Genomic DNA, 72,089 nt, shown 5'->3' with positions numbered 1-72,089 from the left:
GAAGGTGAAGTTTGCAAAGCTTGAAGAAAAAGGCCAACCATCAGGGCCACTTCCTAGGCAAAGACAACAGCCCAAAGAAGGGTTTGTTAATAGATGTATTTGGTGTGATAGTACAAACCATGTAAGAAGGGATTTTGATGATTTTAGTGATGCTTTGTCAAAAGATGTTGTCTTTTTTAAGGATGGTAAAATCCACTTAAGAGAGACAGCTCTACCCTTGAGAACTAACTTTGGGAAGGGGGGAATGCAAACCTTAGTTGAAGATATGGCAACCAAGCATGCCACCTCTTCAGTTGAGGCAGCTACTTATGGAGTAAAAATTGAACATTTTTGTGATGAAGAAGCGAGTGACCATCATGGTCAAATTTGGCCAAATGTCATGCAATTAGCTAAAAAGGGAAAGCTTACAAAAGAGATTCTACATGAAGCAGGTGATTGCATACGTCTAGAAACAGGATGGAATGATCCAGTGGACTCATTGTCAGTGCATGGCTACATTACAAAATGCCAACAAAATGAGGCAATTGTAGAAGAGAAGCGCAGACGTGAGAATGCTGATGAAGGACCATCAAAAAGAGCTTCTAGAAGTGGGGGAAGAAGCGACTCAATGCCTTCTCAAACACCCTCAACACAAGGAGCATCTCCACCTGAAGTACTCATGGAGGAGTCTACAACAGGAAAGAAGAAAGAGCCAACGAAAGGTAAGACAAAAGGCCCAACTTATAAACTACAATCTGATATTGAGGTTGCTACAGATTTAAAGAAAGTCTTGGAGGAAAGGATCTTGAATAGCAAGATTGAGTTTACTCTGGGAGAAGTTCTTGGCATTGCAAAGCGTGAATTCCATGAGGAGATCATTGACATCATCAAGAGAAAGAGGCAAACCCTTGCTGAAGTTTCTCGTCCACAAGTTGAAGGGGAAACCTCAAAGACACAAGGGATGCAACTGCAAAATAAGGAGAATGATGGAGCTGTGGTAGGATGCTACCAATCTAGTGGGAGAGTGAAGCAAGTGTATTTCTCAAATGATGATGAAGAAGTTGAAGATATTCCTAGGAGTTACTATTCACGAAGTCATTGGGCAAGGGCTACTACAGAAACTTTGGTCAAGGTAGGTGATCTTGAAGAGCCATTTGTTGCCTTGATTGACCATGGTTCAGAAATAAACATAATGTCAAAGAGTCTCTACAACAAGTGCAAATGGCCGATGGACACAGATCATGGCTGGATGGTAAAAGTGGCAAACAATTCATCCGGTGAATTGTATGCAGCATGTCCAGGTGTGAAGGTAACAATAGGTGATGTGAAGGTACCAAATGGGATCCAAACTCAAATCCAAGCATATGATACTCATGTATACACTATCAGCTACAAGCACAACCAATATGAAGTCATTTTGACACAAAAGAAATCATACACGTATGATGTCTCCAGCATGATTTTGAGCCCATTTTGCATATTTTTTCACCTACCTTGCATCCTTAGGCCCTGAATAGCTCATGTTTCAATTTTCAAGTCATTTGAATAGTTAAAAGCTTCATTTCGTCTTTCAGTACTAAAAAGACGCTAACTTCTGAAATTGGAGTTACAGGATCTATGGATTCCGCCAAGTCATCGGCAACGAAGAGAAAAAGACCGACAATCAAAGATGCTCTTGCAGAAGCGGAACCCTTTGACATTCCAGCAGAAACCCTCAAGCCAACCAAAACTTGGGTGGAGGAAGCAGTATTGGAGAAAGAGGGAATAAAGATCTACCAGGGGACTTTCAGAGATCCTCAAGGGCAAGCGGTGGATGTACCGATGATCCCACAGGAATTGGTAGATTATAGCACGTCAGAAGACATCAACAGGTACCTGGAAAGGGCAGACTTGCACAGTTTCTTCACCTCGAGACCATCAGGTGTGGATACAAGAAGAGTGTACGAGTTGGCAACATCCATTCAGAAGGATGGAAAAGCCACATTGACAGCCATGGATGGAGAGAAAGTAGAAGTACAGATCACTCCACAGCTCATTGCAGACGCATTGAAGCTGCACAACAAAGGGAGCTCGGTCAGGGAAAGAAGGGAGGCCATAGAGGTCTATGGGACCAAGAAGCAGAATGCAACCTATGGAGATATGGCGGACCCAAGAGCGGCAACCCTTTGCCGACTGTACAACCAATTTCTTCATGTTTGCAATAAAAGACCGCAAAAGTATACGACACCACCCCATGCCATTGCGACCACCATCACATGGGCATTAAAGAGCAATATGCCAAAAGAGGTGAATTACGCTCAACACATCCACGAGCAAGTAATTGCCATGCACAACGAGAAGCCAAAGTACATAGGAGGAGCGGAAATTCTGACAAGAATAGCTTATGAAGCTATTGGAGCTAGAGATCAGTGGCCAAAGGTTCCCTCCCAGAATGAGTGGCTTAGAGAAGCCGACGAGGAGGAAGAACAGCCCGAAGGATCCAAGAGGGCATCCACAAGAGCACGCCGGAAACTAGAAGTAGTTTCAGAACCTGAAGAGGATGTGGACGAGCCACTTAAGAAGAAAGTAAAGAAGAAGGTTGTCCCCAAGCAAACCAAAAGTCAGAAAGCGGCAAGAATTGAAAGACTAGTGGAGCAGTTTAGAGCGGAAAGAGCTCTAAAGGGTGACTTTGAAGAAAAGTGGGTGCCAGACCCCACTAAAGTCGGAACTAGCTCAGCCATGCCACATATTGATCAATACGATCAATATATTAAAGCTTATGAGGAGTTAGAGGCTATTCTGGAGCAGCAACCTGTCGAGCCATACACTGAAGAGGAGGTACAACAATTAAAAGCTGAGCTGAAAAAAGACGACAAGGGGAAAAGGAAAGTAGATGAGTCTACTAAGCCTCAAGAGAAAGATGGGCAAGCCGACAAAGGGAAAGCCAAGGAAGTTGAGGACAGATATCCCTCTATGACTGATGTACCAAGCCCTAGGAAGACGGAAAAAATTGTGGAGGAGACCACAGTAGAGGTGGACACAGATGATTTGGAAAAGCCTGTTACCATATACATGTGGTAGTGATGTGTGTGAACACACTAGGACCGCCGGGGCATTTTTTCCCTCTTTAGGAGGTTTTTTCCCCCGTGCATTGTATATACGCCCATCACTCTAGGGCTATCTATCTTTCCATTGCACACTAAGTAACACACTCTCTATTGTGTGCCTTGAGCTTCCTTCGTCTTCTCCAAGCTGTGTGTGTTTCTCTGCAACCCTAATTCCAACAATTGGTATCAGAGCAGGTCACGTCCTCTCGGGCTTAGTCGCCAGCTGCTCCAGCACACGCCTGCTCACTTTCTCCGATTTCAGTGAGCTTTGGCAAGCGTTCGCAAGTCGACAAATATTTTGGGAGAGCTGGAAGAGCTTGGTCTGCTCAGAATTTTGATTTGGGCTCATTTCGGCCTCCGTTTCCACTACGGGCAGTACTGCACAGGTCATTTCGTCATTTTGTGCAGATTTTCTGTCAGTGCCGTTTTCTGCATAGCAGGTGCCTTATAGTCTTCTACGGTTTGTGCTATATAGCACAAGTTGTTCCCGCTCCATTTCTCCTATTTTCGGGCAGTTTTCACATCAGGTGCAGCATTTACCATGGCTGACAACAACAACACAGATGTGTTCAAGATGTTTGCTGCTGAGGACAGGTTGGATGGGGACAACTACCCTATGTGGGCTTATATGATGCAACACGTTCTTGTGTCAAAAGGTGTCTGGAACATTGTGCAGGGCATTGATGTACGTCCTGGTTCTGAAGATGGAGGCGATATTGAGGATGTTGCAGGTCTTGCTGCAAGGATTGCAGCTGTTAGAGTTGTTTTGCCTACAGCAGAACAAGCTCGTTGGGATGTTAAGGATGCGCAGGCTCATGCATTGATTGCGTTGTCTGTGAAGCGCACCATTATTCCTCACATCTGTTCAGCAAAATCTGCAAAACAGGCTTGGGATATTCTAGCAGGTCTTTATGCAAGCCGCAATGAGGCTAAAATTGCTTTGCTGCGTAAAGAGCTAGAGTCGAAGATTATGCATGAGGAAGATGATATGGACACTTTCCTTGCTAGTGTCAAGGATATCAATGAGCAACTCATTTCTGCAGGTGAAGTCATTTCTGACAGTTCCCTTGTGCAGACTGTTCTTGATGCCTTACCAGATTCCTACCAGACTTTTGCTAGTACTTGGAGACTGATGACCCAAGGAAATCCTGAAGTTGTCAAGTTTGATGCATTATGCACATTGCTGTTGCAAGAGTCACTTTCTAGAAAAAACAGGACTAGGCAGCGTGCAGTTGAACAGGCTTTTATTGCTTCTCAAAGAAAGGGTGGTAACAGTAATGCAGCCACTTCTTATGGTTCTGCTGCGAGTGGCAAAAATTCTGTTCCTAATGCTTCTGCTGGCAGCACTTCGTCTGGCAATTCTGGTGATAAGGGCAAAAAGAAGATGCGTTGCCATTATTGTAAAGCCAATGATCACTTGATCAAGTCGTGTCCTAAGTTGAAGGCCAAAGAGGCTAAGAAGAAAGAGGGTGGTTCCACTGCAAATGCTGGTTCCACTACAAATGCAGCCATTGTTGAGTCTTCTGTGAAAGGAGATTGTGATGCTGATGTTGATGCAGAATGGGCTTTTAACGCAGAGTGCACTTACAATCCTGTTGTCCATGATGCATGCTTGTCAATTGCTGCAGATTCACATGTGTGGTATTTCGACAGTGGTGCTACAAAGCACATTACCTCACATCGTGAATTGTTTACCTCTCTCGAGTCTGTCCCTCATGGGAATTCAGTCACTTGTGCCAACAACGCCTCTTATCCAGTTCAGGGAGTTGGAAAGATTGTGCTCACTGTTGCTAATGGCAGTTCCTTCACACTTGTTGATGCACTTTATGTACCTGGGATCAAGAAGAATCTCTTGTCTGTATCCGCACTTGCTAGACTTGGACTTGTAGTCAAATTTGTGGATGACAGATGTACAGTTCATGATCTCAGTTTTGGTGATGAAATTGTTGCATCTGGCCTTTTGTGCCGTGGGCTGTATAAGCTCACTTTGTATGACAAGTGTGGACAAAATTTTGCAAATGCTGTTGCAGATTCAAGGGCTATTTCAGATGCAAAACTTTGGCATGCACGTTTTGGTCATCTGAATTTTGCCAGTTTGCTGCGTTTGCAGAAATCTGATATGGTTGCTTCTTTGCCGCCTCTTGAAGCACCTATCAAACATGTTTGTGAAGGCTGTATTCTGGGTAAAATGCAGCGTTCTAAGTTTCCAAAGGATGGTTCAGTTAGGGCCACATGCAGGTTGCAGCTTGTGCATAGTGATGTTTGTGGGCCCATGCAAACTCCGTCCTTGGGCAATTACCTGTACTTCGTGACTTTCATTGATGATTACTCCAGGCATGCATGGGTATTTCCGCTTAAAGCAAAGTCCGAAGTTTTTATGTGCTTCAAACAATTTTTGGCTATGGCTGAAAATGTCTCAAAATGTACTATGGGCACCCTCCGTTCCGATCGAGGGGGGGAGTATATGTCTCATGAATTTAATGCATTTCTGGCTAGTCGTGGGATAAAACACCAATGTACAGTGCCTTATACACCTCAGCAAAATGGTGTTGCTGAGAGGAAAAACAGGTCACTAACGGAAATGGCACGAAGTATGGTCAAAAGTCAAGCTTTGCCGCATTCTTTTTGGCTTGAGGCCATCATGTGTGCCACTTATGTACTTAACAGGTGTCCTACGAAAGCTTTGCAGTCTATTACTCCATATGAAGCATGGCATGATAGAAAACCTTCTATTGAGCACATGCGTGTTTTTGGCTGTTTGGCATATGCTTTGGTGCCACAAGTGCAGCGCAGAAAATTGGATGATAAGGCTGTCAAATGTATTTTTGTTGGTTATAGTGCTGAAAGCAAAGGTTACAGGTTGTATCATCCGCAAACAAAACGTATTTTGGTTTCACGGGATGTAGTGTTTGTGGAAGATTCTGTTCAACCCTTGCTGTCATGTACTAGAGACAGTAATGTAAGCTCACAGGACATTTATGACACTTTGTTGCCTCTTTTCAGTGGTGGAAATACGAATGTAAGTTCCAATGAGGCAAATGTACAGCCTATGGGGGTTTCTGAAAATGTTTTAGAACAGCCTATTACTGATGCAGATGTACATGATGTACTTGATGAGGAAAGGGCTGAAAATGAGCAGGCTAGAGGTATGCCAAAATGGCTAGTGCACACTTTGCGTGACAGTAAATTGGATGCACCTTTATCTAGTCGTACTCGTTCAGGCTCTCGCCATGCATCTTATGCATCAGATTGTTATGCTTTGGCTGTGTCTAGTTTACATGATGTTGAGGAGCCTCTGTCTTTTGATGAAGCACAGAATTCAGAAAATTGGATTGCTGCCATGAAATCAGAATATGATGCACTTATAGAGAATGACACATGGACTTTATGTGATTTGCCTCCTGGAAAAAAGGCCATTGGTACGAAGTGGGTTTACAAGTTGAAACGCAAGCCGGATGGTGAGATCGATCGCCATAAGGCTCGACTTGTTGCAAAGGGTTATGCACAACAAAAAGGCATAGATTATGAAGAGACTTTTGCTCCCACTTGTCGTATGACTACTGTGCGTTTTCTATGTGCATTGGCAGCTCATTTTGGTTGGGATGTACATCAATCAGACATTGTTACTGCTTTCTTGAATGGTGACATATTTGAGGAAGTTTATGTAACGCAGCCTCGCGGTTTTGTCATAAAAGGACAAGAGGACAAAGTGTGCAAATGTAAGAAGGCTTTGTATGGGTTGAAGCAATCTCCTCGTGCTTGGTATGAGAAAGCTGACACTCATTTGGTTAAACGAGGCTTTCGTAACAGTCCAACAGAAAGCACATTGTATGTAAAGCGTGAGGATGATGTATTTCTCATTGTGGTTCTTTATGTTGATGATTTGCTGATCACTGGACCAAATGAGAGACATATTGCTGAATTTAAGGCTGATTTGAATGCTACTTTCAAGATGAAAGATTTGGGGCTGTTGCATCATTACTTGGGTATACAGTTTAAGCAGTGTGATGGTGGTATTGCCTTGTGTCAGAAAAGTTACATAGAGACATTGCTATGTAAGTTTGGACTTGAGGACTGCAAACCTATTGCCACTCCCATGGAAACAGGTTTGAAGTTGAGTCTACATGATGCTGGCGATCCTGCTGATGTCACTCTTTACCAAACTGCTGCTGGCTGCCTCATTTATGTATGCAACACGAGGCCAGATATTCAGTTTGCAGTCTCGCAGGTCAGCAGATTTATGCATAGCCCAGGGTCTAAGCATTGGCAGGCTGTCAAGAGGATTTTCCGCTACCTTAGTGGCACTTTACATCTTGGCTTGTTTTATCCCAAGGGGGGATCATTGCCGCCAGACTTACATGCTTTTTCGGACTCAGATTGGGCTGGTTGTTTTGACACGCGAGTGTCCACAAGTGGTTTTTGTTTCATGCTTGGCAGTTCATGTATATCATGGTTGAGCAAGAAGCAACCTATTGTGGCCACTTCGAGTTGTGAGGCTGAGTACAGGGCAGTCTTCACAGCTACGGTTGAGTGTGTATGGCTCAGACGCCTTATGGCTGACTTGGGTGTTGGACAGGACACTGCCAACACTATCTACACTGACAGTCAGAGCGCATTGGCAGTTGCGAGGAACCCAGTTTTTCATGCTCGCACAAAGCACATTGAGGTGCATTACCACTATGTCAGGGAGAGGCTCTCAGCAGGAGAGATCAGCTTGGCTTATGTGCCAACACAGGACAACCTTGCAGATCTTTTCACAAAGGCATTGTCTCGTGAGAAGCTTGAAGCTTTCCGCAAAGCTTTGGGCTTACTCCCCTTTGTGGACTGATCCTGTCCTCAGGGCATGGCACTTCCCTTTACTCATGTGCCAGCTCTCGTTCACCGCATCACTCCAGGGGGGATTTGTTACCATATACATGTGGTAGTGATGTGTGTGAACACACTAGGACCGCCGGGGCATTTTTTCCCTCTTTAGGAGGTTTTTTCCCCCGTGCATTGTATATACGCCCATCACTCTAGGGCTATCTATCTTTCCATTGCACACTAAGTAACACACTCTCTATTGTGTGCCTTGAGCTTCCTTCGTCTTCTCCAAGCTGTGTGTGTTTCTCTGCAACCCTAATTCCAACAAAGCCAGAGGCCGAGACCAAAGAAAAGAAGATAGATCCAGTTCAGCAAAAGAGAAATGATTATGAGGATCTGGTAGAGATAGGATACACCGAAGAAGAGGCCCTTGAGGCAGTTTATGGGATCACCCTACAAAAACAAGATGAACGGAAAGGAACGGAGGAAAAAACAAAGAGTAAAAAAGAAAGTGAAGAGAAACTGGACGAACCGAAAGTACTAGAAGAGCCAAAGCCAGTGGATGTGGTGGCGGAAAGAGCTTTAGAGTTGACATATGATGATGAAAAAGACATGCACATGGTGCATGAACTGCTCAGCAAGATAAAAGAAAGGTCCAAGGCAAAGGAAGTAGAGATTGAGACAGCCAAACAAAGGGAAGCGGAGTTGCAGAGAAAATTAGAGAATGCTATGACTGAATCTGAAATTCATAAAGCATCACTCTATGACGCGGAAAACGAGAGAGACGGCTTGATACTCCAGCTAGCCGAGGCTTCAAGAGAAGTAACAAGTGCACAGGAAGCAAGGGAGCGGATAGAGGATGAGTTGGAGGCGGCTAAGGATGAGCTCATTGAGCTAAGGGAGAGAGTTGAGCTCCAAGAAAGAACAATCACTAGACTCAGGACTACCCCTAGAGCTAGCAGAGCAGGAACCGAACAAGAGGGAGCTATCATACCTGCTTTGGAAGACCAAGTCCGAAGCTTACAAAGAGAGCTGAGATTAGAGCAAGTGCAAAGGTTGCACATTGCGGAGGGATCATTGGCCGCAGAGGAGAGGCTCACATTAGAAAATCAAACACTACGGACAGAGAATGAGGCCCTCCGCAAACAGCTCCAAGATCTACAAGAGCAACAAAGAAGAGAGACAGAGACACCACAAGAAGAATCAGGTGGAGCAGCCATAGAGCTACCAGAAACTGGAGAGGCAACCACAATTGAAGATCCAGCCCCAGCTCAAGAGGTGGCCTCGACTTCAAGAATCTCTGAAGAAGAAGAACAAAGGCTCCATGACCAAATAGAAAAGTTAGCAGAGGAGAGTGCCAAGGCGGAAATGGAATGGGAGAGGAGACTCCTAATCTCCATTAGACTTTAGGGACTAAACACAAAAGTGCTCCATGAACAGTGGATGCAACCCAGCCTGCCTTTCCCTTTGATGAAATTTGAAGTGCTAAAGACGAAAAAGAGAATAGAGGAGAAGCAGTATGTCGCTCTTTATGAAGGCGACATCACAAAGGAGGAACAATCAAAGAAGATAGTAGATTCACAACCTAGATGGAGGAAAGGTTGGCTGAACAAATACCCAGCCTACCTCATCTACTTGGTGGAGGCACCAAAGGAGATTCGGGAGGATGCAACCTTCTGCCCGGTGCCAAGAGTCAGAAACTGGAAAGAGCATGGCAGGATTGCAGAAAAGAAGCCAAATTGGCTTAATTATCCCAGGATGCCAAGACCAAAGGCAGGAGAGAGAATAGATAAAGCCTACATGGTGAAAACCCTAACGGGCACCATCAAGCTCTTTACTGGCTCTCCTGACCTTTCATGTCAGATGCTCAAGAAAATCTGCAGGACTCTCTTAGCTTGCATTGAAGTGTTCGCGCCAGATAAAGCCACGACCTCGAGTCTACTATCGACGGCCGACACAGTGACTGATATGATGTACGATCTTTCATTGCAGCCTTCTCCAAAAGTGTTACACCTCCTATACCAAAGGATTATGTTTTTGCCTAGCTTCCACATGCAAACATTCAAAGAAGCTTTCTACACCGTCTTTTTCACCCACGAAAGCAAAATATTCGGCCCAACCTTGACCATCGGCAACCTACGATACGAATCACATTTGCAGATGCTCAAGACGACAGGACTTTATTGACCAAGCATAAAAGTCATGTCAGGGACGACATGAACGCGGAGGGGGGGAGTGTTGAGCCAGCAGAGGATCACACCCACATTTTTGCTCACACTCATCATTTTGTAACCATTGATTGTAATAAATGTCTTTCCGACATTAATTTTGATTTGAGCCATTCATTAAGTAACGGGACTCAATTGAGTTTCCAGCTTGTAATCTCGAAGTAATTTCACTTGCTGATGTAATTAGTTAGAGATGTTCTCACATCCAAGGCCGAGGTATATAAGCCAAAGTTTTTGTAACCTAAAGGAGGCAGATTATTAATCAAAGTGAGTTTTTTGGAGCACCGTGACTGTGTCTGAGAGAGAGAGAGAGAGAGAGAGAGAGAGAGAGAGAGAGAGAGAGAGAGAGAGAGAGAGAGAGAGAGAGAGAGAGAGAGAGAGAGAGAGAGAGAGAGAGAGAGAGAGAGAGAGAGAGAGAGTCTTATCTACTTGCTACGCGAGCTACGGAGCCGCCATTGGAGAAGCGCCACCGCCATTGTGTTAGCAACGGCGAGAGCTACGCACAGATACCAAGAGTGCGCGCTATCGGCTTCTATGTGTGGTAAGTTCCTACGAGCTTTGGTGTGAGTTTTCTTCCAACTCGTGTGTCGGAATGGAGCGTGCAGCATATCTATAGAACCACAACGAGTAGAGCTACACATTAGTACCATCGGGCTCGAGTTTCGATCACCTGTATTTTTCGGCCTGTCTTCAAACGCGTTTACCGCACGGAGTGGTTATAGGTTGATTTCGCAGTTCAAGTCTTTAGGGTGTTGTTCTAACCTAGTGTATAGACTTCCCCTTGAGTTTGAGATCGATTCAATGATTCTTGATCCTGTTTCGTATAGCATTCGTTCGTAGTACGGATTTCAGTCACTTGCGTATTTTAGAACTTAGATTTGATTTCCTTAGTAGTGATTGTCATTAGAAGGTCGAGTAGGTGATTTGACACCCACCTAGTTATTTCCATGCGCCTGCGGGTCAAGCTCCGTCCTCGTCTGACAAATTCTGTTGTTGGTTGAGTTCTCGCTATTTAGCTTCCGCTAGCGGCGTAACCGCCTTAACAAGTGACATCAGCAGGATCGCCAGCATCATGTAGACTCAACTTCAAACCTGTTTCCATGGGAGTGGCAATAGGTTTGTAATCCTCAAGTCCAAACTTACATAGCAATGTCTCTATGTAACTTTTCTGACACAAGGCAATACCATCATCACACTGCTTAAACTATATACCCAAGTAATGATGCAACATCCCCAAATCTATCATCTTGAAAGTAGCATTCAAATCAGCCTTAAATTCAGCAATATGTCTCTCATTTGGTCCAGTGATTAGCAAATCATCAACATAACGAACCATAATAAGAAGTACATCACCCTCACGCTTTACATACAATGTGCTTTCTACTGGACTGTTACGAAAGCATCGTTTAACCAAATGAGTGTCAGCTTTCTCATACCAAGCAGGAGGAGATTGCTTCAACCCATACAAAGCCTTCTTACATCTGCACACTTTTTCCTCTTGTCCTTTTATGACAAAACCGCGAGGCTGTGTTACATAAACTTCCTCAAATATGTCACCATTCAAGAAAGCAGTAATAATGTCTGATTGATGTACATCCCAACCAAAATGAGCTGCAAATGCACATAGAAAACACACAGTAGTCATACGACAAGTGGGAGCAAAAGTCTCTTCATAATCTATGCCTTTTTGCTGTGCATAACCCTTTGCAACAAGTCGAGCCTTATGGCGATCAATCTCACCATCCGACTTGCGTTTCAACTTTTAAACCCACTTCGTACCAATGGCCTTCTTGCCCGGAGGCAAATCACATAAAGTCAATGTGTCATTTTCTATGAGTGCATCATATTCTGATTGCATGGCAACGATCCAATTTTCTGAATTCTGTGTTTCATCAAAAGACAGAGGCTCCTCAACATCATGTAAGCTAGACACAGTCAAATCATAACAATCTGATGCATAAGATGCATGGCGAGAGCCTGAACGAGTACGACTAGACAAAGGTGCATCCAATTTACTGTCACGCAAAGTATGCACCAGCCATTTTGGCATACCTCTAGCCTGCTCATTTTCAACCCTTTCCTCATCAAGTACATCATGTACATCTGCATCAGTAATAGGCTGATCTAGAACATTTTCAGAAACCCCCATAGGCTGTACATTTGCCTCATTGGAACTTACATTCGTATTTCCACCACTGAAAATAGGCAACAAAGTGTCATAAATGTCCTGTGAGCTTACATTACTGTCTCTAGTACATGACAGCAAGGGCTGAACAGAATCGTCCACAAACACTACATCCCGAGAAACCAGAATACGTTTTGTTTGCGGATGATACAACCTGTAACCTTTGCTTTCAGCACTATAAGCAACAAAAATACATTTGACAGCCTTATCATCCAATTTTCAGCGCTGCGCTTGTGGCACCAAAGCATATGCCAAACAGCCAAAAACACGCATGTGCTCAATAGAAGGCTTTCTATCATGCCATGCTTCATATGGAGTAATAGACTGCAAAGCTTTCGTAGGACAGCTGTTTAGTACATAAGTGGCACACATGATGGCCTCAAGCCAAAAAGAATGCGGTAAAGCTTGACTTTTGACCATACATCGTGCCATTTCCGTCAGTGACCTGTTTTTCGTCTCAGCAACACCATTTTGCTGAGGTGTATAAGGCACTGTACATTGGTGTTTTATCCCACGACTAGCCAGAAATTCATTAAATTCATGAGACATATACTCCCCCCCTCGATCGGAAGGGAGGGTGCCCATAGTACATTTCAAGACATTTTCAGCCATGCCAGAAATTGTTTGAAGCACATAAAAACTTTGGACTTCGCTTTAAGCGGAAATACCCATGCATTCCTGGAGTAATCATCAATGAAAGTCACGAAGTACATGTAATTGCCCAAGGATGGAGTTTGCATGGGCCCACAAATATCACTATGCACAAGCTGCAACCTGCATGTGGCCCGGACTGAACCATCCTTTGGAAACTTAGAACGTTGTATCTTACCCAAAATACAGCCTTCACAAACATGTTTGAGAGGTGCTTCAAGAGGTGGCAAAGAAGCAACCATATCAGATTTCTGCAAACGCAGCAAACTGGCAAAATTCAGATGACCAAAACGTGCATGCCAAAGTTTTGCATCTGAAATAGCCCTTGAATCTGCAGCATTTGCAAAATTTTGTCCACACTTGTCATACAAAGTGAGGTTATACAGCCCACGGCACAAAAGGCCAGATGCAACAATTTCATCACCAAAACTGAGATCATGAACTGTACATTTGTCATCCACAAATTTGACTACAAGTCCAAGTCTAGCAAGTGCGGATACAGACAAGAGATTCTCACAACCAGGACGTACATCAATGCCCTGCACAATGTTCCAGACACCCTTACACAAGAACATGTTTCATCATATAAGCCCAAATAGGGTAGTTGTCCCCATCCAACCTGTCCTCAGCAGTAAACATCTTGAACACATCTATGTTGTTGCTGTCAGCCATGGAAAATGCTACACCTGATGTGAAAACTACCCGAAAATAGGAGAAACGGAGCGAGAACAACACGTGCTATATAGCACAAACCGCAGAAGACTATAGGGCACCTGTTATGCAGAAAATGGCATTGACAAAAATTCTGCACAAAATGGCGAAATTGCATGTGCAGACCTGCTTGTAGAGGAAACGGAGGCCGAAATGAGCCCAAATCGAAAATCTGAGCAGACCATGCTCTACGAGCTCTCCCAAAGTATTTTTCGACCTGCGAACGCTCGCCAAAGCTCATTGAAATCGGAGAAAGTGAGCAGGCGTATACTGGATCAGCTGGCAACTAAGCCCGGGAGGACGCAACCTGCTCTGATACCAATTGGCTAAATTAGGGTTGCAGAGAAACACACACAGCTTGGAGAAGATGAAGGAAGCTCAAGGCACACAATAGAGAGTGTATTACTTAGTGTGCAATGGAAAGATAGATAGCCCTAGAGTGATGGGAGTATATACAATGCTCGGGGGGAAAAACCTCCTAAAGAGGGAAAAAATGCCCCGGCGGTCCTAATGTGTTCACACACATCACTACCACATGTATATGGTAACACATGACCTTCAAGTGGGAGGTTGTTGGGGTGTAGGCCACGTGGGCGTGGGAAACCACCCTTATTTAACTTTTCTTCCTAATGAATATAGGGAGATAAAGTTAGAGAGTTGACCACTCTCTCACTTTCCTCTCCACTAACCCAACTGCGTGCTGTGTAGCTTCTTTGTGCTTCATCCGATTCCCCCTTCTCCTTACCTCTCTTGCACTCACCACACGGGATCTCCGATCCCTACACTATGCTCACTCATGTTGCAAGAGTCCTCCTATTACAAGGAAGAGGACAAATTATTGAAGCGGTTGTTGATGCATCTAGGCGTGTGCAAATTCTCTATAGCATGGTGACTGCATAAGTCTAGAATTTCTCCAAGATGGTCAATTTTGTATTAAATATCCCGCTAGAGAGCTCCACCTCTGTCAAGACATCGATAGGGTTAGGTAGGTCATAGTCCTCTCATCATTATCAAAGGGCTCCTCATCATCCCCCTTGGTGACGTCGGTCTCCATAAAGTCTGGCCCATCATCCAAAAGAGAGTCATCAAGGTTGGCAACCTCCACCAACGCAACGAGTCCAAGGATAGGGTCTACGGATATGGAGGAAGTTTGCGGGTCATGAGGCGTGACCAACAAGTGTACTTTAGACTGGGAGAGAACTTGGCATCTGTGGCCAGACAATTTGGTCGAGGTTATTTTGGTCGAGGTTATGCCCGCAACCGATAAGAGCAAACTCAAAAATCCTGGAGAACTAGAGGGTGGCAGGAACACACTACAACGAACATAATTTTTTTTATTTTCGAGCAAATGAAATGCGAAGAAACCAAAAATAATGGCACCACATTCAAAGCTAATGAATGAGAAATAGAGCAAAATAGTCACCCCCCTCTCTTTTGAGAGTCTCGCGAATCAATGTCAACGTCGGCAGTGCTTCAAGAGTCGGTCGTACCAAGAGCTTCGTCTTCATGTTGCTAGGGGAGTCTGCCGTTGTACACTTCGTAAAGCTGGACTTTTCTTGTTAAAATTCGTTGGAAAACTTCCTTGTTTGTACGCATGAAGTTTTGAATTAATCTATGCTAGGTGAAACCTTGGCTTCTTGCATTAATCCATGCTCTTTGTAAATACAGAGCACAGATAGAGAGTGTTGTGCTCATGGATGTGGGAAACCAATCCATCATGGCACCGATAGCAAATGACAGTGTTAAACAGATAGCGATGGTGGCATTGGGCAGCAGTAGCAATGAAGGTTGGAAGGGTTGCACCAATGGAAACAAATGGTAGTGTTTGGTGGCTAGGCATGGCTACTGGCAACAACGATGTTGGTGGTGCGGCAGGGTGCCGATGGGCCGTGCGCTAAGGCAGGCAGTCAGGGTGTGGAGCGACTGGAACCAAACGGTAGCAAGGGGTGGTGTTTGACATGAGGGCATCAGAAGACAGTTCAATAAGGCGCAACAATGTGTGCGCTTATGTCGCACGTGTCAATGCAAGGAACTTGCCGATACACCGTGTGCGAGCCACAAATGGCTCCAAGCACACAACAAGCCTAAACTAGCAAGCTCAAAGATGGCGTTGGTGTGTCACTCACCGCTCTACGCTTCCTTTCATGGAGGATTCCTTGCCGCAAAGAAGAGGGAGACGCCGCTACGCCGTGCTCAACCGCCTCGCCGCCATCGTGCCGCCGCAATGCTCGATCGCACACACTCTCTCTCTCTCACGCATACACATTAGGAAAAAAATGAACTCTCCATGGGCCTTGTAAGAATCCCTAATTTAAAGGAAGCCTGCCAAGATTAAGGGGGACAAAGGCTTTGAATGGGGCTATTTTGGTAGGGTCTCCTCCACCTTTGACCCCTAAAAAGGTGGGGGGGGGGGGGGGGGGGGTAACCATTTAAAAAGTAGGGAAGGGGGGGGTAAACCATTTGAAAAGTAGGGGGGTAGGGGGTCTTCTCTCTCTAACTTTTTGGCCAACTTGTAAGTGGCCTCTTAACTCTCCCATGCCACCTAAGCAAATCCGTGGGTCAAAGAGGTTTAAAAAAATGACTTTTTTCAAAAACTTTCAAAAAAACTATATTCCCTCCTAAAAAGTACCCCCAACATATACACATAATAAAAAAAAGATTTTTAAGTTAAATTACTCAAAATTCAACATTTTTTGACTCCCTCCAAACTTTTAGGAAATTCCCCCCAAAATTGAAAACTTTCCCTCCTAATCTAAGCTCCTCTCCTACACCCATCCCCCTTGCACCTGCACCTGCTACTGCACCTACACACCCATCTCTCCATCCTTCAAGCTCCATCTCTCCATCCTACAAGCTCTATCTCTCCATCCTTCAAGCTCCATCTCTCCATCCATCCTACAATGCCTCTTGACGACGTGACCAATGTCCCAGCAAGCTCTTCACGCGGTAGGTCTCCAGGGCTTTTCCTATGCCTACCTCAAGAGTATGTTCCGACAAAGAAAACATGCTTGGGTACATTACCTTCAGCCAACGAATGCCGCACTCAAGGGGAGAAGAATGTGGATCTCTGGACAGACGGATGCTTGTATCCAAAGGATCCTTCTCTCAATGTTCATCCGTCTTTTACAAACATTCCATCACTGTTGCAATACGTTGGAAATGGAGAGCAAGGTTTGTTGGGCTACTGCAAGAGACTCAACAAACACGAGATTGCGCGGTCCGAGATCTACTTGCGTCATTGACAGTTGCTCAATGGGAGTTTCCACAATCTTCAAGATCAGATGCAAACAACTACTAGTGCGCTTGAGGAGGCAAAGAGCACCATTACACATGAAGAGTACTGCCATGGGAGGTAGGGTGAGGAAACGAGAGTTGTCCAAAATTCAGATTCTTGCACCACGTGGAGGTGCAAGAAAACAAAGGGTGACAGCTATGAGGTAACATGTTCTGTCCCTCATGTTGTTTAAGTCTAATACGGCTCATCATTGTTGTTTTGGGCAATAGGAACTTAGTCCAAGAAACGTGCGACGGCGAGAATGCGGAAGCTAGGGCTACTTTACTTCGTTCTTGTTTCAACAAAGAGGATTTTATTGGGATGCTTGATGCTCCAGAGGCAAAACACTTGAAAGACGCAATCACTAAGAGAGTTCTTAGTGATTTTTCTAATATTGTCACTGATCTAGATGTTCAGGATATTTGTGATGCTGTTGGGGTTAGTACCAAGGGCTATCAAGCAATACATCAAGTGTTAAAAGATACATTAAGAAGTCGAGGAGTCACGGAAAACCTATTCCCACTTCCTCACAGAGTGCAGATTGCCAAGAAGGTGTCAAATGAAGATGTTGTTCACCGATTAGGGGACTACTTGTATATTGAAGACACGATGCCTCTTCAGCCGCTCCGTAGCAAATCACAAGGAAGGAAGGGCCGCGGGAAGGGAAGTGGTGTTGTTTCTAACAGTGTGTTGCGGACCGAAGGGTTTGTTTACACCAAATTCAACAATATCTTTGTGGACTTGATACGATTGCAGCAGTCCATGGCTGTTTTCTACAATTTGAGTGATGCAGGTTAGTTTAGAGTTGCCTACATGCTCTATGATGTGTCATAACAAGCATTCTGAGGCTTTATGTTGTTGGCAGTTCTTGAAGGCAAGCTTGTGTTCGTGCTGAAGTTGGATGAGTGTGTAATTGTTAAAGGGAGAAAGTTGGAGAGAATGAGCATCACGCTTATGAATGAAGCCCTAGCTTATGCCAAGCAATCTTGCAGTTCGAGTGAAGCGACAAAGCCCTCTTTTAGTGTGCAATCAGAGAAGGATATATGGTGGCTTGGTGCAATCTCGGCATGGTGGTGGTAGTTCACACTCCAACTACCTCCAAGAGATGTTTAACTGGTTTTTTAGGCACACCTTTGGGAGAACTCGTTCTATTGAGAAAGCAAGAGAATCGATGTTAGCAAAGCAGTTACGCAACGCTTCCTATATTGCAGCATCCGAGAAGTGGAAACGCTCGCGAGCGTCCCTGGGCCATGAAGCTTGGCGTGCAACTAAATATCGAAAAGGCAGCGTTTGGGCGTCGCGTCAACCGTCCGCATGATCCAAGTTTAGTTGTTAAATTCAATTGCTTTATTTGAGTTTCACTCAATTGGCCGCATAGTGTGAAAGGGCCCAAATCTCAAAAAAACCTATTTAAAGGTTGAAGGGGCTCATTTTGTCATTTTCCCTACTAGGTGCTACCATGGCAAGAACAAAACAAACGGCTAGGATTGCATATCCAGAGGGGCCGGATGGCCAACGACTCAAAGGCAAAGCAACAGAAGCTGGAACTTCACAAGCTCAAGGTGAAGTCCACACAGAAGAAGCTGGAGCTTCAAATCAGCATGGCCAGTCCTCTACAGCAGCAAAAGAGAGACGGAAGCATCGCCTTGTTGTCTATTCATCGGACTGCAACGATTCTGTTGGCAACAGGGAGGATGAGAGCAACCAGGGCAAAGAAACAAACAACCAAAAGCAACCATCAGAAGGCTCCGAAGAGATGCAAACGGATGAAGATGCCCCATGGGTTGGCGTCCAAATACAAACTTATAAGGCTCACATGTCTATTGGGGGTAAGACACTTCCTAAAGGGAGTTGACCTACACCATCACATCCGGTCAATAGTGAAGAGCACGAATCAGATGGAGAGTGGGTGGAATCAGATTATGAGGTGTTGGAAGTGCCTGTGCAGAAAAAAAAGAGAAAGAGCATTGTCTACAAGAAGAGGAAGCAAGCTGCGACTCGTGCCAAAAATGCACCTCCACGTCGACCTCAGAAGGTACGAAAGCGCAGCCGTGCTTTTGCAGAGATTCGACACTATAAAAAGAGCACCGAGCTCTTGATTCGGAGGGCCCCTTTTGCAAGGCTATGCAGGGAGGTTTTGCAATTGTACAACACTCAGTTTCGGATGGGCGTCGTGGCCATAGAGGCAGTCCAAGAGGCAGCAGAGCAATATTTAACTGGCATATTCGAGGATTCTAACCTCTGTGCCATCCATGCAAAGCGTGTAACCATTATGCCCAAGGATATGCAGCTTGCTCGCCGTTTGCGCCATGAGGAGTAGCTTGTAATTAGGCATCAACCTTTTTGTATTTACGGAACTCCAAGATTGGGAAGAATTTGAATACAAGCGTCTTTTGATTGTATATCCCACTCTGTCCATTGTATTGGGAAGAATTTGAATATAAGCTTCTTTCATTGTATACCCCACTGCGCATTGTATTGTTTTAATTCTGTACCATGCAATGTAGCACTGGTTCAAGTTTTGTCTACCTTCTATTGTATGTATGTAGCCATTAGCTTGTTATTGTGAAAAATTGCCTACGTTTAGCACCTTGGCTAAGTGGGGCATGCACTTCCTGATGTATCCATGCTATGTGACTCACTATTGCATGGCAAAAACATCTACAAAGTGTTGAAAATGGTTTGGAATGCCCCCAAATTGGCTGCCACAAGGGCGCGCATTTGGGGCTTCCATAGGCCTATGGATGGACATAATGCGCGCCCTTGTGGTAGCCTTTCCTAGTGCTTTTCAGACACTTTCCAGTGGTTTCCAGACAATTTTGACAAGCAATAAGTACGTTTTGTTTGCTTCAATGCTTCAATTAGCATAGATGCTGCTCGCAATCATCCCCCCTTAGTCCATGTCAGTCCTATACTCCAAAAAGGGCTTAGATATTGCCACAAAGTTTACTCTTGTGGTTTGTTAATACAACTTTAGGTATCTGGGGCAAGATGGGCTTAAGGTTACCTGGTCACTCTGTTTTGTAACTGGGTATGCTCCTATACTCCAAAAAGGGCTTAGATATTGCCACATTTTACTCTTGTGGTTTGTTGATACAACTTTAGGTATCTGGGGCAAGATGGGCTTAAGGTTACCTGGGTATCCATGTCTTTCTCTTTTGCAACTGGGTATTAATGTCTTGTCACTCTGTTTTGTACCTGGGTATGCTCTTAGATGTGTCCAATTTCATATGCCACAAGGGCGCGCATTTGCACAGTTCATCAGCTGATGGAAAGCCCCAATGCGCACCCTTGTGGCAGCATATTTTAGGGACTTCCAAGCCCTTTACTAGGCACATACATAACTTTGGAAGCCTAGATATAGCAAAGTATGCATTTTTAAAATTTTAATGCCTGCCAGACCCTTTAGTAGTCATAGGAGAAATTATGGTGCTTCTCATACACAATGGAAGCCCAACATATAAGAAATTCAAAACCTTGCAAGAAAGAGAGTAATAGAGAGCAAAAAGTAGTTTCATTAAAGAAATCAATGCTTTACATGATATCCGGCTTTTGTTTAGGATCTTTCTAATTACAATTTTCTGGCGCTTGGCCTTTTGGGGTGGCTCCCTGTTAAGTAAAGTGGTTGTGATTTCTTGGGTGTCATTAACCCCTACAGCTTGGTTCATGCCGACATGGGCAATAAGGCGCCCGCGAAAGTTTACACCGAAAGTGGATATTGCAAAATCTTTCTTTACAAGCACTACAAGGTTGGCCGTTTGGGCAAGTGTTGTTAAACAAAACGCCTTGGAGAGTGAACGGAGAGCAAAAATGTTGTAGCGACCATTGGGAGAGTAGTCGGCATGGACAAACACCACGACACCAGTGGGAAGTGTGCCGAGGTAGTGAGCAAGTGCCGCTTGAGGTCCGAACGACGTCCTCCTCCCCCCTGACCGTTGCGCCCAGGCGTCAACCTCCAGAACATCCTGCAGAATATAGGTTTTCTGAGATATGGCACAGAATTATCATATAACATTAACAAAATCATTTGTAACAATCAAATGTAAGTGAGCATCTATACCTCTTGTCTACAATCCTCCTCATCGGCATCCGCATGCAAGTAAAGATCCACGCTTGACTTCCCCTTTGGATCAAGCAAAACAGGTGTTGGAGCAGGTGGTGGTGAATCCACTCTTGCGCGTTTAGCCAAACACATGGCTTGCACGGCCACAAACTCTTTCTCAGAGACCTTGGCTTGCTCGGCCGCTGCCACCTCGGCTTGTGCGATCGCCACGGTGTCCGCCAAAGTATTCCCCATGGGCAGTAGGAGATCATCATCATGGGAGGTGGTGGTATCAAGATCAAACTTGCCATGGGCATCGAGGATGGCGAAACACTCATCCATGCGAAGCTCAAAGGATTTCTCCAGATCGTGCATAAACACAAACTCCTCCCCACCCACCACAATAGAGGAGAAGCGGGTAATCTCTACCTCAGGGATGGCATCCGGAGTGGTGGTTCCTTCTGGCGGTCCGGAGGATGAACCGACTGATGGAGAGGCCTCCAAGAGGCCTTGAATCCCTACAGGATAGGTCAAGGCAAGCGTCCTCTCCTCTGCAGATGAGTCAATGGCCGCGGGCTTGGGGTCCTTCACATCAGCCAATACCCCGCCGATCTGCAAGTGAGGTAGCACTACGTCAGGGCCTGCTGGGCACTCGTGAAGGAGGAAGATCATTATGGGCTGAACAGAGAAAAAAGTGTTTCCGATCCTTCCCTTACGCATTGCTCGCACATCATCAGCTTCAAGCCGCACATATTGTCCGGTGGGTTGTGTTATGGTGGCAAAGCGTGCAAGCCGCTGATGAAATGGCCTGTCCCCTTGGTAGATGTAGTGGAGAAGGCCTTCAAGGACCCATTGCCCTGGCCGGTTTGGTAACTCAACAATGAATCTCCCCATGCACGTGGAAATGTATGAAGTAATGTGCTCAAGAGATTAAGAGTGGAGGGTCAAGGTGGTTTCCAAATCGGGTTGGGTTGTGAAAAATGCTTGAAGCTCAGAGCCATTTGCATGCCCAGCCTCAGTAAGGAATGCATCTAAAGCACTAGTAGCAGCCATTTCTTCTCTTTGCGTGATTGGGTATGCTAGGTCTCTCAACAATGCTGGGATGAAAATGGTGAAATGAGGAGGCGATCCTCCTTATATAGACATATTCCATCTCGAAAAAAATAAAAAATATGCATTTAAAAAATAAATTTACACCACCTTAAAACTCAAGTACAAAATCAAGTACAACACCTTAAAACTTTTCAAAATCGTTAATAAAATATCCAATATATAAACGATTAAAGTTACAAGCCAATTCACTTAGACAAGATGATTTCGTCTGTAGCCCAATCTTTGTAAACAAGCATAGTGGCCTCCATCCGCCTTCCAATCTATACAACCAAAAATGGCCAATCAAAATACAAAAACCCACAAAAAATAAGAAAAGGTAGCTAAGCAAGCACAAAGCAGACCTTGCGTTGTTCTAGTTTGAAACTTGCATTATCGAAATCCTCGAATCCCATATGACAAAGTGTTCCCGAAGATTGGCAAGAGTCCAATGCGGATTCACTGCAACCACCTCCACCTCGTTATTGGGCATGCAGACATGAATTTCAAAGGATTGAATCTCTTCGGCTGTCAGCTGCAAGGGTATCCATTTGCCACGTTTGTGCATCCACCTCTCATAGCTAAACCGTGCATACAAGGTGCACCTTGATTTCAAATACCGAAGGCAAAGCTGTGTGGGGGACACATTGCACTTATAACGGTCACCATCATGCAAACCGTCAACATAGCCCCAATTGACACCTAGAATGGTGTCCATTGCATCTATGTCAACTTCTTTGCAAACAAACATTGTTGGTGTTTCTACAATCGGCAGAGAGCGGAATGCATGCACAAACAAATGAATGGGACAATGCCAACTGAGACCCACCGATCTGGTTGCCTTACCAAACTTTAGGGACCCTTGGAAATCTTGCAGCACCTTGCGCTTGAAAGAAAGCAAAGCCCAATGGTCTGGAGTTGGCCATTCTGCACTCTGCAATGAGGGTGTCTCCACGGCTTCTAACCTACCATAGCTTTGGCTTGACTTCGGCACCACGTACTTGTGGGAGTACATGAATATTCGCTGCTCGGTAAGTTTTTTCGATGAAACATTAGGAAACATAAGCTCCCCAATGTGAGCATGCACAACCATGAACGTGCCTGAGAGGCACTCAAGCAGCTGCTCCTCAACTAAGCTGGATGGAAAAACATCTTTACAAATGCCCTTAGTTAAACATAATGATCACATAAACGTAAACATGACATATGCATGGGATAACTAAACCATGAAAACTTACAATGAGGTGCAAATTGAGTTGAAGCTCTCTTGAGGTGGAGCTCAGCTACACTGTAGACGTGTTGCACGATGGCCACCATTCTGGACTTTGTTTCTTTGAATGCCAATAGCCGCCCTTCCAATGACGTTCCAATACGCCTCGACACCGTACGCGATGAGGTCCAGCACGTGACGGTTGCATGTAGATCCATGCACCCTTCTTGAATACTTGTGGGATCCATACCCCCTCTGAGTCTTTTGTGTTGTGCAACACAATCTCCTCTATCTCTGGTTTGGGCCATCTATGCGTGGACATACTTGGGAAGTTGGGCTTAGGAAGGGATTTGAAAGAGTTGAGTATTGAGGGGAGGGTGAGGTGAGCTGCCTATGGTTGCTATGGTGGCTTTGACGATGGAGATAGAGAAAGAGGGGAGGAGTGAGAGGTAGAGAGGATAGTGGAGTTGTGGGCTATGGAGTGTGGGACTGTAGAGGGTTGATGGAGGTGTGAGAGAAGGGGGAGCTATGGAGAGAGAGGAAGAGAGTGGTGGAAAGCTTTTGGCTATGGCTGCCTTGACTGTAGAGAGAGAATGGGAGGAGGGAGAAGAAGGAGAGTGTGGGAGAGAAAAGTAATGAGGGAGAGAGAGAAAAGTGGATTTTGGGGGAAAAAATTGACTTTTTTAAGTTAGTTTATGTTTTGGAGGCAAATGAGTCAACTTTGGAACTTTAAAAAAAAATTCAATTTTTAGGGTTTTTAAGCATGTGCGTTTTTTTTGGGGGGTCCCTCCCTCTTTTATGACACCTCTCTCCTCCTATTTACCCCCCCCCCCCCCTCCCCCCTAGCCTACCTCCCACCTCTCTCTAAGAACCAAGCATTGAAGAGGGAGACAATTAGGCTGCACCCCTACCATTCCTCCCCCTCTAGGTGATATCCCAAGAGCCTTCTCATTGGTTCTCCCTTAAGCCTTCACTAATCAAAAAGGCCCAAGGAGAGTCCATATTTTTCCTAATGACACACACACAAGGATATGAAGAAGAAGAAGATGGAGGTGGAGCAAGAGCACTCTTCAATTGCACAAATCAGAGAATATGTGAATTTTAGGTTTAGTTGACTTTTATATGAGCTCGCCCCATTCACACTTGGGCGCCCATTCTTAGCCAACTAATCCCTTGAATGTTCCAGTTAGAGTGCGCCTCTCATCGGCGATCACTCTTACCCTTTTCCTATTGGACCGACAAGTCCGGTACCTGACTCTACTAAGTAAATAATACAATCATCCGTCGTAGGTGATAGGGTGTCTGTGAGCCGTGAGGGTTAACATGTCCCCCTTCCTGATGTAGATTCCATCCTCGGAAGCTATTGAGTTGAAGCTCGTTCGTTGAGGTGGAAGAGCATTTGAGATGAATGTCCTTAGCCTTGTTCAGTCACTGCAAAATCAAACAACATTGGCACAGTAATTGCATTCTCATAAGCGATTAAAAAGCATATGCAGTTTTAGGTAGACAAATTGATTGGTAACAGAATTTTAAACAATTTGTCAGCAATAAACATTAAATTGGAATATAATCAAATGCATAAACAGATGTAAAGGTAAAAAATTAAACAAGTATGGGGTCGCTAATTTAACGGTCGAAAGGCACTAGGGATCGACTATTAATACCATGGGTAAGCTTCTTAATTTTCTCTGGTCAATTAAGTTGTTTAATCGCGAGAGCCAAGTATTTCATGTTCGAGGGCTGACTAGAGGCTATACCTAGAAGACCTTGTAGTTAAGCTACGATAAAAGGAATCTCTCATGAAATCATCGCCTGACTGATTACCTTTTCTTTGACCCCCCGAAGTCTTTTCACAGTGATTCAATTTCGATGTGTGTGCTTATTTTGTATGCCTTGGGTTTTTTGCTTTTCAAGGAAAAGTGCCCACATTGGGAACCTCTAGGGCTCTAGTACCATAGGCGATACATGCGAGTGAAGTACCAAATCAAGCTGAGATTTCTCTTCCAGCTTAAGATTTTACATTGTGGCACTTTGATTTTTTGTTTGTTCATTTTCAGCATTTTAATTTTGTAACTTTGGGAGTCATATAACACTGTTACACCTCCCTAGGCTCATCACACAAGTAAACTCCCTTTATAATACTTAAGCTAAAGGTCAATAGGGTCAAGCCCACTAGAAAGCCCTAGTACCTTTCACACAATGCTGCCTAAATCGGATTAAGAACCTAAGTAACCATTGATTATTAGGAAGGCATTCTCCATGGTATTAAGAGAAGATCTCTAACACCTAACTTGGTCAAACTAGCTTAGTCGAACTTGCTTGATGTTTAAACCTAGACAAGTGATTATGACAAAAAATGACATTGAATTAAATGTTTGATACTAAGCAAATGTGCTGGATATTATGCTACCAATCACAATCAAAGCAAACAATCATAGATGCAAAAAAGATAAGGGGCAATGCTAATGGACAAGAAACACCTGTTTGTGTTGATGGTCGCGCTTGATTTGAAGAGTGAGTCGAGATAAAGATTCCATGAACGTCCAAATCCTAACAACAGCAACACGTTCGTGTACACACTAAGAAACACAAAGAATACCTCTAGGAGGCACATCAGTGGGAAAAAGGAACTTTGCTAATCACTCAACTCTAAAACAAAAACACTCCTATCGTACTAATCTTACCTACCCTCCATCACGCGAGAGATGAAGATCAAAGGTGTTTAATGACATAGGTCTTTGTTTCAGTGTACCAGATGTGAATGTGTAGGTCTGGGTCAATGTTTTGACTTTTATTGTGCATACTCGTTTGCTAATTGCTCTTGCTCTTTATTATTTTTGTTTTTTGTGAGTATAAAGCTTTATATGTACATTCCCTAAGATTGGGAGATTGAGAGGCCAGGGAGGAACGTTGAGAGGGGAATGAGTGAATGATGACTGTCAAAAAACACTCCCCCCTTCCTTGGGTAGATCATACCGTTTGAAATGTGCTTGTCACCCTTTGAAAACAATTGTTCCAGTCGGTAATAGGTGAGGATTTTTGCCAGTAGTTTTCTATTACCTTAGGTGCCTCATCGAGTTGCAAGGGTGGTAAGGTACTCTCCAAGGATTGAACTTGAAGTGGTTTATCAGGTGATTCTTGAACCCCAGGAGGTGTGGATTCCTTTGTAGCTTCATGGAGGTCCACTATTGTAGGTGGAGGCTGTGGAGAAGCTTTTACCTCTATGGATGCATTATATGAGGAGCTAGAAGCTTCATGGGACTCCCCCCTTCCTGAGCTAGGTAGAACAAATCGTTCTTTCTTCGGTACCCAAACTAGCTCTGGAGCGGGTGTGTAGCATTCTGTGATTGTTTTCTTTCCACGATCGTTGATTCATTTTAGAGCTATGGGATTCGGCTCACATGGGTCAGGTGACAGGTAAGAACACGATTTACGTTTTGGCACCCAGAGTTGATCATTTCCTCTATAGTAGCCTTGGGCTTCCAATAGTTTTTAAGGAATCCAACGCAACGTTTCCTTACATTTCTTGGAGTGAGTGGGACGTTTCTTACAAGGATTTTGTTTTTTAGCACTATCTATGGTTGTTAAAGAAGCTTTAGGGACCCACTTGTATGTTTTCGTCGTTACATTAGGATGAATCTTGTTAGAAGCTATATGCATTGCTTGTAGCATATTTAAGGATACGAGTGGTGGCATTTCATCCCCCTCAGGTGTTACCCAAGTCGTCCCCCTGTTTCCCCAAGTGTCTATGGTTGCTGCTAGGTGGACCCAATCCACATTGTCCGACTCAGTCATCCCAGGTAGTACATCCATATAAGGAGAATCTTCCCCAACATCAGTGTCTGCTTTACACGTGTAACAATACTGTAATGGGGCCGAGTGAACTGTGGTGTCAGATCTATGATCAATTATAAACCTGTTTCCTAGGGGAGTGCTTGACCAATAACAAGATCCACTCGAATGACAGAATCTTGGAACTGCAAGGAGACATGGTCATGCACCATTTTGGCTTCCCTCATGAAAGGACTTCCTAAGATCATCTCCGATGCCATAGTGTGTTTGGAGAAATCCATAACAATAAAGGTAATCCTTATTTTATGTCCAAAGACCTTGATTTTGAGATCTTCTAGCATCCCAATAGGTTTAACAATAGACCCATTGGCCATCTTCACTACTATGGTTGTGGTCGCAAGGTGAGGTCTTCCCATAGTTTCCCAACAATTTTTAGTCACAATGCTAACCCCAACGCCACCATCAAGGATTCCCTTCACAGTTAATCCCTTAGTAGTGATTGGTATGGTCGCATTGGATTCATCACCCTCAAAGTATTGTCCCAACTTGTTAATAGGTATTTCTATGACAAGGTTCTCATCTAGGTTGGGTTGTGGATCTAAGTGTTCCTCCTTTGTTGGCATCTCCCCAGCTCCATCGATCTGTGAAAATTGTGGTAGCCCAAACTTCAGTTCTCCATTGAGGAAGGCTCGAAGAGCTGAGACTAGCTCAGGGTCTTTATATAGTTTGGACATGATGGTGGTTCTAACTTCTGAAGACATGAAATCCATCAATTTGGCAATGTTTAACGGCACCTTTTGGCCTTGAGTCCCTTGACGTGGGGAAGATGGGATCTCCATTTCTTCGATAGGATCAGGTAGTCCCTTTGTAAACATTCTTTCCATCAAGAAGTGAGTACGCCCACTTTCCCATGACTTTAAGTCACTTTCTTCTTGGATGACACTAGGTATGTCCAAGGGTATGGACTTGGTGAGGTTGTTGTTGCGTAGGGAACACGGTGTCTGTAATGTGGATCTTCGTAGGTGCTGGTTCTAGATCCCTTTGGGTATCTTCTACCAAACTCCTTAATTGCTTGACTCGCTCAATCTCCTCTGTAGGGTTTGGATAAGTTCCTATCTTCATCTTGGATCCTGACCATTGTGGCTCATGAAGATCTTCCTTGTTGGTTTCTATCTTAGTGGTCGTTTTGGTCTCCATGGTTTCTCCTGAATCAGAATCCTCCTCAGCGTCATTCATATATACAGGGTCATCACCGGTCCCTATGTTGGTCTTTGAACTGGGGTCTGACTTCGCTGCTTTTTGCGATCTCTTTCTTCGTGTTTTCTTATTTTTCAGAGATTGGGCAATTGATGCCGTGTCTCTTTCCTCAAGAATATAATTTTGTTTTTGGAGCATCGATCGTGTGAGTACGTTTACTGGTACCAGGAGTGTACTTGGTGATGGCTCCTCGGTAACTTCAATCAAGTTTAATGGCGTGATCTTCGGTGCATTTGGATTATTTAGACATTGGGCAATCAAATGATCTATGCCACATTGATTACACATGAGTATCCGCATTGTAGACGTGCTCGCTTGATTGGTTTGCATTAGTGTGGCGTTCTTTTGTAGTCTAATAGGACAATTGGCTACACGATGTGGACCTCCACACTCATAGCATTGAAGAGGTGGTCTCTTAGCAGTGTAATTGATATTTTGGCCTCTTGCCGCAAGAGCAGCTACTTGATATACAGGTTTGACTTGTCCCCAATAGTCCTCCATGTAGTATTGTGGACTTTCTTCAAGCACATCCATCCCATAGGCAATATTAGGATCTATATCTTCCTCACAGTCTTCCAAACAAGAAATAGATGATGCACAACCCACTTGATTCACAGAAGTGATTCTCGGATGTGGTGGTTGCGGTCCTAGCACTGGAGGTGGTAAGGGTGTTGTTTGAACAACATTTTGGGCCCTAGAGACCATGTGTTGTGTTGTTTGTTTAAGAGGTGGGGATGGGATCAATGCAGGCACTCGAGGTGTGTCTGTCCATGCTAAGGTTGGTCTATTGGCCATCGCACGCTTAAATACTATGCAGTCCTTAGCTTGATGACCATACCTTCCACATGCATTGCAGTTCCCATTGAATTTTACTCTAAAAGTAGGGCATTCACTGGTACTATGCGGTCCATAGCATACTGAGCACCATTGCTGCTCCCTTCTTGGATACATATGATTGTTTTGCGAAGCACGATTGTCTCTAAGACTCTCTTGAATAGCCTTGGTGAGATCTGCTAAAGTCATCTCAGATTTCTTTGGCTCCTTAGCAATAGTCTTTAGGGTCATTGGCTGATGGCTTGATGCTTGTGAGCTAATAGATTTAGACTCAACAGACACTCTTTCTCCTTGAATCATTAAATTATCCTCCAATTGGATCACATTGGTGGTGACTGCCTCCCAAGTGGTGATACCTCTAATGACTAGGCCATTGTAGATATCCTCATGTCGTAATCCCCTAATGAATCTATCTAGCAATTGGTTATTGTTGAAGCGCTCATTTGGATTACAATGAGAATTCAAATGCTTCAAGCGACTTATAAAGTCTCTCACCGACTCTCCTTCCTCTCGTTGGGCTTTTTGGAGCTGAGAGGCTACACCCCAAAGCACTCCCTCTCATATGTATTCTTTTAAGAACAGTCTCCTAAGAGTAGGGTAAATCGTTTTTTCTTCCACCCTTAGAGTTCTATACCAATCCCCAACCTTTCCACTTAAGGTTAGGCTTAAAGCATTGCTCTTATGTAGGTCATCGTGTTCTCCTAGAGAATCGCATATTTGTTCAAACACTTTGATATGCTTTCTCACATCCCCGTCTCCACTAAATTTTTGTGTGAGCTTTGCTATTTATACTACCTTACTTCTAGGCTCTCTATCAGGCGCGTTATGCATATTCTCAGTAATAGATCGACCGATAGCTTGAGCAAATGTTGCCAAGTCACCTAAGTGAGCAGGCACCGTGGGTGGAGGTGCTCCAGAGACTACATGTGGAGTGGGTATTGGCATCAGGCTTGGTGCATAGGAAGCCCTTGGGTTCCACGTTGGGTACGATGTTGTGCCATGTGGTGGTCCATAGTTCATATGGGTCGCCCTAAGCACAACAGACGTCGGATGTGACATGCTAATGCTAGCTGGTATAGTCCCATGGAAATAAGAACTTGGGTGTTGTGGTTGTGGAGCATAGGTAGTTGAAACAATGGGAGGGGTAGGGAGTACATGAGTGTGATGACCCATAGGTGCATACGATTGGTACACACTTGTAGATACTGTTGCAGGCATTGAGCTACCATGTAGCGGTGCTTTACTAACAAATGAGGTCCATGGAGTGTTTCTTGGCATGCCCATCATTGGGGTAGGCATGGTAGCCGTGGTGTCATCAAGGGAAAGATGAGCTAGACTTGGAAAGGTGAAGCTATCACTTGTGGGCTCAGATTGCACTGAGACCCCTGGCGAAACAACATATGGAGGATCCATCGGACTTACCGAGGGAGTCTCCATTTGCGATAAGGTTGGTTGTTTAGCCTTCCCTGTATCCAAGAATCTCATGAGACCCGTTGAAGGCATGTTGATCCCCTTGTTCTGTCTCTCTAACTCGATAACCCTATGGATGACCTCACAAACTCTTTTTTGTTGATTCTCCACACTAGTAGTACCCATTGTGGATTGTAGGACATCTAACCAACCCACATGATAGGTGTGACCTTTGTATAGGTCGGTCAGAGTCTCTGTTTGTAACAGTTCTCATTTAAGAACACTCCATCTAGGATTGAGGTGCTAGGGGTGTCCTTTGAGCTAGATGCAATGTTGCTTTCTAGGGGTTGGCCCTTAGTGGTTGCTAAATCAGGAGCACTTGATTGCTCTCTTAGCAAGGATATATCGCTCAACCTCTTGCACTTCGGCAAGGCTTCTACCATCGGGTAATATGACCTCGGAGGGAAATAACTCTGAAGAGTCAGGAGGTGCAGTGAATGAAGTATTCACGTGCACATTTTCTAACGGTATAGGGTCTATGTTTGTCACGAATGGAGAATTTACTTCCCCACCCCCCTCATTTACATCATTAGCTCCATGTTCGGAGCGAGTGGCTCTACTAAAGGTTTCCTTCAGGCGGCTAAGCACACTCGGCCTGGACCGAGGACCCTTGGCATGCATGTCTTGGCTCGAGCTATCAGGATTAGGCATTGGGAAACCCTCCATGACGTCGTAGTCAGAGGAAGAGTCACTAGCCGCTATGTTCGGGTCTTGGTTTGTACTACTTTGGGTCCCCACCGAGGGCCCGGAACCTAAAGTAGGTGGATATTGAGAACTCGCGTAAGTCGAAATTCTCTCTAGTTGCTCCGTCTCTAGCACACGACCAGAGCGCAGATGCATGTGCCTTTGGCACCCTACAAATGTCGGCGAATAACCTCGAAGGTTAACCGCTTACCTTTTTTAAGCATCTGTTTTCACTCGTATTTTTTACGTTTTTAATGTTTTTTAATGTCTGATTTTTTTTATTAAAGTGTGTGATAGCTCGAAATGAGTGTATCACTTAGAGGGTCGCTGTGTGCTTTTCAACACAATTTTCGGGCATCTGACGTTCCGTTGGTCCTCAAAAAATCGATTTTTAGCTTCGTGCGAAGCTAAAATGTGTTTTTTTTTAAAGGCGACTGAGGTCTAGGCCTGAGGGTGAGCTTGGGCTTGGGTCTGGGCCTGGGTCTGGGAGATATTCCCGATCCTGGTCCTACCTTTAATTTTTTTATTTATTTTTTTAAATTTTTATTATTATTTTTTTTAATTTTAAAAGATAAGGTCGCCGCGGCCTGCGCGAGAGCACACACACACTCTATCTACCTACTTCTAATTAATACACCTACTGTTACACACTAACACACTCTATTAACTCTCACAGATCTACTTCCTACTTGCTGTACACAGAAAACTAACTACCTTAATACACAGAGAAACTCCATTAACAAAGAAAAGTAACAACCTTAATACACAGAGAATAAACACAGTACCTTTGAAAACTCCATTAACAAAAAAAACACACAGTATAACACCAAATCTCTCTTCTCAACACACACACCCTCCTTCCTTACCTTTCCTACAATAGAAATTGCACCACGGAGAAGCACAGAGTGCTACTTGAGCTTAATGTATGGCATTCCTTCAAGCACACAGCAAGCCTAAACCAGCAAGCTCAAAGATGGCGTTGGTGTGTCACTCACCGCTCTACGCTTCCTTTCGTGGAGGGAGACGCCACTATGCCGCGCTCAACCACCTCGCCACCGTCGTGCCGCCGCAATGCTCGATCGCACACACTCTCACACACACACACTCTCTCTCTCTCACGCATACACACACACACACACACACACACAAGGAGATGAAGAAGAAGAAGATGGAGGTGGAGCAAGAGCACTCTTCAATTGCACAAATGAGAGAATGAGTGAATTTTAAGTTTAGTTGACTTTTATATGAGCTCGCCCCATTCACACTTGGGCACCCATGCTTAGCCAACTAATCCCTTGAATGTTCCAGTTAGAGTGCGCTTCTCATCGGCGATCACTCTTACCCTTTTCCTATTGAACCGACAAGCCCGGTCCCTGACTCTACCAAGTAAATAATACAATCATCCATCGTAGGTGATAGGATGTCCGTGAGCCGTGAGGGTTAACACAATGGCACAATATAACAGGCGCATAAGCATCGATCACTACAAGTGAGGGCACCGAGCACGCAGCACCACAACGGGGAGAGGGGGTGTCGAGAGAAATCAACAACATCACATGGCAAGTGCAGACTGTGGATGAGAAGCGAGAGAGAGAGAGAGAGAGAGAGAGAGAGAGAGAGAGAGAGAGAGAGAGAGAGAGAGCTATGGTGCACAACTCTCTGCAGTCTTCTTTTTTATGAAGATTAGATTCACCTTATCCTCTCCAATCCCCCATTAATCCAATGAATGGTGGATTAAGGTGCATGTAGGCCCATTTGCACGTGGACCTACGTTCGGATCTCTGTGACGATCAAGAAGAACAAAAGTTTGAAATATCTCTCAAGTGGTGCCAAAATTTGATTGTATACATGAGATGCAAAAATATGAGACGTGGACTATTTTTCAAAAAAATGTTGATTAAATTTTTTTGCATGTGGGGTTCATCCCCTTTTATACACAAAAGCACCCTCATATTTTGGGAGCAATGACCACAAATTTGGAAGAGATGATGGTTTTTGTTATAATGTGCAGAGTAGTGTTGAGCCAGCAGAGGATCACACCCACATTTTTGCTCACACCCATCATTTTGTAACCATTGATTGTAATAAATGTCTTTCCGACATTAATTTTGATTTGAGCCATTCATTAAGTAACGGGACTCAATTGAGTTTCCAGCTTGTAATCCCGAAGTAATTTCACCTGTTAATGTAAATAATTAGAGATGTTCTCACCTCCAAGGCTGAGGTATATAAGCCAAAGTTTTGTAACCTAAAGAAGATTCAATTATTAATCAAAGTGAGTTTTTGAGCGCCGTGACTGTGTCTGAGAGAGAGAGAGAGAGAGAGAGAGAGAGAGAGAGAGAGAGAAAGTCTTATCTCCTTGCTACGCGAGCTACGGGACCGCCATTGGAGAAGCGACACCGCCATTGTGTTAGCAACGGCGAGAGCTACGCACTGATACCAAGAGTGCGCGTTATCGGCTTCTATGTGTGGTAAGTTCCTACGAGCTTCAGTGTGAGTTTTCTTCCAACTCGTGTGTCGGAATAGAGCGTGCAGCATATCTATAGAACCACAACGAGTAGAGCTACACATTTGTACCATCGGGGTCAAGTTTTGGTTACCTGTATTTTTCGGCCTGTCTTCATACGCGTTTACCGCACGGAGTGGTTATAGGTTGATTTTGCAGTTCAAGTCTTTAGGGTGTTGTTCTTACCTAGTGTATAGACTTCCCCTTGAGTTTGAGATCGATTCGATGATTCTAGATCCTGTTTCGTATAGCATTCGTTCGTAGTCCGGATTTCAGTCACTTGCGTATTTTAGAACTTAGATTTGATTTCCTTAGTAGTGATTGTCATTAGAAGGTCGAGTAGGTGATTTGACACCCACCTAGTTGTTTCCATGCGCCTGCGGGTCAAGCTCCGTCCTCGTCTGACAAATTCTGTTGTTGGTTGAGTTCTCGCTATTTAGCTTCCGCTAGCGGCGTAACCGCCTTAACATTTGGCGCCGCTGTCGGGGACGAGAGCCCTAAGTAGGTGACCTTAGACTAATCCTACGAGGTGAGTCGTATAAACTACTTTGTATACTTTAGTTAGAAAAGATCTAGGAGTGGTGGACTCCGAAGATCTCGAGAGATACTAGGAAGTGGGGTATTCCTGGGTCTTCCGCGTTGACAGTATTTTTAGTCTAGCTTAGATTAGATTGTTTTTTGATGGTGTTTAAGTGGTCGTTGACATAAAAAGCATTTGCTACTCCTTGTGTGGTAGTAAATCTCTTTATATTTTCAATTGCAAAAAATCCATTTTATGATTAGAAGTAGCTTAGGTAGGGCCTGATTTGATCCTGATCTAGAGCTATCGATTGGTGTTCTATTTGCTTGATGTGTTTGATTGCATGTTAGATCACTGAAAAAGTCTCTTTGGTAGTGAAATATGCAATAAACAAAGTTCAGAAAAATTTTCTGTGTAACTGATTGTTGTTGAGCACTTAAAAGAGCTATTGGAAAAGTTCTGTGCTGAAAAACTGGAAATCTGCAACTTTAGACATCATACGCGTATGATGTCTTAGGACCTAAACAGAGACTAAAATTGAAAATTTGACATTGCCAGAGTGTTTAGAAGGGGGGTTTTACCCTAAGATCAACTTAAAACAAGAGCATTAACACTCAAAGAAACCCGAAAAGACAAGTCGGAGTCCAAGAAACGCAAAGAATAGGAAATTTTGGATTCAGATCTTGTTTTTACATTCAAACCTGACAAAAACACTTGAAACTCAATTATAAACATTGGAGAAGGCTTAAAACCAAAAAATAGTCAAAATCTGGGACAAAAGACATCATACGCGTATAATGTCTTTTGGCACATCCACTGCTTATTTTTGAAATCTGACCTGACAAGATTGTCACAAACACTGTTGAAAGCATAAATATCAAGTTTGGACCCAAATTGATGAAAAAGACATCATACGCGTATGATGTCTTTGACCTAATTTTGGACATATTTTGATACTTTGCTAACACGGATCCATTGTAATAGCTGTCTAGAGGTTATATTTCAAGTTTCATACCATTTGGATCACAATTGACCCAAAAAACAAGTCAAAAGCGGGAAATTGCCAAGAAAAGCCTAAACTAGCCATAACTTGCTCAAACAGAGTTCAAACTGAATTTTGTGAGTGAACAGAGCATAAAGGGGCCACTGAGAGTGAGCATAACCAAAATAGTCAAAATCTGTGAAAAAAGACATCATACGCGTATAATGTCTTTTTCAGCATAACTGCAACAAAATTCTCACTTGATGAAACAGAAGTTGTCCGACTGACAAGATTAAACAATTGACCAAGTATCAATCAGTTTGGATCAATTCTGACCACAAAAACTTGGGGAAAACAAATTGCCGAGACGGAAAAGCTACAGTCCTTTAGGGGAATTGATGAATTTGAGATCGGGCAGGAATCTCCGGAATAATCAACCAAAACAAGGGGAACCAACAAGTGTCATATCAACCGAGGGAAGTGTAAACCAAAGTTGGGTGCAACCATTAGAGCCGATCTTTGAAGGAAGTGTTTCTGATACTTCTTCGGAGAGATCTTACGAGATTTTCACCGAAAACTTGGAACACTTGAACCTGAACAACAGAGAAAATATGGCAGCAGAGAAAATATGGCAGCAGGATCATCAAACCCTTCCGCCACCATGAAGCTATTGTTCATAAAATACCAGTACGACAATGAGCAAGGTGCCAAGATCTACAAAGATGGAATGGACCGCTATTGTGTAAAGATAGAAGATAGACCTAGTGAGTTCAAGGACTTAGTGCCTGTGAGCTATAGCGGAGATAGATATCTAGATGACGAGGGTACCATGTACTTGGTAGTCCTAAACCCTAACATTGTGGACAAGTGGGGATTGATGGGCACCAAAGCCAAAATAGATGAAGAACTCGAGGAGAAAGCACCAATAATGAACTTCCCTAATGCGAAGTTAAGAAGAGAGAATGAAACTATAAGGATCAACACTGATAACATCTATGTGGGGCTGTACAAATATAATAATGGGGAGCAAGATCTCTATTATAGATGTGAAGAACCCTACACCGGAGAGTTGACAGACAAAAAAAGACTCTATGTCTTTACCTACACAGAGGGATCGGAAGTGAAAATTGCCGCTTACGATAAGTATGGCAGGCAATACTCAACAATGGGCAAGAAAGAATTAGAAGGATATACATACTTTGGGGGACCACTACATCAGTATTATGTTACTTCTAGCTCACATAGACCAGCACCAACAAGTGGAGTGCAAAACTCAATGACAACAGGAGGACAAAGAACGCAGGTTGCTGACTCTTTCAGTCAACCTTGGGACTCGAAGCTCGGACCAATGGGATCATTACATTCCAGAGAGTCAATGGAGACGAATCGAGGTAGTGCAGTTCCAATCCCCACCTATACCACTCCAGGTCCAAGGTTTGAAGCAAAACCATCACATTTGCCTCCCAGTAGTACATTCAGGGCAGAGGAACCGACAAGGGTAACCCATGAAGTCCATGATGCTAGAGAAAACTTTAGCCGAGACACAGGAGCAATGAGATTGGTAGCAGATCATAGACGTATGAGACCATCTCAAGTAGCCAAGTGTGTGCAAAAGAAGTATGGTGGTTCAGGAGATCCGTATGCACATGTGTCACTCTTTAAGCAAGTCTTAAGAGCTGAGCAGATAACAGATTTCCATACACAATACGAGGGATTTGGTTTTACTCTAGAAGGTACTGCATTGACATGGTTTCAACCAATGAACATAGGGGGATTCCATGACATTGACCATTTGCTAAGAGAGTTTGCTGAGGAATTCTCAAAACGAGGGATTAAGCACAATACGGTCTCACAAATATATGCTTTTAAACAGAGAGAACACGAAAAAGTGAAGGAAGCTTCACTTCGCTTCAAACAATACATTGAGAGATGTCCAGTACGTGAACGACCACAAGATGACAGACTATCTGTTCTCTTTATTGAGGGACTGAGGAACGACACTCTCAAGAAGGACTTGCACTTGAAAGCTTGTACAAGTTTCGAGCAAGTAACGAGAGAGGCATTGTACTTAGTGGATAACTGTACGGTTTATGGAGAGGTGTCAACGCATACAGATTTTGCATCCAGTAGCTCCTCCTCCGTAGCGAGCGAGACTACCACTAAAAAGAATGTTCAAACAACAACCATGCCAAATGTAGAGCAAATGATAGAAGATGCTCTAAAAAGGATGGCACCATACCAAAAACCATTGCCAAAAACACTGAAATGGTGTGCTATTGAACAAAAATGGACAAATCATCCAACAGAGGAGTGCTATTACAACAAAGGGTATGTAAGGGAGCGCCAGTATGCACCTCCTGCTCAATTACCACCACCTCAGATACATCCAGTACCTCGATACCCAACGGGAAATGTACCAGGACCTATGGGGATAGAAAGACCTCAACCGGTATTGGGACAACAACCACCTTTACCAGGAGCAAGACCAGTGGGCATTAGATATGCACCAACCTTAGAGAATTAGGAAGAACAAGCCTTAGTGCCTGTTCAAGCTTATTACGAAGAATCGGGTGCACACATGTCTCCGACAGTGTATTACCCACCAGAAGAACCAAAACAACCAGAACCAGGGGGCATGATGGGGAATGTTGGAATACCAACAATTACAAGTGCTTCTGATGAAGAGAGATACAATATGGATGCAAGAACCTTGATGTTCATAGCTCATGGAGGGTTAGCAGGACAGAGACCATCCTATCCACAAAGGACGAATCAAATGGGACCAAGACCAGCACTAGGACCTTGTTACAAGTGTGGAGGTGACCATCTGATGAATGTTTGCCCACATACGGAAATCATTAGAATTAACGCTTATTGCACTGAGTGTGGGGTTACTCACTTCATTGAGGATTGCTTAAAGAATCCAAACAAAGTGCAAAAGACGACATTGAATATGCTAGAAACTATTCCTACCAGCAGTGGGTCTGAAAACGAAACTCTGATACCAACGCAAGTTGTTACTAGAGCTCAAACTAAGAAAACCACTAGAGAACCTGAGAATGGAAAGTTAGCGACTGAAATGGTTAGTCAAGGACCGCGGAGTCAGAAAAACACATGGAAAGCTAGAAAAGCACGCATGAAGTTAAGAAAAGAACGTGAAGACGCTATTCTAGCTGAGGAACTAAAGCGAACTAAAGATAGATTAGAAAAACTTGAGAGTCAAAACCGGAAACGAGAGATGAGCCCGGAAAGAACGAAACAAAAGAGTATCAAAGAAACAACGAGCTTAAGCTCAGGGGGATCAGTGCTAGTCGACACAGTACACGAACCATTGGACGCACTGATGAGAGCTTACGAAGCTAGGTTAAAGAACAACCAAACACAAGAACAGAGGTGGATGACATACCCAAACGCGGAATTGGAAAAGCAGAGACTTGAAATGTGCCAGAGAATGATCGAGACTGCACAAGCCTTATTAGAACCACCAAAAGAAACAATGAATTTTGTGAAAGGAAAACCCAATTCAGCAAGAGACTATCGTTTCACGGGTAGCTGAAAAGACTCCCAGTGCACAAAAGCCTGAAAATACACAAAAGGATGATCGCATAGTATTGAACACAACCGATCAGGAGATAGAGAGTTTTCATCCAGTCATATAGAGGAGTTACGAAAGAGATGATGATTACAATGAATTTTGGAAACAAGTGAGAGAGGCAAACTTTGCAAACGAGCTAAGTTGCCAAGCTAATCAGACAAATTGGGAAAAGGACATCAGGAATCCTCCCATAGTGGAATTTGAGGCAGGATCTCAAGTGGACTTGGATCTGCAATCTTACTGGGGAGATGGGGGCTCTGTTAGAACAATGGAGAGCAAACCTCATTCACTGAAAACTTTACCTTCATACTTAGGAGAGTATGAAGCAAAATCCGAGATTAGAGCACTTCCCTCACGAAAAATCTCATCAGAAAAAGTCATGGACTCGCAAGGATTGATAGAGATTTTGTCAACACCAGTGACATGCACTATCACTCTAGCTGAGCTTTTGAGGCTAAGACCACATATGTGGACCACTGTAGGAAAATGCTTGGAGAAATTCGGGATAAAAGATCCAACATCGAGATTGCAAGAGAGCATAGAGGAGCTGAGCAAGCCACAAAAGAACGCTAAGCCTGTACCCTTAAACAAGGTCGGAGAGTATTGCGAAGGTGAAGAGGGGAATACAACCTTACCAGTTGAATTCCAAGGAGTGAACACAATGGCAATACTAGACAGCGGAGCTGGGGTAGCCATTGCTACAAAAGAAATCTGGAAAAAATGGGGGAAACCAGCAATAAGGAAGACTAGGTTGAAACTCCAATTAGCAGATGGACACATAAAGAAACCTATGGGGTTATTAGAGAAAGTTGTAGTGACTTCTTGCGGCATTGAATACGAACATACTTTCGCTATTGTCGATTTTGGCAAGGAGAATAACTATGATATCATACTGGGAAGACCATTCATGAGACAATTGAAAATGGTCCAAGATTGGGGCTACGATCACATATACTTGAGAAATATGGAAACCACTACACGTGTGAACCTGAAAGACCATAGCTACAAAGATGTGAACCGAACTCCGGTAGAGGAGTTTGATTCAGCTACTTTGGCGGGATCCGAATTTCCAGCTTGGTTAGGTAAACCCAAGGAGTTATGGATGTGTGGAGCTTCGAAATGTGGAAGTCTGAAACGAGAAGAATGTGTTTTAGAAAGGGCTATCGAAGACGAAACTTATGTAGGAGAACCCTTTCCAGAGGACACGTTTGAACCATTAGAATGGACACACATTCTAGCAACCCTAGATGTTTGTGCAATTCCGGATGGTCCCACAACGAAATTTTGCGACAAGGACGGGTACGACGTGGTTCCGTATTTCATGTTGAGAACTGTGCTCGAAAAAGAAACTGAAAAGAACGATACACTGGAAAAGGAAGATGAAGAAGAGGTGTTTCACGACATTCCCAATCATCCAGAGTGGGGAAATGAAGCAGACAACGAGTCAACGGACAATTCAAGCGGAAACGAAGAAACTATAACGGATGTCCGATTTTATGATTTTCCGAACCAAACTAAACAACGCCAGAAACACTATAGAGCAAAAAAAAAAACAAAAGGGGTTAGAACCAATCCGATGCCTAGAATAAGAGGAAAAAATCAATTCCTAATGCTAGTAAAGGCTGAAGATTGTGTTAAGGATAAGATTTCTGGAAGAATGAGAGGCAGTGATCAAAAGAGCTTACGAAAAGACAAAAGAGGCTCAAGAAATCAAGTTCAAAATAATGGAACGAAAACTGAAACAGAAAAATCAGAAAAGAACAAGCGCAACAGAGAATACACGGAGTCCAAGTTAGAACGTAGAAACAAGTACAGAGAGCTCAAGAAAACTCTGAAGGAAGTTTGGACGACTGAAATTGAGAGTGGAGAGGACGAAAACGTCAAAATCAAGGAAAACATGGATGTTCCCTCTCACTATAGGAAATTCACAATAGAGGATAGGAAGGTGATATTAACCCCACCTATTCGAGAGAGGAAGGAGAACGAATCTTATGACGGACCGGAGGATGCAAAAAAAGTTGATTTAGCAGCTCCAGGTGAGACGCCTAGACCGGTGTACATAGCCACAGATTTGTCTCCAAGCGAGGAAGAGAGACTTTTGAGTCTTCTCAGAGAGTATAGGGATGTGTTTGCATGGTCTTATAAGGACTTAAAGGGAGTTGACCCATCGATATGCCAACACTCAATCCCAGTGAAACAAGACACAAAGCCTAGCAGACAGAGACCATACACATATAATGATACTTTTGCTAAGTGAATCAAGGAGGAGATAGATAAGCTAATGGAAGCTGAATTCATATACGAGATTGAACACACTGATTGGGTATCTCCGATCGTGGTAGTACCTAAGAAGAACGGAAAACTCCGAGTGTGTGTCAACTTAAAGAAAGTGAATGCTGCAACAATCAGGGACAATTATCCCCTGCCGATAACTGATCATGTTCTAGAGCGTGTATCAGGGAAAACATCATACTCCTTTCTTGATGGTTTTTCAGGATATAACCAGCTAGCCATAGCACTGGAAGATCAACATAAAACAGCTTTTGCAACGGAGTGGGGAATTTATGCTTATCGGGTTATGCCTTTTGGTCTAACCAATGCTCCCGCAACCTTCCAGAGGCTGATGACGCATGCTTTCAAAGAATACTTAAGGCTGTTTCTAGAAATCTACATGGATGACTTATGTGTACATTCTCTACTGAGAGATGAGCATCTAGAACACCTAAGAAAAGTATTTGAGAAATGTAGGACATATCGCATTTGTCTCAATCCTGAGAAATGTGTGTTTATGGTCCGACAGGGCAGAATTCTGGGACATATTGTCTCACAAAACGGAATATCCACGGATTTAGAGAAGATAAAAGTTATAGTGGATATGCCTAGACCAACCAATGCGAAACAAGTACAAAGCTTTATGGGACATTGCGGATATTATAGACGATTCATTTACATGTACGCTATAATAGGCCAACCACTTTACAGGCTAATAGTGAACTTTGAATGGACAGAGGAGTGTGAGGAATCATTCAAGAAATTGAAAGAGGCACTCATTACTGCTCCAGTCTTGAAATCACCAGATTGGGAGAAGATATTCCATGTGCACATAGATGCTTCTGCATATGCAATAGGATGCATTCTGGCTAAGCCAGAAGAAGGAAACATGGATTTTCCTATCTGTTACGCCAGTCGACAGCTCAACCATGCAGAGAAGAATTACACCACAACAGAGCGAGAGGGATTAGGAATGATATATGCTGTGAAGAAATTTCGGCATTATCTTCTAGCCAACAAGTTTGTGTTTTTTACAGATCACCAAGCCTTGCTCTACCTAGTGAATAAACCATGCAATACCGGGAGAATAGTGAGATGGTTCATTATCTTACTGGAATTCGACTTCACGGTAGTAGTAAAGAAAGGAAAAACACATCTTAGAGCTGATCATCTTTCGCGATTAACGAATGGAGAAGACCCTATAGGAGTAGATGACGACATGCCAGACGCGTACTTGTTCAACATAGAAATGATACCTAAGTGGTCTCAAAATGTCGTTGACCTATTAACCTATGGAGGAGAGTTCGATAGAAGAGAATACAACCTGAAACATATTGCTATTCAACAATCCAAGAATCTTCAATTGATTGCAGGAAGGTTGTATCAATTGGGAAATGATCATGTTTTACGACTATGCATCAATCCTGAGGAATATAATATATATCTGTGCGAAGCACATGTTCAGGAATGTGCATTTCATTGTTCAAGAAGGAACACATATAGGAATTTGTTACAATTGGGAGTCTATTGGCCAGGAATGAAAGAAAGCGTACATGAATATGTTGTTGGAATTAGGGTTGCAGAGAAACACACACAGCTTGGAGAAGACGAAGGAAGCTCCAGGCACACAATAGAGAGTGTGTTACTTAGTGTGCAATGGAAAGATAGATAGCCCTAGAGTGATGGGCATATATACAATGCACGGGGGAAAAAACCTCCTAAAGAGGGAAAAAATGCCCCGGCGGTCCTAGTGTGTTCACACACATCACTACCACATGTATATGGTAACAAATCCCCCCTGGAGTGATGCGGTGAACGAGAGCTGGCACATGAGTAAAGGGAAGTGCCATGCCCTGAGGACAGGATCAGTCCACAAAGGGGAGTAAGCCCAAAGCTTTGCGGAAAGCTTCAAGCTTCTCACGAGACAATGCCTTTGTGAAAAGATCTGCAAGGTTGTCCTGTGTTGGCACATAAGCCAAGCTGATCTCTCCTGCTGAGAGCCTCTCCCTAACATAGTGGTAATGCACCTCAATGTGCTTTGTGCGAGCATGAAAAATTGGGTTCCTCGCAACTGCCAATGCACTCTGACTGTCAGTGTAGATAGTGTTGGCAGTGTCCTGTCCAACACCCAAGTCAGCCATAAGGCGTCTGAGCCATACACACTCAACCGTAGCTGTGAAGACTGCCCTGTACTCAGCCTCACAACTCGAAGTGGCCACAGTAGGTTGCTTCTTGCTCAACCATGATATACATGAACTGCCAAGCATGAAACAAAAACCACTTGTGGACACTCGCGTGTCAAAACAACCAGCCCAATCTGAGTCCGAAAAAGCATGTAAGTCTGGCGGCAATGATCCCCCCTTGGGATAAAACAAGCCAAGATGTAAAGTGCCACTAAGGTAGCGGAAAATCCTCTTGACAGCCTGCCAATGCTTAGACCCTGGGCTATGCATAAATCTGCTGACCTGCGAGACTGCAAACTGAATATCTGGCCTCGTGTTGCATACATAAATGAGGCAGCCAACAGCAGTTTGGTAAAGAGTGACATCAGCAGGATCGCCAGCATCATGTAGACTCAACTTCAAACCTGTTTCCATGGGAGTGGCAATAGGTTTGCAGTCCTCAAGTCCAAACTTACATAGCAATGTCTCTATGTAACTTTTCTGACACAAGGCAATACCACCATCACACTGCTTAAACTGTATACCCAAGTAATGATGCAACAGCCCCAAATCTTTCATCTTGAAAGTAGCATTCAAATCAGCCTTAAATTCAGCAATATGTCTCTCATTTGGTCCAGTGATCAGCAAATCATCAACATAAAGAACCACAATGAGAAATACATCATCCTCACGCTTTACATACAATGTGCTTTCTGTTGGACTGTTACGAAAGCCTCGTTTAACCAAATGAGTGTCAGCTTTCTCATACCAAGCACGAGGAGATTGCTTCAACCCATACAAAGCCTTCTTACATTTGCACACTTTGTCCTCTTGTCCTTTTATGACAAAACCGCGAGGCTGCGTTACATAAACTTCCTCAAATATGTCACCATTCAAGAAAGCAGTAACAATGTCTGATTGATGTACATCCCAACCAAAATGAGCTGCCAATGCACATAGAAAACGCACAGTAGTCATACGACAAGTGGGAGCAAAAGTCTCTTCATAATCTATGCCTTTTTGTTGTGCATAACCCTTTGCAACAAGTCGAGCCTTATGGCGATCGATCTCACCATCCGGCTTGCGTTTCAACTTGTAAACCCACTTCGTACCAATGGCCTTTTTTCCAGGAGGCAAATCACATAAAGTCCATGTGTCATTCTCTATAAGTGCATCATATTCTGATTTCATGGCAGCAATCCAATTTTCTGAATTCTGTGCTTCATCAAAAGACAGAGGCTCCTCAACATCATGTAAACTAGACACAGCCAAAGCATAACAATCTGATGCATAAGATGCATGGCGAGAGCCTGAACGAGTACGACTAGATAAAGGTGCATCCAATTTACTGTCACGCAAAGTGTGCACCAGCCATTTTGGCATACCTCTAGCCTGCTCATTTTCAGCCCTTTCCTCATCAAGTACATCATGTACATCTGCATCAGTAATAGGCTGTTCTAAAACATTTTCAGAAACCCCCATAGGCTGTACATTTGCCTCATTGGAACTTACATTCGTATTTCCACCACTGAAAAGAGGCAACAAAGTGTCATAAATGTCCTGTGAGCTTACATTACTGTCTCTAGTACATGACAGCAAGGGTTGAACAGAATCTTCCACAAACACTACATCCCGTGAAACCAAAATACGTTTTGTTTGCGGATGATACAACCTGTAACCTTTGCTTTCAGCACTATAACCAACAAAAATACATTTGACAGCCTTATCATCCAATTTTCTGCGCTGCACTTGTGGCACCAAAGCATATGCCAAACAGCCAAAAACACGCATGTGCTCAATAGAAGGTTTTCTATCATGCCATGCTTCATATGGAGTAATAGACTGCAAAGCTTTCGTAGGACACCTGTTAAGTACATAAGTGGCACACATGATGGCCTCAAGCCAAAAAGAATGCGGCAAAGCTTGACTTTTGACCATACATCGTGCCATTTCCGTTAGTGACCTGTTTTTCCTCTCAGCAACACCATTTTGCTGAGGTGTATAAGGCACTGTACATTGGTGTTTTATCCCACGACTAGCCAGAAATGCATTAAATTCATGAGACATATACTCCCCCCCTCGATCGGAACGGAGGGTGCCCATAGTACATTTTGAGACATTTTCAGCCATAGCCAAAAATTGTTTGAAGCACATAAAAACTTCGGACTTTGCTTTAAGCGGAAATACCCATGCATGCCTGGAGTAATCATCAATGAAAGTCACGAAGTACAGGTAATTGCCCAAGGACGGAGTTTGCATGGGCCCACAAACATCACTATGCACAAGCTGCAACCTGCATGTGGCCCTAACTGAACCATCCTTTGGAAACTTAGAACGCTGCATTTTACCCAGAATACAGCCTTCACAAACATGTTTGATAGGTGCTTCAAGAGGCGGCAAAGAAGCAACCATATCAGATTTCTGCAAACGCAGCAAACTGGCAAAATTCAGATGACCAAAACGTGCATGCCAAAGTTTTGCATCTGAAATAGCCCTTGAATCTGCAACAGCATTTGCAAAATTTTGTCCACACTTGTCATACAAAGTGAGCTTATACAGCCCACGGCACAAAAGGCCAGATGCAACAATTTCATCACCAAAACTGAGATCATGAACTGTACATCTGTCATCCACAAATTTGACTACAAGTCCAAGTCTAGCAAGTGCGGATACAGACAAGAGATTCTTCTTGATCCCAGGTACATAAAGTGCATCAACAAGTGTGAAGGAACTGCCATTAGCAGCAGTGAGCACAATCTTTCCAACTCCCTGAACTGGATAAGAGGCGTTGTTGGCACAAGTGACTGAATTCCCATGAGGGACAGACTCGAGAGAGGTAAACAATTCACGATGTGAGGTAATGTGCTTTGTAGCACCACTGTCGAAATACCACACATGTGAATCTGCAGCAACTGACAAGAATGCATCATGGACAACAGGATTGTAAGTGCACTCTGCGCTAAAAGCCCATTCTGCATCAACATCAGCATCACAATCTCCTTTCACAGAAGACTCAACAATGGCTGCATTTGTAGTGGAACCAGCATTTGCAGTGGAACCACCCTCTTTCTTCTTAGCCTCTTTGGCCTTCAACTTAGGACACGACTTGATCAAGTGATCATTGGCTTTACAATAATGGCAACGCATCTTCTTTTTTCCCTTATCACCAGAATTGCCAGACAAAGTGCTTCCAGCAGAAGCATTAGGAACAGAATTTTTGCCACTCGCAGCAGAACCATAAGAAGTGGCTGCATTACTGTTACCACCCTTTCTTTGAGAAGCAATAAAAGCCTGTTCAACTGCACGCTGCCTAGTCCTGTTTTTTCTAGAAAGTGACTCTTGCAACAGCAATGTGCATAATGCATCAAACTTGACAACTTCAGGATTTCCTTGGGTCATCAGTCTCCAAGTACTAGCAAAAGTCTGGTAGGAATCTGGTAAGGCATCAAGAACAGTCTGCACAAGGGAACTGTCAGAAATGACTTCACCTGCAGAAATGAGTTGCTCATTGATATCCTTGACACTAGCAAGGAAAGTGTCCATATCATCTTCCTCATGCATAATCTTCGACTCTAGCTCTTTACGCAGCAAAGCAATTTTAGCCTCATTGCGGCTTGCATAAAGACCTGCTAGAATATCCCAAGCCTGTTTTGCAGATTTTGCTGAACGGATGTGAGGAATAATGGTGCGCTTCACAGACAACGCAATCAATGTATGAGCCTGCGCATCCTTAACATCCCAACGAGCTTGTTCTGCTGTAGGCAAAACAACTCTAACAGCTGCAATCCTTGCAGCAAGACCTGCAACATCCTCAATATCGCCTACATCTTCAGAACCAGGACGTACATCAATGCCCTGCACAATGTTCCAGACACCTTTTGACACAAGAACGTGTTGCATCATATAAGCCCACATAGGGTAGTTGTCCCCATCCAACCTGTCCTCAGCAGCAAACATCTTGAACACATCTGTGTTGTTGTTGTCAGCCATGGTAAATGCTGCACCTGATGTGAAAACTGCCCGAAAATAGGGGAAATGGAGCGGGAACAACTTGTGCTATATAGCACAAACCGTAGAAGACTATAAGGCACCTGTTATGCAGAAAACGGCACTGACAGAAAATCTGCACAAAATGACGAAATGACCTGTGCAGTACTGCCCGTAGTGGAAACGGAGGCCGAAATGAGCCCAAATCAAAATTCTGAGCAGACCAAGCTCTTCGAGCTTACCCAAAATATTTGTCGACCTGCGAACGCTTGCCAAAGCTCACTGAAATCGGAGAAAGTGAGCAGGCGTGTGCTGGAGCAGCTGGCGACTAAGCCCGGGAGGACGTGACCTGCTCTGATACCAATTGTTGGAATTAGGGTTGCAGAGAAACACACACAGCTTGGAGAAGACGAAGGAAGCTCAAGGCACACAATAGAGAGTGTGTTACTTAGTGTGCAATGGAAAGATAGATAGCCCTAGAGTGATGGGCGTATATACAATGCACGGGGGAAGAAACCTCCTAAAGAGGGAAAAAATGCCCCGGCGGTCCTAGTGTGTTCACACACATCACTACCACATGTATATGGTAACATATGTCACAGTATGTATTGTATGTTCATCAAAACCGCCAGCCGAGTATTCAACATTATATCAGATAATGATCGCTCCAGAATAGAGTCAGTATATTGTTGAATATCTCACAAATAGAACTTTCCCAGAAGGAACGTCAAAAGCTCGTCAGAAATCTGTAGAGACAGAAGCTAGAGATTACGCTTTAATAGGAGATCAACTCTATAAGAGAGGTAAAGACAACCAGCTTAGGATTTGCGCATCAGAGTCTGAGTATGTGATAATCCTGGAGCAAGCTCATGGAGGAGTAGGTGGAGGCCATTTCTCAGGTGATAAGACAGCAAAACTTGTCTTAGCCGCAGGAATATGGTGGCCAACATTACATATGGACGCTGAGGAATACGTTAAACGGTGTGATGACTGTCAGCGGACCAAAGTACCACTTAAAAGAGATGATATGCCGCTTAGACCAATGATGGGGGCAAGAGCTTTTGCAAAATGGGGGATTGATTATGTCGGACCCATTTCACCTCCTGCATATAAGACTCATGCACAATACATCATTGTGGCTACAGACTATCTAACAAAGTGGGTCGAAGCAAAGGCAACTCAAAAAGCAGATGCCAGGACCACGGCACAATTTCTATATGAATACGTCTTTGTACGATATGGATTGCCAATAGAAATTGTGAGTGATCGAGGCACACATTTCATAAATGAAGTGATAGAGATCCTTCTAGATGAATTCATGGTAATCCATAGGAAATCAGTCCCGTATCATCCACAAGCAAACGGACAGGCTGAAGCAACAAACAAAACCATATGCACGGTCCTTACGAAGATTGTATCTAAGTCGAGAACTGACTGGGACCAGAAGTTGCATTCAACATTATGGGCATATAGGGTAGCATATAAAACATCAATAGAAACGACCCCATATAACATGGTTTTTGGGCTAAATGCTATCTTGCCAATAGAATTCTTGATTTCAACCTTAAGGGTGGCTAAGGATCTAGAATGGACAGGGCACGAGCTCTCTGATAGATTAGATGACCTGGAAAAGCTAGATGAGCTTCGCCTAAAAGCAGTAGCTTCCATCTACGCTCAAAAAAGGCGACAAAAGGAATTTTTTGATAAGCATGTGCGGACTAAAGAGTTTAAGGTTGGGGACTATGTCTTAGTTTACACTCTGAAACAGCATGCTAAAAAGCTTAAAAAGCGAGGGATGGGACCTCTGGTGATTAAAGATCTATCACCAAGTGGAGCCGTCAAGCTTGCTACATTAGACGGAGAGGAAATGCCCAATTGGATTAGTGGATGCAGAGTGAAAAAGTATCTTTTGCCGCTAACCCAAGACATGCTTCTCAAAATACATCAAGAAAAGCTGCGTGTCCAGAAAAAGAAAAAGATTGAGGAGGAAGCGCAAGCCGAGGCGAAGGAAAGAATGGAGAAAAGAAGACTACTGCGTCAGAAACAGCGCAATGAAGGAGCAATACGAATAAACGCAGTTAGTATAACAGAAATGGGGAATGACAAAGAAGAACCCATCATTGAATGCAAAGTAGGAACCAACCAAATCAAAGCCAGAGCACTATTGGATTCAGGAGCTCAAGCTAACCTACTGTCACTCAGTTTGTATAGACAATTGACAAATGACACTAAACTACAAACTGCCAAGCAAGAGTTAAAAAGTTACTCTGAGAATTCAATCAAAACTGTCGGATGCACAGTTTTACATATACAGATTAACCAATATGTGTATCCTCATATGTTTTACGTGGTTGAAGACCAAGCTACACAACATCCATTATTGCTAGGACAACCATGGCAGAAGCAATACAATGCAATGATTGACTGGAGTTCTAAATCAGTGCTTATCAAATACGAAGGTGAAAGTCAATCAGTTAAGTTCACCAAAGGAGCAGAGCCAACTCCAAAGGAAGAATCCACGGACAAGGTCAAACAACAAACAGAGAAAAAGAAGAAGCAATGGCAACCAAAAGTTTCTACACAACTGGATTACTCTTCGACGAGGAATTCTCAACAGTGGATAAGGAAGACAAGCAATAATATAACAGCTCAACCTTGGAAAAAAACGGAGTCAACGTTGGTATGGAGACCAAAAAAGGCTGTGCCAGAAAACACAAACAGAGTCTTCAATACCAGACAACAGAGTAATCCCCGACAATCAAGGACAGTGAAACAGATGTGGATTCCAAAGCAGTTCATGATGGCACAAAGCTATAGCAAGCAAATTTGGATCCCAAAGATTTGTAAAAAGGAACTCCCTTCAATACAATCAACGGAAACTCCTAGGTATTTCAAGCCAAGGAAATCAACACACAGAACAAAGCAGGTTTGGGTCGCAAAGAGTTTGTGGCAAGCACAAGCAAAGCGGAAGCAGATTTGGATTGTTGAAAAAGACAACAAGGTAACGAAGAATCCATCTACTGATTCTACTACCAAATTGCCAAAACCAACCCAAAACCCGACCACCAATCCATCAATCAAACAAAGAGCAGCTTTATTGGAAAGACTGTTGTATCATCGCTCTACAATTGCATTGGGAACTTATGACCAAAACAACTACAATGCTTCACCCACAGACACTTCATAGTCGTCCGGGAGGACTCAGACTCGGAGGGGGGGAGGTATACAGGAGCTACAAAGCAGCTACAAGCGGAAAAAACAAAGAAAAACAAAAATTATATTACAAGGGCAGTGTCTTACATGATTTTGCAATTTTTTATGGTTGATTGCGGATATTGATAATATTTATGCCCTTATATACCTTGTTTTGCAACAAAGAAGAGATCAGATGATGAATTTGGGTCTCTAGATGTGTAAATATCACTAAATAAGAGTGTTTTTGGAGCTAAAAAGTGGAAAAAAGTGGTAATCCAAGTCCAAAAATCACAAAGAAGTGTATATTCATATACACAGGGTTACCAGCTATTTATCGTGTATGTTTGGAATTTTTTGGCTTCAATTTGCTTTTTTCCTTTATTTTTATGATTTTCTTAATAAAAATAAAAGAAAAATAAAAAAGCAGGTGAAATGAGATCGGAAAAAAGAAAAGAATAGACGGTGATGATCCTAATGACAAGGGCAACCCATGGTAAAAATGGGGTACAATTCTGAAAAAGTTGCGGAAAGCCTGAAATGACAGAATTTTGGCAAAGTGGACAGATTTCTCAGAAACAGGTCAAACGGAGTCCAAATTGAGGAATTTCAAATCCTAAAGTTCATTTCACGACGAGATAGGAGCACATGTCAAATTTGGTAACAAGTGATCCGGGAAGCCCGAAGTTAAGTATTTTTCACTTCACTATCAAGCTCATTTCCACTATTACCTTCTTGGAGAGAGCAAAGAGCACACAGGAGCATCCGACCTTCTACCGCCTTCTACGACTGCTACGAGAGCTCAGAGGACACCAGACATGAGAGGTAGACTCGTTGCCATAAGCTTTTGATGCTTATCGTTAACTTTTGTCGCGAAAACTCACCAAAACCAAGAAACAAGAGCAGACGGGGAATGGGGAAGAACGCTAGGTAGGGGCACAACCGCCTAACCAAACCTTGCAAGAACTTAGAGGTGGGTTACCCTAACATAGGAGATGAGTTTCTAGCACTCAAAGCTCGAGAAAGAACGACTGGAAAAACCCTAGGTCAACAGAGCCTGCAAGAGACAAACAGAAAAAAGTTGTCGGAACGACACAAAACTTCTCAGGAAGCTTAACAACATCGAGGGCAATGCAACCATGGAGTATCTCCGGGCTTGGATCACCAAAAGTAGGTCGGAACAACCGATTCGGCTGGGGACACACAAAGCGTCATTTTGGCATAACGGCTAAAATTGACGACCAAATGACATGAAACTTCACAAGCAGTTTCAACTATACATGGATGACTTATGTTTGCAAGCAAAACCCAAAAGAAAGCTGATTCACTTACCGATGGTGAAAAGACGCTTTCGGGCAACCAAATGGAGAAAGATGGAGAACGGGGAGCCAAAGTCAAGTTCAACCGAATAGGTGGCTTCACAACATATCCAATGAGCTGGAAATGCAACTCTCAAGAAGAAAAGTTGAAGAAATTCAACTCCAAGGCAAAAAGACGACTTCGGAGACTGAAATGCCTATAAGGGGGCTTTTTAGCTAAACTGATGACTTTTTAAGTTGAAAACTAGTTAGCAGGGCTTAGGGCACTAGCACAAAGCATTCTTTGCACAAAAAGACCAACATTTCAAGAAAAGACATCATACGCGTATGATGTCTCACAGCATGATTTTCACATCCATTTCAACATTTGAGTGCATAGCCTCATTCCACATGTTAATCACATCCTATGAACCAAGTATCATGAGAATTGGAGTCAGAAAACTCAAGGAAAACCAAAAAGACGCAAAGTAGGCCATAAAATTGATTTTTGGTCCTAATTTTGTCAAAATAACTCCAAACTCATTGAAACTTTGTAGGATTGTTGATTAACACATCTACAAGCTATCTGGAACCAAAAAGCACCATTTTGACACAAAAGACATCATACGCGTATAATGTCTATTTGCACTTACAGAGCCAAAAATGCTCATTTGTCATCATACATCCATTATATATATCTAATACATGCTACATATGAAGTTTGGAACCATTTGGTCAAGTGGATCACCCCATTAGCCCAATTAAGAGAAAATCCTTCATGCAAAGCCTATTTTTGTCCCAAATCCAACATATTCAAGTCCAAACCAAGATTTGAGTATAAACAGTCCTTCACTAGCACATGGAGAGTCCACAGAACCAATCCCATGAAAAATTGATGAAAAAGACATCATACGCGTATGATGTCTCCGGGGCCATTTTTAGTCCAAATTCTATCCAAACTTGATAAATCCACTGAATAAGCCTATCTAAAGCCAAAACCAAGCTTATAGAGAAAATTGGTCCAAAAATGCACTAAAAGACATCATACGCGTATGATGTCTCACTATGTGATTTTGGCATCTAAGGGCTTCAACCACCAAACAGAAGTGTTCTACATGCCATTTGAAGGTGATCCACCAAGTTTTACCCAATTTGGATCATAAAATCCATTTCCCTTTCAAAATTTTGCCAAGAGCCTGAACTGGACTAAACTGGCCAAAACTTGACCAAATGGGATCCAAACTCAAATCCAAGCATATGACACTCATGTATACACTATCACCTACAAGCACAACCAATATGAAGTCATTCTGACACAAAAGACATCATACGCGTATGATGTCTCAAGCATGTTTTTGAGCCCAGTTTGCATATTTTTTCACCTACATTGCATCCTTAGGCTCTGAATAGCTCATGTTTCAATTTTCAAGTCATTTGAATAGTTAAAAGCTTCATTTCGGCTTTCAGTACTAAAAAGACGCTAACTTCTGAAATTGGAGTTACAGGATCCATGGATTCCGCTAAGTCATCGGCAACTAAGAGAAAAAGACCAACCATCAAGGATGCTCTTGCAGAGGCAGAACCTTTTGATATTCCAACAGAAACCCTCAAGCCAACCAAGACTTGGGTGGAGGAAGCAAAACTAGAAAAAGAGGGAATAAAGATCTACCAGGGGACTTTCAGAGATCCTCAAGGGCAATCGGTCGATGTACCTATGATCCCACGAGAATTAGTGGACTATAGCAGATCAGAGAACATAAGCAGATACCTGGAAAAGGCTGACTTACACAGGTTCTTCACCTCGAGACCATCAGGCGTAGACACAAGAAGAGTGTATGAGTTGGCAACATCCATTCAGAAGGATGGGAAAGCCACGTTGACAGCCATGGATGGAGAAACAGTTGAAGTACAGATCACTCCACAGCTCATTGCAGATGCATTGAAGCTGCACAACAAAGGGAGTTCTGTCAGAGAAAGAAGGGAGGCCATAGAGGTCTATGGATCAAAGAAACAAAATACAACCTACGGAGATATGGCAGATCAACGAGCTGCAACCCTTTGCCGATTATACAACCAGTTTTTCCATGTGTGTAGTAAAAGACCGCAGAAGTATACTACACCACCCCATGCCATTGCGACAATCATCACATGGGCACTGAAGAGCAACGTGCCAAAAGAGGTGAATTATGCTCAATACATCCACGAGCAAGTAATCGCCATGCACAACCAGAAACCAAAGTACATAGGAGGAGGAGAAATCCTAACAAGAATAGCTTATGAAGCTATTGGAGCTAGAGATCAAGGGCCACGGATTCCCTCCCAGAATGAGTGGCTTAGAGAAGCCGATGAGGAGGAAGAACAGCAAGAAGTATCCAAGAGGGCGTCCACAAGAGCACACCGAAAACTAGAAATAGTTTCAGAACATGAAGAGGCTGTGGACGAGCCGCTCAAGAAGAAAGCGAAGAAGAAGGCCGATCCCAAGGAAACCAAAAGTCAAAAAGCCGCAAGAATGGAAAGGCTGGTAGAGCAATTTAGAGCGGAAAGAGCTCTAAAGGGGGACTTCGAAGAAATGTGGGTGCCGGACCCCAGTAAAGTCGGAACCAGCTCAGCCAGGCCACATGTTGATCAATATGATCAATATATTAGAGCTTATGAGGAGTCGGAGGCCATAATTGAGCAGCAACCTGTCGAGCCTTATACTGAAGAGGAAGTACAGCTTTTAAAAGCTGAGCTGAAAAAGGACGACAAGGGGAAGAAGAAAGTAGATGAGTCTACTGAACCTCAAGAGAAAGACGGGCAAGCAAACAAAGGGAAAGCCAAGATGACTGAGGACAATCAGCCCTCTTCTACTGTTGTACCAAGCCCGAAGAAGATGGGAATTATTGTGGAGGAAACCACAATAGAAATAGAAACAGAAATTATGGAAAAGCCGGAGGCCAGGACCAAGGAAAAGGAGATAGATCCAGTTCAGCAAAAGAAAGATGATTATGAGGATCTGGTAGCGATCGGATACAGTGAAGAAGAGGCCCTGGAGGCAGTTTATGGGATATCCCTACGGAAACAAGATGATCGGAAAGGGACGAAGGAAAAGACAAAGGGTACAATGGAGAGTAAAGAGAAAATGGACGAGCCGAAGCCATTGGAGGTGGTGACAGAAAGAGCTGTCAAGTTGACAGATGAAGATGAAAAAGACATGCACATGGTGCATGAACTGCTCAGCAAGATTAAAGAAGGATGCCAGGACCAAAAGAAGGAGAGAGAATAGGTAAAGCCTACATGGTGAAAACCCTAACGGGCACCATCAAACTCTTTACTGGCTCTCCTGACCTTTCGTGTCAGATGCTAAAGAAAATCTGCAGGACTCTCTTAGCATGCATTGAAGTGTTCGCGCCAGATAAAGCCACGACCTCGAGTCTACTATCGACGGCCGACACAGTGACGGATATGATGTATGATCTTTCATTGCAGCCATCACCAAAGGTGTTACATCTCTTATACCAAAGAATTATGTTTTTGCCTAGCTTCCACATGCAAACATTCGAAGAAGCTTTCTACACCGGCTTTTTCACTCACGAAAGCAAAATATTCGGCCCAACCTTGACCATCGGCAACCTACGCTACGAATCACATTTGCAGATGCTCAAGACGACAGGACTCTATTGACCAAGCCTAAAAGTCATGTCAGGGACGACATGAACGCGGAGGGGGGGAGTGTTGAGCCAGCAGAGGATCACACCCACATTTTTGCTCACACCCATCATTTTGTAACCATTGATTGTAATAAATGTCTTTCCGACATTAATTTTGATTTGAGCCATTCATTAAGTAACGGGACTCAATTGAGTTTCCAGCTTGTAATCCCGAAGTAATTTCACCTGTTAATGTAAATAATTAGAGATGTTCTCACCTCCAAGGCTGAGGTATATAAGCCAAAGTTTTGTAACCTAAAGAAGATTCAATTATTAATCAAAGTGAGTTTTTGAGCACCGTGACTGTGTCTGAGAGAGAGAGAGAGAGAGAGAGAGAGAGAGAGAGTCTTATCTCCTTGCTACGCGAGCTACGGGACCGCCATTGGAGAAGCGACACCGCCATTGTGTTAGCAACGGCGAGAGCTACGCACTGATACCAAGAGTGCGCGTTATCGGCTTCTATGTGTGGTAAGTTCCTACGAGCTTCGGTGTGAGTTTTCTTTCAACTCGTGTGTTGGAATAGAGCGTGCAGCATATCTATAGAACCACAACGAGTAGAGCTACACATTAGTACCATCGGGGTCAAGTTTCGGTCACCTGTATTTTTCGGTCTGTCTTCATACGCGTTTACCGCACGGAGTGGTTATAGGTTGATTTTGCAATTCAAGTCTTTAGGGTGTTGTTCTTACCTAGTGTATAGACTTCCCCTTGAGTTTGAGATCGATTCGATGATTCTAGATCCTGTTTCGTATAGCATTCGTTCGTAGTCCGGATTTCAGTCACTTGCGTATTTTAGAACTTAGATTTGATTTCCTTAGTAGTGATTGTCATTAGAAGGTCGAGTAGGTGATTTGACACCCACCTAGTTGTTTCCATGCGCCTGCGGGTCAAGCTCCGTCCTCGTCTGACAAATTCTGTTGTTGGTTGAGTTCTCGCTATTTAGCTTCCGCTAGCGGCGTAACCGCCTTAACAAGTAGTAAAACAATTAAAATTGTGCAAGAAATAACATTTTTTTGTCTCAAATGAATTTTGGAGCTATGTGCACCAGTCAGAAACATAAAACATTTTACAACAACAATGAGCAGTAGCAAAACCTAAATTTCAAAAAATGACTTTAATCTAATGTTGAAAGGGAATATATGAAAAAGCTCTATATTGAGGTGTGAATAGTTAAATTAATAAATCAGAGACAAGCAAGCAAAGGAAACTCTCGACCTTAGTCCTCCTGAGCAACAACAATGTCTAAGGAGCCACAGTGAATCATAGTTATTTTACACTAACATGTCATACAAAGTTAGTATGGAGGCATCTTTAGGCTTGTCAAGTACTATGAACTCTCATGAGACTACCTAGTACCCCTTGGTAGTCTCATGAGACTACCCAGGGGTAGAATCTATCGAGATTCCTCTCCCTAACTTTGCAAACATGATTGACAGATGTCACGTAGCTCTGTCAAAGATGCAAAATCGAACTCTGAACGTCACCCTTTCACAAGAAGATTTAGAAATTTTCTCATGTAGGAAAATGGAGTCTTTTCCAGTGTCTTTCATACAATGAATAACATCATGAGCTTCTTCTCGAGAGGCACCCCATACCTAGCTAGGTATGATAGGGGGCCGGGGTTCCCTCACAGAAGCTCATGATGTTGAGGTAAGTCACAATGTGGGAATTATTGTGAGAATTTGTCCAAAACTTCTTGTGTTATTTGCTAGAAGCACATCCAATAGCCAACTCTTCCGGAAGGCGTCGCTGCCAGTTGAGGACACCAAACAAATTAAGAAAAACTTTTGCCAGTGAGTGAGTTGTCATCATCTCCTAGAGCTGCACTCATATTCCGCCGCCTCGTCCATCTTGACAACCTATTTGTCGCCCTGTTGTGTGTTATGTTTTGAGCGTTTGCCCTTCTTGTCCTCCTTCATTACCCCTCGCCCCTTCCATTTACCTTTTGAAGTCGAGGGAATGTAGTATGCTAATGAATGACTTTATCAATTGTTGCCAGCTGGGATCCCCTACTTGCCTGCATCTATGTAAAATATTTAGGGGCCATCCCAATTTAATGGAACTTGAGAAAGAAAGTAAAGAAATAGCCTATCCAACCATTGGTCATTATCGAAGCTTTCTTCTAGAGAATGCCAAAATTCCCACGTTTTAAAATATCCAAATTAAAGATCTCCAAACTTGAATCTCATGATGAGGATAGCGTCCTTAGATTAGCAAGCCACTCTATATACTTATAAGGGAACAATAGAATTTATTAGTCCCATTTAGGCAAGCACTTTAATTACTCCAAGCTTTTGACCATCTTAGTCCCAATCTTCACGTGGCTCATCATTTCTAAATGTACTTTGTTATGATTTGTGAAGTTTGGTTCTTAGTGCTTTTTTCTACCTTTTTTGTGTTGTGTTTGGCATCCCATTAGGATAGTTGGCAGCTCTAGGATGGGGGCAAATCTTGGCCATCGATAAATAAAAGATCTCAGAATGACAAGAGTATGGATCTTGTGTATCAAGGTTGTGGAGGCGGGTTCGCAAGGGTTGCTGCCCTGATAGCCGATGTAATTATGATCCCTGGATGTTGTCATGGCTTAACATGAGCATGATAAAACCTTGTAATTTTTTGGGCTGCTCAATATTATCCACTATAATCCACTCACAATTGTGAGTTTTGCTTCTTCTTCTTTTTTTTTTAAAGGATAGTTGGCAGCCCATTAGGATAGTGCTAGTTGAACTCTATACCTCTCTCTCTCTCTCTCTCTCTCTCTCTCTCTCTCTCTCTCTCAAAAAGGACATACATGACACACACGAAGTATCTTCTTCAATGATAAGACGCCTGGTAAGGCTAAGAGGCACACACAGTGAGTTTTGTAACTCACCACCAAATTCACGCAATCGTGCTAAGAGGTATCCTTGAGAATAGGGGTCACCTTCACACTAGGCGTTCCATCAAGTGGTTTGACCTATACAATAGGTTATGTGGAATAAAAGCACCAAGGTCTACCTTTTAGCATAAGTAACTAGGTGAAACTATTCCAAGTCTTCCTTAACAATTGCTATTTTGCAAAAGTTTTTGAAAAGGAACGTGAGTTTCCTATTTATGTGGGATTCCTTCACAAAATCCCTAGGGTAAAGGGGCCAATAACATATCGAGGTCCAAAACAAGGCCACCTTAAAATTAAATGAAAAATATTACCAAAATATATGGGAATTATGATTGGACGACATTAGGAATGGCAAGAGCTTGATATGATCTATCTTTTCTTATCGATTGAAAATTGTCAATCTTAGATATAATTCAGATCATTCAAATTGAATGTCCCTCTATTGGTCCCAACGTTTTAAGTTGCCCCATGTGAAGGCAAAATGCAAGCAAAAAACTTCTTTGTTTCTTTCCGAAATGTTCAGAGGTGGACATCTTGCAATCAACGCCTCGTGCCATTGAGGGGCTTCCAGAGTAAATAGTCATGAAGAAGCTACAAGAAGATAAAAATTCCAAAACTTCTGATCATAGTCCTTAAGCATCCTCCTCTTCAAAAAGCAATTGGCATCATGCCGAGAGAACATGTGCTCCAAAGACTAGTGTCAACCATATAGATGCAAACAAGTGAGAGCCTTGCATTGCAATCGAAGACTTATAAAATGGGATGGCCACACCAATGTGCAATGTGCCAAACTTGAGGAGGACCCAAGTGCGTGTAAAGCGGCCCACTGTTGACCTCGAGTGTCTGGAGATGGGGCATTACAATTGCAGCAAAAAACGGGTGTGCCCAGGACACATGAGAGCAGCGCATGAGAAACCAAATGTGCGTGTGTGCCCATTTAATGGAGGGATTCACGGCGCACCTGCCTCATTTATGTACAGAAGGCTGTGGAAGTGGGCTGCCATGGAACATACATGAGGGCATTACAAGAAAACAATTTATGTACAGAAGTCTGTGGAAGTGTGCATTGCTCGACTCCGAAAGTGCCATGTACAGTACTATATTAAGACATCATATTTGCAATGGAACATACACGAGGGCATTACCAAGAAACAATGTACAGAAGTGTTCGCATGCACATGCGCCGTCAGGGATACACCGGCACCATTCTTGCACAGAAGTTTATGTAGATGAGGGCATCCTTCTGCAAAATGCGAAAGTTGAGCATGTAGATGCAGGTAAAAGGTCCCAAATGATGCCTCCTTTTGCACCAATTACTCGAGTTTGAGACGGAAAGAAGCAAAGAAGGTGGTATTGCCCATTGCAACCTGGTCTTTGTACATGTTACTAGTGGCCTGTGAGTGTGGCAGAGATGAGCACTTGAACATGTTCAGCGGCTTACCCCGTGAAAAATCCATATGCAAAATGTGAAAGTTGAGCATGTGGATGAAGGTAAAAGGTCCCAAATGATGCCTCGTTTTGCACGGATGACAAAAGTTTGTGAAGGAAAGAAGCAAAAAAGGTGTCGTTGCCCATTGTAGCCTGATCTTTGTACATGTTAGTAAGTCTAAAGCAGTAATGTTTCCTGTGAGTGTGGCAGAGATGAGCACTTGAACATGTTCAGCAGCATCAGCCTGGTCTTTTCACATGTTAGTAAATCTAAAGGCAGTAATGTGGCATGTGACTGTCGCAAAGATGGCACGTGAACATGACCAGGCTGATGCATGTTAGCAAAGGCCATAATGTGGCATGCGAGTGTGGCAGTGATGAGCACTTGAACATGTCGAGAGGCATGATGTGGGTGTACAGATGTCACCCACGCACTTACACACATTCGAACACTGCAAAAAGGCTAGTCCCATGTATACAAAACATTGCAAAAGTTGAGTATCTATCTAGGCTGAGATTTTTACATGAGATAACAAGCCTTGGCTTTGGCAGCTTTCAGCAGAGGCCACACTGGATGTCTTCTGGCTAGCCATGAGGACCTCCGCCATGCTGGCATGCAGCCGCAACGATTGAAGTGAGGACGAAGACAAGTCACAAACACATATGGTTCCGTCAAGCATCTGCACCACTCTTGCCATGGAGGGCCTTAAGGATATTTCTTCTTGAATGCACCAGAGGGCTACACAAATGGTTTCAGCTACCTTGTCACCAGAAACAGAGCCCCTTAACCTTTCATCCAAGAGCTGCTCAAGATGACCATGTGCCGCTTGTGCGAATGCAAAGGCTGGCAAATAGCACTTCTCTGGTGTCTCCGCCGGCTCATAGTTTTTCCTCCCACTGATTATTTCTAGCAATACCATCCCAAAACTGTAAACGTCACTCCTGTCTGATATGGGTAAATTCAAGAGCCATTCCGGTGCAAGATAGCCTCTTGTTCCTCTCATGGTTGTGAATACTTGGCTTTGCTCTTTGCTCAAAAGCTTTGCCAGGCCAAAATCAGAAACCTTTGCATTAAAATTTTCATCTAGAAGTATATTCTCTGGCTTGATGTCACAGTGCAAGATTGTTTCCCTGCAGTCGTTATGGAGGTATGCCAATCCACGGGCAGTCCCAAGTGCAATTTTGTGTCGGGTATCCCAATCGAGCACCTGGTGGTGCTCCCCACTTTCGAAGATACATTTGTGTAAAGAGCCATTGGACATGAATTCGTAGACGAGTAGCTTATGCATGCCATCCATACAAAAACCGTAAAGCTGTACAAGGTGAACATGATGAATGCTTCCAATTATGGCTACTTCAGCTCGGAATTCCTCTCTCCCTTGGCCCACACTCTCTAACTTCTTGATAGCTACTTTGGTCTGATCAGGTAAGAGTCCTTCATATACATAGCCAAACCCGCCCGCCCCAAGCATCCTGGAAAAATCGTTTGTGGCTGTTTGAAGCTCCTTGAAAGAGAACCTTCTGGGTCCTGGCATGGAAGTGAGGAATTCATCATCATCTAAGCTGAGTTCACCCGGGCCATTCGCATCGGCATGTCTTGTTAGACGCCAACAGGTGAAGACACCTATCATGACAAAAATGACCACTGTACTAGATCCCACGATACCAAGGATGGGAAACAGGGGCAAATCCTTAGTTTGAGATGTTGGGGCCACCCCTGCTTTTGGACCTTGAGAAGGACCAGTTGTTTTCATAAAGAGACTGTGGGGCAACTCACTCGTGCTTTGGACAGTTCCAAGCTCATCAAAAAGATAGCAAACCCCGGTTCGGTTGTGGAAAAAGAGAAAGCTGCAATTGCACTCATTTGAACACAGATCCTTGCATGCATCCAACCCACTCACCCTCGCTGGCTGAGTGTATTGATTGGCAAAGTAATCAAGATTGTCAGCAATCTTCTCAAAATAGGTAATAGGTGTAGATGAATTCTTACCACACGTGGGGACCTTCGAAGGCTCTCGACAGCCTTCTGTAATGATATTTTTATTCACAGGTTCGAGAGTTCCAGGACATGTGCAATGCTCTTCATTGCAAAGACCCAATTTACCACAAAAGAGTGGAAGATCACAGCTGCTCGAGAGGGCTACAAACAGAGGTGCCCAAACATTACTTGAGAAAACATATACACGCAGGTTGCCATCTGTTTCTAAAATGGCTCTGCTAAGTGTACCATTGATTTTCCAAGGAAACAGAGAAATCAGCTCTGAATCATTTGTGACTAGGCTTATTCCTGTATTGGTGAAAAGGGCGAGGCTTGGTGCACCAGATGTAAAATTGACTAGACGCGTATCTGTCGACATGCTCCAATACGGGAGGGCGATATGCGAATTTGAAGAATAAAGGAGGCGCAAATCTTCAGACTCAAGAGATAAGGAATATGAGCCTGAGGAAAGGTTGGTTTCCGAAATGCTGCTGACAAGCTTCATGCTGCCTTCTGTCCCTAGAACCTGCCCTGACAGAAGAGTGTCTGTGGGATAGTTGAAGCTCTCCCAAAGAGTGTTGTTGAGTGCATCTAGCAATATGAGGTTTCCTGTCTCTTCTATCTGCATTCTTGTCGCACCCCGTGTTTTTGTGGACCATAACATACTTGAGCCATTTACACTCATCAACACCACGTTCCCACTAGGTAAGAAGCTGAGCATGTCTGATGTCGATGCAGGAGAGTCCCTGTTTGCTGTCCACACAATCTTATGAGAGGATGTGTGGATGACATTTAAATACACAGACGGATTGCCTGTGAATGCATTCAGCGCCACAGCAAAACTTGAGCTTGTTGAGTAAAGAAAGATCCCATCGCTGTCTACATGCGACATGGCAGAAGCGGAGAAACCTGCCTCTACATAATCAACGTGGACGGCGCAAAGAGATATTATGGGGAACAAAAAGAGCAACAAAACAAGAAAAGGTAGGAGCTTGGCAACCACAAGATGCTTGGAGAATTTGAATCTGTGAAATCTGGACACAGTCATGACCTGTTGAAGGAGTGGCCATGATTGAACTGCATGTGATATGTGCGAAAACCGACCTTTACGGGAACCCATAAGCATGTGGGGATAGGCTCTGCATGTGATGTATGCAGAAACTGAAATTTAGTGGCACCCATGGTCATGTGGAGATAGGTTGTCTGATCGCATTGTAGTTATCTGTGTGAGGCATTGTGTATTATAACGGCCAAATCTGTAGCTCTAGCCATCCGTTGAAATGAGATTCAGCCCCAAAGCTAATATGGCAGTGCATAGATGATGTTATCTGGCTGAAGATTACCTTGCAATTACCTGGACTCTACCATTCATTACCAGTGACAAGAGCCATGATGTATGTAACTCGCTTATTCAATGGGGAACTTGCAAGATGGTTGCATCACCAGCCTTCATATATACATATCGTCTCTGCTTGTGAGTGATGTGCTGACAAAAAGCTCCATTTTGAACCCTGTGTGTAGCCACTAAAATGCAGCAATAATGTAGGCCTAGGTGATAATTAAGACATGGGTCTCTCACAGAAGACCCGCGCGTGCGTCTGTGTGTGTGTGTGTGTGGGTGTTTGGGGGGGGGGGGGGGGGGGGGGGGGGGGGGTTGCAGAGAGAGAGAGAGAGAGTCGTTGGAAAACCGAGTCGCGACTCGAGAGCGCAAAAGCGGGCGACGCAGTCATCCGCCGCTGGGCCATCGCTCTCTGTAGATCATGTGGTGCAATCTGAGCCCTCCAAACATTTTTTCGGCCTTCAGTCTGGACCGTCCAGATTTCCGAATCTGCATCTCGAATCCTGGCCGTTCAGCGCTGATGCATGTGGCAACCACATGCCGCCGTCCCGTCCACGTCACTACGTAGCCAACCTGGAGACAGATTTTAGTGCAGTGTCCCTTGGACTCCCCGTCACACTTAGTTCACCTCAAGTTCACACCAAATTTAATGTGGTGCACATACCTCTCGAGTTCACTCTTAATTCACACCTAGTTCAAAAAACGATCGGATGGCCCCGATTGCACCCTGCCTCTCGATGCCTAATGTGGGCCATGGATCCCACCTCCCTAGGAATGTGTCAATTAGTGACAAGGATGAGGGGTCCCATTTTCAAACTCCACTTAGAGGGCACCCCCCTACGCCTTGCAAATTAAAGGGCCCTTCAACAAGTAGAGGGCTTGCTTGATTTGAGACGAGGGCCACATAGTTCTCAGAAAGGAGGGATGTTGACCTGCAGCCGGTTGTAAATCACCTGATTTTGATGAAATTATCATCGTCTTGCATAGTTTGAACACGCTACAGCCGATTAAAAGGTGATACTATGAGCGAGGGAATGTTTCAAGCATCTCCGGACCCCCACCTCCTTGAAAATGAAGGGAAAGCTTGAGAATTCTCTCCAACGACACTTTCAAAGTGTGAAAGGCGATATTCGGCTACGCTTTGAGGACCCTCCATAAGTGTCTTGATAGGCCTATGGGGGAGTCCATTTAACCACATAGTATTACTAGGCCACAATTTCGCTCACACGTACTATTGAGATTTGCTCTTATGATTGCTCATGGACATTAAAAGTATTGCCACCTCACTTGAGCATCTAAGATTCCCTTTATGGCTTTCTGAAAGAAGCAGTGTTAGAAAAAAACCGAGGTCCAATGTGTTTTAACCGGCTGAAATCTTAAAATCTCGGTTAGATTTTGAGTTTGTGTTGAAGAAAACCGAGAAATTTTCACAAGGTTTACTACAATTACGGGCCAAAGCTTCAAATTTTGACCTAAAAATTGGAAAATTTTCAAGTTTGCCCTTATTTTCTTCGGCTAGGAAAAATGCATTTTTCTAGCACTGAAAAGAGGCCCTTTAGGAGAAGAGAGTTAAGTGGACATTTGAAGTACGGATTGAACCGGCCTTTTCATGTGGATGTATATCTTTTGTTTGCTTTGTCAATGGGTATTTTCATTTCAAATCCTTAGATTGAGAATAATTGAAATCTTATTTTGTTTAGTTTATCAATGCGTCTTTTCATTTCACACAGCTTTGAAGGACTTGACTCTTATTTTGTTTAGTTTGGCAATGGGTCTTTTTATTCACAAAGCTTTGAATGGCTTTAACTCTTATTTTGTTAGTTTGTCAATAGGTCTTTTTATTTCACACAGCTTTGAAAATAGATTTAGCCATGTTTTGTTGGGGCAATAAGTGAGCTATATTTAAATTAATCAAAAAATACATTTTAAATGGTGTACTTGGACCAATTGGAAAAATATCAAGGGAATTCGTAACGGAGTGTGTAGTTGTCTCCTCATGTTTGTGTACTAAGTACTTAAAAAATTCTGCCATATCGTACATGTGATTTTATTCTGTTATGATATTGATCATTTTTCTATTGTATGTGGTAAGCATTACAATTGGAATAGTTGAGCTTGTAATGTTTGATTATTGTTTGTTTTTATTTTTTGCTTTTTAAAAGAAGCCTTAGTGTTGAGTAGAGTTATGCATACTTTCAATGTTTTCAGTGCCAACGATGGAGACTCATCTTAAATGTTATGATGGAATTTGTCAAATGGGTCCCTTTCATTTCATAGCCTTACATGGCTTTTTAAGACTTTGCTTTGTTTTTTTTTTTCGTCCTTGCTCATCTTATATTCTTTTCAACATGAACACACAATTTATACTTGTTCTTTTTTTTTTAGGATGAGACTACATTGCTTTTATTTTGTGTACTTTTCTAGTTTTAAAGCTTTTAAAGAGTAAATAGTCTTTTTCACAAGAACAAGCGATTGTGACTCTCTCTCTCTCTCTCTCTCTCTCTCTTTCTCTCTCTCTCTCTCTCTCTCTCTCTATATATATATATATATATATTATATATATATATATATATATATATATATATATATATATATAGTGTTTTATTTCCCTCATATCTTGATTTCCTTTTTGGAAAGCCATCTTGAAATCTCACCTTCTTTATCTAATGGTGAGTGAATGCTATGTAGATTAGAGTACAAGAGAAGATTCAACAGAGACGAACAGAAAATTCAATTCATCCACGAACATTAATTAACCATTACAAACTTAGTTATTCCAATTGTAATGCTAACCACATACAATAAAAGAGCGATCAATATCGTAACATATTATGTGTGTTGGATGTCCAAGATGGAAAAATAGAATTCTCTTCAGGTTTGTAAAGAGTGGTTCCATTCGACTTGACATTGACCTTGCCTCTACAGATGACAAAGAGAAAGGATAGAGAGCAACGTTGTTCATATAACTGTGTAGGTTAGCAAGCATTGGAACTTTGCTTATCTTCGTGAGCACTTTCTTATAGTGGGAGTGAAAGGGACCCATGATCTGACCTTCAAGTTGATTCGTCGCAAGGTTTAATCAATTCTTATGTCATTGTACGACTAGTATGTGACGCGCGCGTTGCTGCGGCCAAAAAAACCGCTTCTATTCTTGTAGAGATATCTTCTCTTCCAAGTGAAACACTATCAATACTCTATTCCTACATGTATATTCTATTGCATTCCTAAAAGTAATGTATTACACAACCTCTTGAAGATTCTACATTATGCTAAACTGAAGGACGTGGTGTAAAATTGAGGCTGTGGCTAAAATCATGCATGCCATTGATTTATATCTATCTCTAACCTCTAATTACAAAGCATATTCCTCTTTGAGAGAGCAGATTGTATTCAACCAGCTTGAGCCATTGGGAGAAAGTTGGACTCACTTTTGGGCCTTTCAGTTCTAGAGAGAGAGTGGCGCTCGACCAATTAGGAAGAGGCTAACGTTACGTTGAAAATCGACATTTTGGAGTCAAGCTCTTTTTAAAAAAAAACAGAAAATATTATTTTTGTTCATCAAATTGTACAATTTCACGCTTTCAAGGCATAAATGCGTAAGTCGTGCTAACTCTGTACTGAGGAATGTCAGAAATTTCATTGAAGACTCTATCCAGTATCTTTGTTCCCGCCCAAATATGACTTTGAGTAGCTCTACTTCCCTCTCAAAACTTCTTCCCTTTTTCATATTTGCACTAACCTTTCTGTGTATTCTATTGCACACCATGACTACTTCTCGAAGGCCTAGCACTACCATTGACTGTGTTAGCATTTTGACAGTTATACTACAGACGATCAAGCATGGATACCATCTCGAATAACTATCGGAAATTGGGTTCTACTACAAACTAGAAGGAGGAAGAAGAGGCAACGCAATGATTTCGTGGAGGCTTTCAAGGGACAAGTTAAAGAGTTTAAAGTGTGTTCACAAAGCAAGCAGGTGAAAGAGGTCCTCATACAACATGCTTTCCAGCATGCAGACTTAAGGTTGCAAACATCTCCTCCAAGTTTTCCAAGGCATCGACCCAACTGTAAGTTATTTTGAGCATCTCGCTTAGTGCATAATTATATTCGAAGGTTAAGTGGTGGATATCATCTTTGGTATGTTTCAGATATTTATCCATCGAATAGGACAGATTGGCAACCAGTTGAGAGCATAGTTGGGATTTTTGATGCTTTCCATGCATTTATTGGTGAGCAAATGTATCGAGGAAGACAACACAAGGAGCTTGTAGATATATTTTTTTATGATATGTCATATGTGGAACCGAGAACTTTCATTGGTTGGGGTCGTGTAGCTCCTTTATCACTTCCATCCTTTGACAACAAGGATTGTTCCTTGCCAGCTTCGCAAACTAGTGAAAGCTTTAGGAATAAGTTGTTTCAGGATATACAAAAGTCCCTCAAGTATTCAATTGCCACAAAAGTAGTTCGGCTCGCACTATTTATGCCTCTAGAAGTGTTTGTAGATTTTTTCTGCGATGAGCAAATAAGAACTATCGCAACAATGTTCATTTGCAAGTCTGAGAGCTGTTTGGACTTTTTAGATGATAATTGGGATAGAAAACAATCACAGAGCAAAATCTGTATTTTGCAAAAGAAGTCCATAATTTGCAAGTTCATTGTAAGCTCTCAAAATTGCTTAGTGTCGTTTTACTATATTAGATATCATCTTCTTAGTGGGCAGCTTATTCCACTCGACCAAGATACAGAGAATAGCCTCCGGAATAAACCTTTATCAATGGAGCTCTACTTTCGAGACAGCCTACTTACTGTGATGGAGACAATGTCAAGCACAACTCTTGCACAGCTGAGGGTAGATCTTACATGTGAAGAACTTCCACTTTTGCCGGAATTGTATGCATTCAGTCTCAACAATAGAAAGGTGCTTACTAAATCGATGAATTTTGATTGTCTTTAATACATTAAGACAGAATCTGACTTTTTCTTCTTTTCAGATTCCAAGACGCAAGGAGAAAACAACATTGTGCAAAGAGTCACTCACAAATACACTTCACTTAGTTGCTTCCACCGGAAGCTAGGTCACATATCTTGTGCACGCAAAGAGCTTTGATGCCATGCAAACCATGATATACTCTTCAAAATGACTAATCCAGAGACATTTTGTGTCGGTCAAACAATGTTTCAAAAATGTACATTTTCATTGTCTCAAAACTTTACATATTGTGTTGTTTCTGTCAAGATTTATACAAGTAAACTGCTCCCTTTCCCTGCTACTGTCCTCTCCCCCGGTTTGTGCCACTCGTCCCCTATCCTCTCTCCCGGTTGCTGCCACCACTGGTCCCTTGCCCTCTGCTCCGTTTGCTCCCCTGCCCTCTGCTCCGGTTGCTGCTACTTCTGCCTCTGGGGACGCTGGTCTCGGGCATCCTTTCGCGTCGCTCGAAATCATGGGTCTCTTCCATGGCTTCCCATGCATCTTGCACCTGCGAAGCTTCCCTCTGTTCTTGCTCTTGCCGTCGACGTGAAGCCCATTCCTCTACTTATGTGGCGTCCGCATAATATTGATTTATTGCTTCTTGCATATTTCGAACGTCTTCTTGAGTCTAATTGTGGTGTTGCATCATTTTGTTAATGCGTGCCTGTTCGAACTCCTCAGCTCTCGCCCCTTTCTCTCTTGTGCATCTGTTTATCGAGATTATAATATGTTGTGGATGGCCATTACAAAAAAATATCGCACATCGTTGGGGGTGTAGTTATGTAATTGAAGTTCCTGTAGAAGCGTGATACAAACGTTTGTTGCTTCATACAAACATTGCAGCAAACAATAAAACAACACGATTACTTACGTTCGGTACATCCATAATTTGACTGAGGAGCAACAGGGCATTCAAATAGGTTCGCTAGCTTTAGCTATAGTCATCAATCTGCGTGGGCACGGTTACCCGTTCGTGCCGTATGGTATTTCCTAGATCATGTTCTAACAAAACATGCTCTACACAGCATACAAGTTTTTTCGCGGCACTACGTACATAACCACTTGAGTCAGCAACACATAACCACTACATACATAACTACTTGAGTCAGCAACACATTACAAAGAGACACTACTTCCAAATGTACCCAGATGGGCCTTACGTTTCTACACGACCGTGAAACGCCCTGCTTTGCCCGGAGTTTGCGTAGTAAACAATCTTAGCTTCCATGTCAAATAACATCAGACTCCAATGATCACTACAAAGACAGCACGGTGTCTTTCTCTCGCAAACTTGTGATCTTCTTCTCAAGCCCTTGGATTGTCTCTTTGTTTGATGAAATCTTTTGAGAGCATGCTTCATTAAGTTTCTTCAGCTGCATGTTCTCCATCGCCAGGAAGTTTCTTTGCCTTTCCGCATTCAATCCTCTCATTTCCAAATGTTCGGTGTATCCCAATAGCCCATCCTTGCCATCGCCTGTGAAATGTAAGAGGTTAGTGATATTAGCAAAGGAAGGTGGCACATTTGTCATAGGATCCTTTGGATAAATAGACCCATCGGTCCACAAATCCAAATGATGTTCCTTGTTTGTCCTTCTAAGTTCTTTCTCCCGTTGAGATAAGAAAGACTCCCTCCTACGTTTCTGCAACGGTGCGTACTCTTGCAATACATCAACATGAAGATGATGTGTGTTCTTTCTTTGGGTAAGTGTTAAAGATGAAGGGGTTGAGGATTGCAAGTTCAAATTAGTGTTTTCATCAAGAAAAGAAGCGTTCTCCATTCCTAGAGGTGATAGAGAAAAAGACGGAGACTCGAAACTCATGAAATATCTCAGGTTTTGGGAGGGAAGACCATATTCTCAAGTTTAGAGTTGATAAAGTTCGTGTGGCTTATGTTTCTGGAGGGAACGCTTTGTAAGTTGGAATTTCAAATCATTAGTCATACAGTTAGTTGGATTCCTGACAAGAGAACGAAGGATAAGAATGATAAAGATGGCAGCTACCTACCAAAGAATGTCATTTTGGCTTTTTGTTGCGCACAAAAGTATCACATAAAATGCACAATTTAACATTTTCATTTTCTCTCTCTAAGCCGACGTGGCACTTCTTACAGGGCCCAAAAGTGAGTCCAACTTTCTCCTTAATGCTATTTCCTTGCGCACGATCTATATTATACCAACCATTTGGTTTAATTGTTGCTTTGTTAAATGTGCGATTGGACATCGAGGCAATGTAGGGCAGCCTCTTTTTGTGTACACATTAGGTTCCTTGAAAATTTGAGAATATGAGTAGCATACCCTATTTGAGTACACACAACCACACACACACACACACACACACACACACATATTAGATAACAATTTGCATGGAGCTCATGTGTGCATACACATACGACTTGTCATCGTGTTATAGTAGTTGACAAATTGGCATTGCGGTTGAAGTGATGACCTGAAATCAATGCATGAAAAGGATGAGAAAACTCCTTTTTCTCAATCTCTGTAAAGAAAAATATAGATGGCTATCTCTCTCTCTCTCTCTCTCTCTCTCTCTCTCTCTCTCTCTCTCTAAGGTCTTGAACTTGAGACCATCGAATAGATCTTTGAGATCTCATTGGATCGCTCCTACAACATTTTAAATTCTTATTTTTTCAAGACCTCTGTGTGTGTGTGTGTGTGTGTGTGTGTGTGTGTGTGTGTGTGAGAGAGAGAGAGAGTCTCTCTCTCTCTCTCTCTCTCTCTCTCTCTCTCTCTCTCATAGATCTTTGAGATCTCATTGGATCGCTCCTACAACATTTTAAATTCTTATTTTTTCAAGACCTCTGTGTGTGTGTGTGTGAGAGAGAGAGAGAGAGAGAGAGAGACAGAGAGAGAGAGAGAGTCTCTCTCTCTCTCTCTCTCTCTCTCTCTCTCTCTCTCTCTCTCTCTCTCTCTCTCCTTCCTTCCCATAGATATTCAAGTGTTAAAGACTTGTTATGTAACTTTAACGTCTTTTTAGATTTTCTTACACCCTTAAACATTTTATTCTCTCTTTCTCCTCTTCTCCCTTCTGCTTGCTACATCATTCATTTGGACACTAAAACATTTTCCTTTATGTGTGTGTGTGTGGGGGGGGGGGGGGGGGGGGGGTTGATTTTTGATAGGCACCTTTGTCTGTCAAGATTTAGAGAATTTATTGATTTTTAAGCATGGCCCATGGTTTAACTCTTAAAAATAAAAAGGACAAAATATCCAAGAACAAGTAAAAGGTACTGGGCAATTTCTCTCCCTATTTGGGGTGTTAATGTGAGGGTTGATTTTTGTTGGGCATTTTATTTATTTTCTATGGGTGAAAAACGTTAGCTACTCTTTTGAAAATACACTATTACTCAAATAAAACCATAATATCTTGGAAATTTGAGGGGGGGGAGGGGGGGGTCACTATGTATAAATTTTGTATATCACGTGCGTTCAAGAACCCTACTTATCTGTGAATTTTTGACAAATAATTCAATCTGTAAAAAAAAATTCAATTACATTTTATGAAACCCTTCTGTATGTGAAAATGTGAGAAAAAAAATTAATAATCCCTTTTGTTATACTGACGTGATAGTCGCATAAATTTTAAGTGACCCTCCCCCCCCGCCAAGAAATTTGAAGGGCTTGAAGGGTGTCCTTGCCCTATGAGTTCGAAAGAAAAATCTCTCTCTCTCTCTCTCTCTCTCTCTCTCTCTCTCTCTCACACACACACACACACACACACACACACACACATATTCATGGTCAATAACATGGATAACTACTCCTTCATTTGCATGTATTTTCTCAAAGTGAAACCACCCCAAGTCGACACCACACGAGCTTTTTTTTCAATCTCTTAAAAGAAATAAAAACTTTTTTAAAAAAATATCAATATTGGTCTTAAAAAAACCTTTGAAAAGATAAATCCAATTATATCTTCAAAAATTAAATTCTCATTAAAATCTCCACTAAATTTATCTGCTTTTTGTTATGTGCATTTA

At 43.0% G+C, this 72,089-nt stretch overlaps 1 pseudogene; it reads right to left on the bottom strand.

Annotated features, from left to right (window-relative positions):
- Positions 1-59,709: 59,709 nt before the first annotated feature.
- LOC147460873 (G-type lectin S-receptor-like serine/threonine-protein kinase SD2-5 pseudogene) lies at positions 59,710-63,399 on the bottom strand (annotated as a pseudogene).
- Positions 63,400-72,089: the final 8,690 nt, after the last annotated feature.

Source organism: Adiantum capillus-veneris, chromosome 3 (genome assembly GCF_014529385.1).
Source record: "Adiantum capillus-veneris isolate H3 chromosome 3, ASM1452938v2, whole genome shotgun sequence".
In the NCBI taxonomy this organism is placed as follows: Eukaryota; Viridiplantae; Streptophyta; class Polypodiopsida; order Polypodiales; family Pteridaceae; genus Adiantum; species Adiantum capillus-veneris.
The sequence above is the reverse complement of the archived record's forward strand: the minus strand, read 5'-3'. Positions and strand labels throughout refer to the sequence as shown.